At 45.2% G+C, this 70,616-nt stretch overlaps 4 protein-coding genes and 1 pseudogene across 14 annotated transcripts; 1 reads left to right on the top strand and 4 right to left on the bottom strand.

The window, feature by feature from the left end:
• Positions 1-16,717: 16,717 nt before the first annotated feature.
• On the bottom strand, positions 16,718-20,412 carry LOC123104097 (leucine-rich repeat receptor-like serine/threonine-protein kinase RGI4). Its single transcript, XM_044525826.1, has 2 exons — positions 17,461-20,412; positions 16,718-17,370 (listed from the first exon to the last, which is right to left on the bottom strand). Exons 1-2 carry the CDS (start codon positions 20,291-20,293, stop codon positions 16,916-16,918), a joined length of 3,288 nt encoding a protein of 1,095 aa, XP_044381761.1. The 5' UTR covers positions 20,294-20,412; the 3' UTR covers positions 16,718-16,915.
• A 6,376-nt stretch (positions 20,413-26,788) lies between these two features.
• On the bottom strand, positions 26,789-30,047 carry LOC123107200 (uncharacterized). 3 transcript variants are annotated; one of them, XM_044529204.1, is made up of 6 exons: positions 29,907-30,047; positions 28,083-29,456; positions 27,923-27,982; positions 27,712-27,804; positions 27,551-27,622; positions 26,789-27,145 (listed from the first exon to the last, which is right to left on the bottom strand). In XM_044529204.1, the coding sequence occupies exons 1-6, from the start codon at positions 29,997-29,999 to the stop codon at positions 27,053-27,055; spliced, it is 1,785 nt and encodes a 594-aa protein (XP_044385139.1). In that variant the 5' UTR covers positions 30,000-30,047; the 3' UTR covers positions 26,789-27,052. The 3 variants fall into 3 exon arrangements, with proteins under 3 accessions (XP_044385139.1, XP_044385137.1, XP_044385138.1); XM_044529202.1 differs by having other exon boundaries at positions 27,712-27,807; positions 29,907-30,045; XM_044529203.1 differs by having other exon boundaries at positions 26,789-27,142; positions 27,712-27,807; positions 29,907-30,045.
• Positions 30,048-35,789: 5,742 nt separating this feature from the next.
• Positions 35,790-39,202, bottom strand: LOC123107199 (putative F-box protein At1g77650). Of its 4 annotated transcripts, none has more exons than XM_044529201.1 (6): positions 38,962-39,202; positions 37,141-38,523; positions 36,976-37,035; positions 36,761-36,853; positions 36,612-36,683; positions 35,790-36,163 (listed from the first exon to the last, which is right to left on the bottom strand). In XM_044529201.1, the coding sequence occupies exons 2-6, from the start codon at positions 38,416-38,418 to the stop codon at positions 35,960-35,962; spliced, it is 1,707 nt and encodes a 568-aa protein (XP_044385136.1). In that variant the 5' UTR covers positions 38,419-38,523; positions 38,962-39,202; the 3' UTR covers positions 35,790-35,959. The 4 variants fall into 4 exon arrangements, 2 of the variants coding, with proteins under 2 accessions (XP_044385136.1, XP_044385135.1); XM_044529200.1 differs by having other exon boundaries at positions 35,792-36,163; positions 36,761-36,856; XR_006451609.1 differs by having other exon boundaries at positions 36,039-36,163; positions 36,524-36,683; positions 36,761-36,856.
• A 336-nt stretch (positions 39,203-39,538) lies between these two features.
• On the bottom strand, positions 39,539-44,139 carry LOC123104096 (putative F-box/LRR-repeat/kelch-repeat protein At1g11620; annotated as a pseudogene).
• A 6,081-nt stretch (positions 44,140-50,220) lies between these two features.
• Positions 50,221-63,110, top strand: LOC123104095 (uncharacterized). 6 transcript variants are annotated; one of them, XR_006450127.1, is made up of 12 exons: positions 50,229-50,929; positions 51,453-51,599; positions 51,993-52,135; positions 52,222-52,307; positions 53,150-53,697; positions 53,776-53,944; positions 54,304-54,594; positions 54,699-54,845; positions 54,955-55,110; positions 55,210-55,970; positions 56,065-56,562; positions 62,634-63,110. XR_006450127.1 is itself a non-coding variant. In XM_044525824.1 (6 exons), exons 3-6 carry the CDS (start codon positions 51,579-51,581, stop codon positions 53,789-53,791), a joined length of 501 nt encoding a protein of 166 aa, XP_044381759.1. In that variant the 5' UTR covers positions 50,221-50,731; positions 50,835-50,929; positions 51,453-51,578; the 3' UTR covers positions 53,792-54,270. The 6 variants fall into 6 exon arrangements, 1 of the variants encoding a protein (XP_044381759.1); XR_006450125.1 differs by having other exon boundaries at positions 50,230-50,929; positions 53,776-54,594; XR_006450126.1 differs by having other exon boundaries at positions 50,231-50,929; positions 53,641-53,697; positions 53,776-54,594.
• Positions 63,111-70,616: the final 7,506 nt, after the last annotated feature.

Genomic DNA, 70,616 nt, shown 5'->3' with positions numbered 1-70,616 from the left:
TCCGGGACTCCGAACAACATTCGATAATCACATACAAGTCTTCCTAATAACCCTAGCGTCATCGAACCTTAAGTGTGTAGACCCTACGGGTTCGGGAACCATGCAGACATGACCGAGACAACTCTCCGGCCAATAACCAACAGCGGGATCTGGATACCCATGTTGGCTCCCACATGTTCCACGATGATCTCATCGGATGAACCACGATGTCGAGGATTCAATCAATCCCATATTCAATTCCCTTTGTCCAGCGGTATTGTACTTGCCCGAGATTCAATCATCGGTATCCCGATACCTTGTTCAATCTCGTTACCGGCAAGTCTCTTTACTCGTTGCGTAACACATCATCCCATGATCAACTCCTTGGTCACATTGTGCACATTATGATGATGTCCTACCGAGTGGGCCCAGAGATACCTCTCCGTTACACGGAGTGACAAATCCCAGTCTCGATTCGTGCCAACCCAAGAGACACTTTCGGAGATACCTGTAGTGAACCTTTATAGTCACCCAGTTATGCTGTGACGTTTGGCACACCCAAAGCACTCCTACGGTATCCGGGAGTTGCACAATCTCATGGTCTAAGGAAATGATACTTGACATTAGAAAAGCTTTAGCATACGAACTACACGATCTTTGTGCTAGGCTTAGGATTGGGTCTTGTCCATTACATCATTCTCCTAATGATGTGATCCCGCTATCAACGACATCCAATGTCCATGGTCAGGAAACTGTAACCATCTATTGATCAACGAGCTAGTCAACTAGAGGCTTACTAGGGACATGGTGTTGTCTATGTATCCACACATGTATCTGAGTTTCCTATCAATACAATTCTAGCATGGATAATAAACGATTATCATGAACAAGGAATATAATAATAACAACCAATTTATTATTGCCTCTAGGGCATATTTCCAACAACCAGAAGCGTAGTCTTTGATAGGACTAGCTATCCCCCTCTTATTTCGACATTCTGCAGTTCAGTCCACATATGATAGCCTTTTCCATTTGATACCAATGCATACATATGTAGTGTAGCTCCTTGCTTGCGAGTACTTTGGATGAGTACTCACGGTTGCTTTTCTCCCCCTTTTCCCCTTTCCTATACTCGATTGCTGTGACCAGACGTTGGAGCCCAGGTGTCAGATGCCACCATCAACGACGACTACTACTACTCGGGAGGTGCCTACTACTACGTGCAGCCCGCTGACGACGACCAGGAGCAGTTTAGGAGGATCCCAGGCAGGAGGCCTACACCTCTTTCGATCTATATCCCAGTTTGTGCTAGCCTTCTTATGGCAAACTTGTTTAACTTATGTCTGTACTCAGATATTGTTGCTTCCGCTGACTCGTCTATGATCGAGCTCTTGTATTCGAGCCCTCGAGGCCCCTGGCTTGTAATAGGATGCTTGTATGACTTATTTTTATTTGTAGAGTTGTGTTGTGATATCTTTCCGTGAGTCCCTGATTTTGATCGTACATGTTTGCGTGTATGATTAGTGTATGGTCAAATCGGGGGCGTCACAAGTTGGTATCAGAACCGACTGCCTGTATGAATCCCCCTTCCACACTCCTTGGCCGAAGTTGAGTCTAGACATTGCAAAACTTTTTACTAACATGGCTATGTGTCTTACGGGCCCACGTCGCCATTGGGTGGTAGTAGGATCTTTTACTCCTCGATCTTTACTCTGGGATTCTGAACTCTCTTCTACTCGGGTTAAATGATTTTACTAACTCTAACACTAGGATCCCGTGACCACGTTCACCCCAAAGTTAGATAAGCCCTAGCTATTCTTTAGAGTAGTATATTGAACATTATCCACATTGTCATTTGACTCCTGTGAAAACATCTTTGTTTTCATATGGAACCCACGAGACAGGTCGTGCGCCACACGATGGCCATTGGTGCCTCAGGGTCACCTACTGTGTTGGTTGAGATGATGACCTATCTGGGTTATCGCTGGCACCCTGAGTACACCGTCTATGAGGAGTATCAGGACTTCAACCAGGAGCAGTACCGTGCCATCGTCCACCTCTACTCTCGGGAGTATGACTCCACTACCGTGCTGCACACCGCTCATGGTGTTGGAGTGACTATCGATATGGCGGTCCACTATGCTGCTTATGCTGCTCTGACACGTCTTCGTGGAGAGTATCAGGAGTTGGACACCTCCCCCTTCAGGCACATTGCTATCGCATCCGATGTTGGTGCGGAGGGATACTACACTGCTGCCTACTCCACTGTCACCCAAGAGCCCTTCTACCATCAGAACCTGGTTCTGCATGCTGATGGGATGGATAGAGCTAACCGAGCTCTTCGCCACGAGTTGTACACCACCTGTCAGCACCTGTATCATGCTCTGACGCTGTTGCACCCCTCTGTCCGATCTGGTGATCTGTTGCGTTCTGCGATCTACCCTGCCAGGACCGTGATGCCCCAGGGCGTCGGCTGGCCAGATGTGTGAGGCTACTCTCCCACACTTGGTCCTCTCCTGCCACCTGTGCATCGGGTTCCGCACCAGAGTATCCGCGGAGCCCAGGCTACTCGCGTGGAGGTCTTCCCTTCGTGTCACTACCAGCTGTCAGGCTACACCTACCTCCACAGTTCCTCCTGGGACTAAAGTAGGCTTGCTTGTTAGTGTTAGATGCATTCGCCGCGAGCCTGCGTGCCGCCTATGTTGTTCTTAGTCTGTGTACTGAACTCTGTGTGTCGAACGCTATGCATGATCACTTTTGTAAGATATGCCAACTACTATGCAGTATCTATCGTGTTCCTTTCATTATGCATGTTTCATCATGAATGATTTTTGCCCTTGCAAATTCTCAATGCTGAACTACCCCTGTTATATATTAGCAGGATAGTTAGACCAGGTGGTCGTGGTCGTGGTAACCCTCCCCCACCCCGCCTGAGTACATGGCTGGGATGATGCAACAGTTTGAGCTGAATCACCAGTTCATGGAGAATATTATGGCTCAGTTTCCTCGCCCCAATATGAACCAGCAACCAACCCAAGTGACTCTGCAGGATTTCATGCGTCTCAACCCAACTGTGTATCGCAGCTCAACTCAGCCTCTAGATGCTGATGACTGGCTCCGTGACATCACCTATGAGATGGAGCCGGCTGATGTAGCCCCTGCCAGCTATGTCACCTTTGCTTCCTTCTTCCTGAAAGGACCCGCTGCTCAATGGTGGGACAGCCACAGGCGTACTTTGCCAGTTGGAACAATCATCACCTGGCCAGACTTCCAAGCTGCTTTCCGTGCTTGCTTCATTCCTCAGGGAGTCATGGACCGTAAGAAGCACGAGTTCCGCAACCTCATCCAAGGCAACAAAACTGTTGAATCTTATCAGCGGGAGTTTCTGGACTTGTCCCGCTATGCTGAAGAAGACATTGCAACTGATGCCCGCAGATAGGAGAAGTTCCGTGATGGCCTTCAAGCTGACATCAAGCTCGCACTTCTAGTGCATGACTTTGTTGATTTCACCACCCTGGTGAACAAGGCCATCAATGTCGAAACTGGTCTGCAGGAACACCAGAGCTCTCATAGGCGCAACCGTGACACGGGCTCTTCTTCGGGCCCGTCATCGCAGAAGCGTAGGATATGGATTCCCAACAGCATGTACCAGCCAACTGCACCTACTCCAAGGCAGTCCTATGCTGCACCGCGTCTGCCTCCCCCACCAACTAGGCAGCCAAGGCTTCCAGCTCCACCACCCCAAGCTCCTGTTCCCACTCCCAATAATGGTCTGTGCTACAAGTGTTGCCAACCTGGTCACCTTGCCAGGAACTGCTATCAGAATCAGAACCAGAATCAACTAGCCCTTCCCACAGCTGGCCGTGGAAGCAACCAGCCTCACAACAGCAATGCCAAGTCTTATGGTCGTGTTCACGCCAACCACGTTGATCTCAATGAAATTCTAGACCAGCCTGCTACCGTGATGGGTACACTCCTCGTAAATTCAGTACCTGCATCTATTTTATTTGATTCAGGAGCATCACATTCATTCATGTCAAAAGATTTTGCATACAAGCATGACGTTAAATGTGAGGAGATTAACACTTCGGTATTGGTAAAAACCCCGTGGGACAATGTCAAACCTCACTGGTTGGCATCGACGTCCCCGTGGAAATTGAAGGGCTGGAATTCTATGTCTCTCCCATTATCTTGAAGTCGTCTAACATCAACCTCATTCTGGGGATGGATTGGTTGAAAGCACATACTGCTTCTATAGTTTGCGCCACTAAGGTCGTCCATCTGCTACACCCTTCTGATGAAATAATTGCTTATCAAGCTCATCTAGTTCAGAACGCCGAGACACGGCTTTATGCCTTGGATGCATTGAATGCTGCACCACTCGAGGGCATTGAAAACATTCCCGTCGTTCGTGAATTCCAAGACGTCTTCCTAGAAGAACTTCTAGGGATTCCCCCTGCTAGGGCTGTCGAATTCATCATTGACTTGAAACCCGGCACCACCCCTATAGCCAAACGACCCTACAAGATGCCGCCACATGAACTCATTGAGCTTAAGGAGGAAATCGACAAATCTCTTGTCAAAGGTTTCATTCGCCCTAGTTGCTCTCCTTGGGGAGCACCTTCTCTCTTTGTTAAAAAGAAGGATGGGACAAACCGATTAGTCCAAGACTACCGTCCTATAAACCAAGCTACCATTCAGAATAAATACCCTCTTCCTCGGATCAATGATCTTTATGATCAACTGGCTGGCTCATCAGTGTTCTCCAAACTCGACTTGAGGTTGGGTTACCACCAGATCCGTGTTCGTGAAGAGGATATCCCAAAAACCGCCTTCGTGACTCGGTATGGGTCTTACGAGTACACCGTCATGTCATTCGGCTTAACGAATGCTCCCTCCACTTTCTCTCGCCTGATGAATTATATATTCATGGATTACCTCGACAAGTTCGTCGTGGTTTATCTGGATGATATCTTGGTATTTTCCAAGAACAAAGAAGAACATGTTGAACATCTTCGTCTTGTGCTGGAAAAGCTTCGAGAGCATCAACTGTATGCTAAGTATTCCAAGTGTGAATTCTGGCTCCCCGAAGTAACCTATCTTGGACATGTCATATCCAAGGATGGTATTGCCGTCAACCCTAAACAAGTCTAGGCTATTCTCGATTGGACTCCTCCGAAGAATGTCAAGCAAGTTCGAAGTTTTCTCGGTCTCGCCAGCTATTGTCGTTGATTCGTCGAGAACTTCTCCAAGATTGCCAGGCCTCTGACTAATCTGTTGCATAAGGGTGTCAAGTTCGACTAGACAGACAAGTGTCAGGAAAGTTTCCAGGCACTCAAAGACAAGTTGACTTCTGCCCCAGTGCTTGTTCCACCTTATACTAAGAAGGACTTCGTCATTTACTGCGACGCTTCCTGTCAACGATTAGGCTGTGTCCTAATGCAAGAGCGCAGAGTGATTGCTTATGCCTCTCGTCAACTGCGCCCTCGCGAAGAAAACTACCCAGTTCACGACCTCGAGCTTGCTGCTGTCATTCATGCACTGAAGCAGTGGCGACATTACCTTCTCGGTAATCGTTGCGAGATCTTCACCGGCCACCAAAGTCTGAAGTATCTGTTTACTCAGCCAGATCTGAACCTCCGTCAGTAGAGATGGATGGAGACTGTTGCAGACTTTGACGTGGGTATATCCTATACCCCCGGCAAGGCTAATGTAATGGCTGATGCCTTGAGCCGTAAGTCTTACTGCAATCACCTCCAGGTTCACAAAGTTCAGCCCTCGCTTGTCGAAGAATTTAGAAAGCTGAACCTTCATATTGTTCCTCCTAGAGCACTCGCTCCCCCTCCACCGGAGTTCCGCAAGATGAATCTTCTTGTTGTTACTAAGGGTTCTCTAAATACCCTAGCTGTCATACCAGATCTCATAGCTGGTATAAAGACTATTCAAGGTTATGACTCTGAAGTCCATAAGATTAAACGCCATCTAGCAGAAGGAAAACCCTCATTCTCCACTGTCGCCGATGATGGCGCCTTGTACTTCAAAGGCCGCCTAGTGGTACCATGTTCGAAGAAAAACCTGGATAAGACTAAAAGGGTTATGCAAGAAGCTCATGATACGCCTTTGTCCATCCTTCCTGGTAGTACAAAGATGTACCAGGATATTCGTTAAAGATTCTGGTGGTCTAATATGAAGCAGGACATTGCTTGTTATGTTGCTGAGTGTGACGTTTGCCGCCGTATCAAAGCAGAGCATCAAAGGCCTGCTGGAACTCTGCAACCTATCTCTATTCCTGAATGGAAATGGGACCATGTTGAAATGGACTTCGTCACTGGATTTCCCAAATCGCAGAAAGGTAATGATGCTATTCTTGTCGTCATTGACTGGTTTTCTAAAGTTGCACATTTTCTGGCGGTCAAAGAGACAATCACTGCTAGTCAGCTTGCTACTCTCTACATGGCCAGAATTGTTTCACTTCACGGTATTCCACTGGTTATCAGTTCAGACCGTGGCAGTTTATTCACTTCAAGATTTTGGGCAAGTTTCCAAGAAGCTATGGGAACTCACCTGTCGTTCAGTACGACGTTTCATCCTCAGTCGCAAGGACAGGTTGAACGTGTCAACCAAGTTCTCGAAGACATGCTTCGAGCTTGTGTAATTTCATTCGGCAAGAAATGGGAGGAATCTCTTCCATATGCCGAGTTCTCTTATAATAATAGCTATCAAGCTAGTCTGAAGATGTCCCCCTTCGAAGTGCTATATGGACGAAAGTGTCAAACCCCTCTTAACTGGTCAGAAACTGGGGAACGTCCACTCTTTGGTCTGGATATTATCCAACAGGCTGAAGAACAAGTTCGCATTATTCGTGAGAATCTCAAGACTGCTCAGTCAGGTCAGAAAAGTCAGTATGACCGTCATCACCAAGACATGGTCTATCAACCTGGCGAAAAGGCTTATCTTCGAGTTACACCAATGAAGGGTGCTCACCGCTTCGGGATCAAGGGCAAGCTAGCTCCTCGCTATATCGGTCCCTTCACTATTCTCGAAAGGCGTGGAAAAGTTGCATATCAACTGGAACTTCCGCCGAACCTTTCCTAGGTTCACGATGTGTTCCATGTGTCACAATTCCGCTATTGCTTCAAGGATCCAATCCGAGCAGTGGATCATGAAGTGCTCGAATTGCAGCAGGACCTCTCCTATAAAGAGCATCCGGTCCGCATTCTCGACCAAGCTGAACGCCGCACACGTCAGAAGGCGATCAAGTTCCTCAGAGTCTAGTGGTCGAATCACTCTGAAGACGAAGCCACTTGGGAACGCGAGGACCGCCTGCGTGATGAATACCCCGCACTGTTTCCTTCTACCTCCTAAATTTCGGGATGAGATTTCTTGTAGTGGAGGAGATTTGTAACGCCCGAATAATTAGGCTACAGCAAAACTCTCCTAATGATGCCAAGTAATCTTTGATTACTGTTGCTAAACTTCCGTTAGTTCAAACTGATTCAAAAATCAATTGAAAAAAAATGGCAAACAACAAAAGTTTTTAAAAGTTATAGCAAAAATGTTCGGGCGGTGCCATATTTTGCTTAAGTAAATATGGTGTTATAAACACATTTTTATAAAATTCCTAAATGATTTAAAATGAAATAAAACAAAATACAAAATAAGTAAAACAAAAGAAATTACAAAAAAACAAAAATAAAAAACAAACTAACACACAAAAAAAGAACAGCAGTCACCCCCACTGGGCTTCGGCCCAGCAGGCCGGCCCATTCGGCCACAGGCCCAGCCGGCCGAACCCACCCCCACTCACTTAACCCCCTCCCCCCCAAAACCCTAACCGTTCACCCCGTCACCCCACTCGCTCCCCCCCCACTCCCCTCGATTGGATCTGGATCAGGAGGAGAACCCAATCCCCTCGCCCCTCCACCCCCGACGCCGGCGCCCGGAGCGCTCCATCGCCGGCCTGCCTCCTCCACGCCGATGTCGTCCCCGTCCTCCTCCACAGCGGACCTCCCCGAACCTCCCCGCGCCCATTGCCCCGATCCCTACACCCCGCGGTGAGCCCCGCCGCCACGCTCGTCTCCGCCGCCCCCTACAACTCTACTGCTGCCGCGCGAGCTCGCCTTGACCATGTCTGCGTGCGTGCCCGCATGGTGCTCCTGCCCCGCTCCCGTGCGCCCCCTTGCCGCCCCTTCGCTGCGTCGGGCGCGCCCCAGGCCGCGCCCTTGCGCGTGTATGTCCGCCTGGGCCGTGCCCCTGCTCCCGTAGCTGATGCTCCTGCTGCTTGCTGCTTGCGGCTGCGCTACTGCCTGTGGCTCCTCTTCCAGCCGCGCGCGCCGCCTCGCTTCGTCCCGCTGCCGCACTCGCCCAGCCAGCGCCGCCCGCGTAACCTCGCGTGCCGACCGGCCCCGCCTACGCCTCCTTGCGCCGCACCTCGCGCACCCGCTCGCGTTGGCCTCGGCCGCTGCCAGCCACGGCGCCCCGACCTCCTGCCGCTCGGTCCGGTGGCCGCCCCGCGCCGGCCACCGCTCGCCGGGCCTCGCCCTGCATCGCCCATCTCCGGCCTCCGCTGGCCCCAGCCTCGCCCCGTCGTGGCCATGGCCGTCGATCGGGTCCGCCCCGACGGGTGCCCCACCCGCGCCTGTTAAGCCACCCGTTCCAGTGGCCCTCTGGGCCACTGCCAAACGGGGCCCACGCCCCCCTCACAACATTGAAAAAAAGGAAACACAAACAATAAAAATAAAATAAATAAATGAATAATAAAAACAAATAAATAATTAACTAATTAACTAATTAATTAACTTAATTAATTCTAATTAAATTAACTAATTAAGATTAATTACTCTAATGACTAATTAACCTAATTAATTACTGTTAATTAACTAACAGAGTATGACAGTGGGGCCCACCCCTAATTAATACTAATTAGGCTAATTAAAATGTTTAATTAAAATGTTTCACTGACCAGTGGGACCCACTAGTCAGGTTGACTAGTCAACCCCCGTTGACTGCTGATGTCATAAATCCATTTTCGAATTAATTTAAATAATTAATTAAATTCCAAAAATTAATAAAATCTTTAGAAAATCATATCTTTTAATCTGTAACTCGGATTAAATTATTTTCAACATGAAAGTTACTCAGAACGACGAGTCGAATCTGGATACGCGGCCCGTTCATCCGCCACGCATCCCTAGCATAGTGAACATGCAACTTTCCCCCTTCGGTTCATCTGTCCGAAAACGCGAAACACCGGGAATACTTTCCCGGATGTTTTCCCCTTCACCGGTACAACCTCATACCGCGTTAGGGCACACCTAGCATCACGCTTTGCCATGTCATGCATCGTCATGCATTTGTTTGCATTATATTTTTTGTTTCTTCCCCCTCTTCTCTCGCTAGACATCGAGACCGACGCCGCTGCTACCCAGTACGACTACGGTGTTGACGACCCCTCTTTCTTGCCAGAGCAACCAGGCAAGCCCCTCCCCTTTGATCACCAGATATCGCCTACTCTTCTCTCTACTGCTTGCATTAGAGTAGTGTAGCATGTTACTGCTTTCCGTTAATCCTATTCTAATGCATAGCCTGTCATTGTTGTTACAGCTGTTGATACCTTACCTGCAATCCTAAATGCTTAGTATATGATGCTAGTTTACCATCAGTGGACCTACATTCTTGTCTGTCTGCCATGCTATACTATCGGGCCATGATCACTTGGGAGGTGGTCACGGGTATATACTTATACATAATATATGATACAAGTGGTGACTAAAAGTCGGGTCGGCTCGCTAGGAGTACCCGCGAGTGTTTCCGATGTTGGGGGCTGAAGGGGCAGGTGGCTCCATCCCGGTAGAGGTGGGCCTGAGTTCCCGAAGGCCCCCGACTGTTACTTTATGGCAGAGCGACAGGGCAGGTTGAGACCACCTAGGAGAGAGGTGGGCCTGGCCCTGGTCGGTGTTCGTGGTTATTTCAAAATAACATGCTTAACAAGATCTTGGTATTTGATCTGAGTCTGGCTACTGTCCTATACGCACTAACCATCTACGCGGGGACAGTAATGGGCACTCGACGTTGTGGTATCAGCCGAAGCCTTCGTGACGTCAGCGACTGAGCGGCGCGCGTCGGGTTGGACCGTGTAACGCAACTTCCTTTGTAATGGAGGTTGCTAGGTCTGCTCACTGGCCGCGTACGCAACGTGCAGGTGTGCAATGGGCGATGGGCCCAGACCCCTGCGCCATAGGATTTAGACCGGCGTGCTGACCTCTCTGTTGTGCCTAGGTAGGGTCGCGGTGTGTTGATCTTCCGAGGCCGGGCATGACCCAGGAAAGTGTGTCCGGCCAAATGGGATCGAGCGTGTTGGGTTATGTGGTGCACCCCTGCAGGGAAGTTAATCTATTCGAATAGACGTGATCTTCAGTAACAGGACGACTTGGAGTTGTACCTTGACATATGACAACTAGAACCGGATACTTAATAAAACACACCCTTCCAACTGCCAGATACAACCGGTGACCGCTCTCTCACAGGGCGACGAGGAGAGGATCATCGGTTAGGATTATGCTACATGATGTTACTTGGTGAACTTACCATCTACTCTCTTCTCCTGCTACAAGATGGAGGTTACCAGAAGCGTAGTCTTCGATAGGACTAGCTATCCCCCTCTTATTCCGGCATTCTGCAGTTCAGTCCACATATGATAGCCTTTTCCATTTGATACCAATGCATACATATGTAGTGTAGCTCCTTGCTTGCGAGTACTTTGGATGAGTACTCACGGTTGCTTTTCTCCCCCTTTTCCCCTTTCCTATACTCGATTGCTGCGACCAGATGTTGGAGCCCAGGAGTCAGATGCCACCGTCAACGACGACTACTACTACTCGGGAGGTGCCTACTACTACATGCAGTCGCTGACGACGACCAGGAGTAGTTTAGGAGGATCCCAGGCAGGAGGCCTGCGCCTCTTTCGATCTGTATCCCAGTTTGTGCTAGCCTTCTTAAGGCAAACTTGTTTAACTTATGTCTATACTCAGATATTGTTGCTTCCGCTGACTCGTCTATGATCGAGCTCTTGTATTCGAGCCCTCGATGCCCCTGGCTTGTAATAGGATGCTTGTATGACTTATTTTTATTTGTAGAGTTGTGTTGTGATATCTTCCTGTGAGTCCCTGATCTTGATCATATACGTTTGTGTGTATGATTAGTGTACGGTCAAATCGGGGGCGTCACAACCACTTGATGCGGTGTAACTCCAGGGTGAACACGGCACAACCTGTCCCATATGGCAACTCGTCCATGTCCTCGTTGGAGCATTCTGAGTCTTCAAGGTTCGCAAGCGTATTGGACTGTCGACGAGTTTCTTGGCGTCCGTCAATGCGGGTGCGCGCACCTTGTCCTTGGTGATCCCTGATAGTCTAACACTGATCTTGATGGCACCTCGAGATATGTTCGTAGATTGCGAGCTACAAGTCCTTCCCGGGAATGGGAAACATTGTGTGCTCCTACTGGTGTTCTACCAAGTGTCCACCTTTTGCTCTGGAAAAGGTCAGCTCTCTTTTTTACCGCTCCAAAAGACGTCTCTATAATCTGGTCCTCTTTTTATATCTCAAAGGATACCACATTGGCTTTGATGCTAAAGAACTAGCCTAGGTCCAACAAGGTAGGTGAGCATATTAAATGCTTGGGTGAAGTGTCGATGCCTTCTGTCTTACGAGAACGAATGCATGTCTTGTCACTACCGACCATGGTGACCCCTGCGTGGGGCGTGACACGTCTTGGTACAGGTGTGCGCCATGCAGTGGCATGGATGAGTAGTTCACCCCTTGCGTCTTGTACAACCCCTGGCCTGCCCGCTGACCTGCCGCATGGCTCACAGGCCCTGCGAGCGCAGATCAACCGCACCATGCGTGGGTGAGGCGATAGCTTGCTGTTGAAGGCTTCCTTAGTGTGGGCTAGCTAGGGGTATGGTGGTTGTTGCCAGGCGAGGTCGTTCCTGGGTCTTGGCCGACGGGGGTCATTGCCGAGTGCTTCGATCTAGCTTCCTTCTTGACTTAGGCTCGTTCGATGGGCACGTAGGTCTTTTGAACAAAGATCTGCATACCACCATCGAGCTTGTGCCTCAAACGCCCATTGGACACATCAACTCACAAAGTGGGGTTTAATGGCGTGAGGCATAATTGCTCCTATGCCAGTATGAACCCTGAGGCGAATTCAAGATGAGTGACTACACACGGGCACCACGTGCTCAAACCTGTAGTGGCAGGTGTCAAAATATTTGATTCCTGCCCCTGATGGGATCTCAACACCATGTGTCAAGGCCATTGATTACTGATTGACTGATCAGCTAGTGGGCAATGCTAGTGGGTATGAGGCAAGCCCTTCGCCAAGAAATCTACGCATAGGACTAGGGGGATGGCTCCTCGCTCGCGCCAAGATGTGCCCTCTTCCCGTTGATTGGACTTGACGGGAAAAGTGTCTGGAACATGGTGGAGGTAAAAACCTACTCCTGCTTGATTGCTATTGATGATGATGATCTGAATTACAAGGGTGTTGTTTCGCTACCTAGATTTCGAGGGATTCTAACTTGTTTGTCCCTTTGGACGTCCAAGGAACCCTCTATATATAATAGTCGGGTTCGTGGAAATACAATGGATTCTGGGTTCTATCCATAATCAAAGTCCTACTGTAAGTCCTCTAAACCTTCGGTGTCGTCCAAGTTAGGTGGACTCCTTCTAGCATTGGGACTCCCGTAAGCGGGCCTCGCCACCTGGGCCAGGTTTCCTTCCGGTCTTTTGTCATTTGGCTCTGGTTGCTCCAAGGGTAAGTCGGCCCTGTCCTTCGGGATCTTGATCGGGTCTCAACCTTTCATCTAAGCGTCGGGTCATCCCCTGTGGGGTATATCCCCGACATTAAGGACCACTGATGAATGAAGAATGGGCCACGTAAGCTATTGCCCTTGGCGTGCTCAAGATGGAATCCTCCGAAGACTTGGCATATACTTTAAGGCATATTCAAATATTTGGCATGTTTTTCTGTAGATGCAACTGACCCTGTGTAACCCTAGGTACCCCTCGCCCCCTATATAAGCCAAGTGTTTTAGTTCGTAGAGGCGGGTTAGATTCATTCATACGGTTTCGAGGTAAATCATCTTGTACTTTGTACCCCATCCACAATCAATACAATAGAAGCGTGACGTAGGGTTTTACCTTTTTGAGAAGGCCCGAACCTGGTGAAATATTGTGTCTCTCTACTTCATGTTACCATCAAGCCGAGATCGCCAGCTCGGGATCCCATACCAGAGATCGGACGGATTTAGCTCTGACATCGATGCCTACAAATGTGGTGGCCCCTGGTGCACCACGTGGTCCACCCTTCATGGATCTCCCACCCTTTGGGAAGATCGTACGATGCAAAGCCTCCCCGAGAGGTTTCCGCTGCACGCCAGCCACAAACGGATGGCAGAAAGAGCTCTGTCGCCCGTGAAGCACCTACGAAGGCTAGTACTCCTTCATATTTTATAGGAGTAATGTTCTACAAGGTACATTGACATCACAACTAATTTCTTTCCATATAAGAAAACATATATTATCATACATCCATCCATTATTTGTGTCTAAACCAAGTCCATTATTAATTATACTGATGTTTAAATTGATCTATATCCATATAAGGAAGATAGGTCATTAAACAATCATTAATTGGATGTAAATCAAGTCCTAGTTAATGAACATTGATTAAGCGATTGCTTTGTATATCTACTCAAGAAAGAATGGTGCATCGGTTGACTATTCAATAAATGTTGAGTGATACACAAGTAAGATGCAATATAAAGCTTCCAAAAATAACATTTGGATCAACTCTATATAAGTTGTGTTATCTATATGCATGACATACAAGTAAGGAATCACATAGTTACATGTTTCATTGGAAGAAACACAATTGCTTGTACCAATGGGCTATGTTGTCAAATCGTTCTTGCTGTGCTTTTTGTTCATACCTTTCTACCTCACCTTGGTTGAACCGATAGTTATCGATGACAATCATGAGATGGTAAAAAAAATATTTTTTGCTTTACACATGCAACTCTTTCTTAGTCGATTTATGCATTTGTGTCATTCTGGTATCTACTTGACCAATTAATATGAAGAACTACTATTGGTTGTAGTCATATGTTACTATTTTTTGTTACTTGTGTGCCTAATTGAAATCTAGGGAACCACATGTGGAAACAAATAAGTATCTATCGGCGAGTTTGTATAACAATTATATTGCTAACTATGAACTGGAATTTCCATTTGCAGAACGCCTTAAGACCTCAAACGTTTCAGTCTCCATGGAGACTCAATATCATGGATGAAGGAACCAACATTGTTTCTCATGTACTCTCTCTCTCTCTATCTATCTATCTATCTCTCTATCTCACCTCTGCTTTATCACGTGTTAGATTTGAGCCATGTTTGCTTTTTAATTGGCGAGAATTGATCATAAAAATGCCAAAATGGCATGTGATGTATTGAGAGGTACATTCAAGTTACTTTTTAAGTTGACATCCCATACTTAAATCACAAAGAAACAATCGTGGAAATCCACATTTGTTACTGACTCACCTAAATCATAGTTGGCCTAGTTAAATTATATAAGTGGTTAAAGTAACAAGGTGGTGCCATGTTTTAGTAGTCCCTTGCAACTCTCCATTCAAAACAAACTATCGCAAGAGGAACGAGCTCTGTATTTTATTGAAAATAAAATATTTTCCTAGTTAATTAGCAGAAATTAAGCTCCATAAATAGACAAATCATGCTACCAAAATATCAATATCGACAGATTTAGAAAGGCACCTAAGCCATGCTCTATAGAAGACTTATCCTAGCATACCAATACAGTGCTAACAATACTCTTCACATCTGAGGTAGGGGAGAGAGAGGGTTAAATGTTGTTTTACCCATTCCACAAGGAGGAGAGAAAATGTCGTCAACCCAAACTCACGAGGAACACTATCGGCAAAGCACATGAACTATTGTATGCACACTAAAAAAGGTCCAGTTGCATAGGAATGACACTGCTCCATGTGGATCAAGCTAGATCTAGTATGAGAAACTCACAAGGCCATCAAAAAAATATACTAGCTCCAAAGGAGGATAGAAAAAATCCCATTATAAACATTGGGTAGGAGAACCTCGTAAAACTTGTTTGGCCAAGAAGACACATCCTCACTTATTTATTATATTGTGCTCTACTATTTTTTTGGTTATTCACTAATTTGAGCTTTAATTTTTATCACTAGTATGCAATGTGGCACACAGATCCAGGAAAATTCTATGGCCTCTGAGCTGAAATGATTATATGGGCTTCACCAAATCAAGAGTACTCTCAAGAATCTGGAGCATCCTTATAGATTTATTGTCAAGATGGAGAAAAATACCACTTAATTCAAACTGGATTTCTTTTTTTTTTTGCGGGTGAATTCAAACTGGATTTCATGTACAAACATATCACCCATTCTAGTAAACTCAAATGCTTTTCCACGAAACTCGCATTTCAAAATGTGGTTTTGCTGGCAGGTCTCCCCCTCTTTGTACAATAACAGAGATATTCGATTCTTTACATACTGGACTGTAAATGTAATTGATGCCATTTTATTAAGTTCTATAGTACCTCGCTCATACTATAGTTTTCCGTTATTTTGCACTAGTTAGAAGTTGTATCATACTAAATGTAAGTCTACATACATCAACAATAATACATGTTTCCATTCATTATTGCCCAGAAAGACTTGAAATCAAGGGGCTGCTACCACTCGCAATGCAAGGGTTTTGTACCAGCAAGTGCAGCTGAATTGGTGCCTGGGCAAGCCATTGCCCCTCCATCAATTTATGGCGAACAAGACCACTACATTAGGCTTAGCCTCAATAAGGTGGACCCTTTCTCCCAGTCTAGAGAATAAGGTGGTGTTTGGTTCTCTAGTCTTTCTAGTCCCAACTAAAAAGTCTCTAGTCACTGAAAAGTTCCTCCCTGTTTGTTTCCAGAGACTAAAAAGTCTCTAGTCCCTTCCTAGAGGTTATTAAATGACCATGTTGCCCCTAGTATATAGAAAAATAACAATCAAATAACACCATGGGGTGACGGACCAATGGGTGCATAGAAGAGCATTGTTGGAAAAGTCCTAAAAAGTCCCAAAAAGACTCTCCTTGAGAGTCTTCTTCATTTAGTCTCAAATGCCTAGTTTAGTCCCTAAAAAGTCCCTCCCATTTGGTAAAAAGTCTCTAAGGTGGACTTTTTCTAGTCCCTACACAAAAAAGTCCCTGGAAACAAACACCCCCTAATATTTCTATACAAGCTTATAAATGTGATAATTACAATTGAAAAGCATGGATTTTATGAATGTGAAAATAAATTATACAATGAGTTGATACGCCTAGAAGTCCCCTCTGAAGAAAAATGTCAATTCATACATCCCGTCGACACGAAGCGGACGTGCGAACCGGAGCGGGGGGAGAACCCACTCCGCTGCTCCCCGATCGTTCCAAAACCCTCGACGGCGCCCACTCGTGATTAAACGATCGTCCGTCCGCATCACCCACCAATCATGAGCAAGTCACGTCCATTTCGTTCCAGCGAGCAAGTCCAAACAAACGAAGCCCAGCCAGGACCAGCCGCACCCACGCTCCACAGTCCCACCGGAACAGTGCCGCGGCATGTTTCCGCCCGCGCTCCACACGACCAAACAACCAAGATTCATGTCGCAGGGTATGTACATGGCCAGAGATGATTATTACACCTAAGTACAGCATCCATTGATTAATTACTTGCCACGCCATGATCTACACACATCCTCCACTAATCAACGAATTATTGAGTAACTAATTTAACAGCATCTGCTTGCTGCTGCTGTTCGTGAACTCTACTGCTCGATCGGCACCAAAATTGAGTCGAATGGGTCTCATGCGGAGTAGTCCGAGACGGCGAACGAGTCGCCGCTGGAGTGCGGGCCGCCGCGCGCCGGCGACAGCATGGGCGCGGGCGCGGCGGAGGGCAGCGTGGTGGCCGGCGGCGGCGGCTTGGCGTCGTCGGCCGCGGCGGGGCGCCGGATCTCCTCGAGCAGCGCCACGACGTCCTTCATCGCGGGCCGGTCGTCCGCGCGGCGGGACACGCAGAGCGCGGCCACGGCCAGCGCCTGCCGCATCTCGTGCGCGTCCGCCTCGCCGGCGCTCTCCCTGAGGCGCGCGTCCAGGATCTCGTCGTCGCTCCCGCGCCTCGCCTGCACCCACTGCACCAGGTGCGCGCCGCCCGGCAGCGTCGGGTCCAGCGGGTGCCGCCCCGTCAGCACCTCCAGCAGCACCACCCCGAAGCTGTACACGTCGCTCTTCTCGCTGATCCGCTGCATCGACGCGTACTCTGCACACCCCCAAAAACCAGACAAAAATGTCAGAGAACAATCAGGTTCAAAATGTGGTACGATCTTGCAAGTGCAACGAGGTTTTGGACCTGGCGCCATGTAGCCGTAGGAGCCGGCGATGCGCTGCGGCTTGGACGAGGAGTCATCGAGCTTGCCCTGCCCGGCCGAGAGGATGCGGGCGAGGCCGAAGTCGGCGAGGTACGGCTCGTAGGCCGGGCCGAGCAGCACGTTCATGGACTTGATGTCCCCGTGCAGGATGGCCGGCACGCAGTCGTGGTGGAGGTATGCCACGGCGTGGGCGACTCCGAGCGCCACGTCGTACCGCGCGCCCCACTCGGCCGTGGGCGCGCCCTTGGTGCCCCCGACCACGCCGCCGTGGAGCAGGCCGCTCAGGTTGCCGTTGGGCAGGTAGCTGTAGAACAGCAGCCGCGTGCTGCTGCCGCCGTTGGCCGCCCAGCCCAGCAGCCGGACGATGTTGCGGTGGCGGATGGAGCCCAGCGCGGCGATCTCGCTGCGGAAGGCGAGGCCGGCGCTCGCCTCGTCCGGCGACCACATCTTCTTCACCGCGATGGTGTAGCCGTTCGGGGTGTCCACCCTGTACACCACGCCGGAGCTGCCGGTGCCGATCACGTTCGCGGACGTCAGCCCGCGGAGCACGTCGTCCATGGATATGTCCAGCTTCTGGTACAGCGTCACCTCCCACGTGCCGTGGCCGTCAACCGGGGCGCTGCTGCGGCCGCCACGGCGCGCGCGGGCGAGCATGTAGGTGGCGGCCACCAGGAACGCCGCGCTGACAACGGCCAGGACGGACATGGCTATCTTGAGCGTCGTGAGGGCGCCGCGCCCGGAGGACTCATCGGAACCATCGCCGACGACGAGGTGGCGGTTGCCGGCGAGGTCGCTGAGCGGCAACTTCTGGAAGAAGGGGGTGTTCGGGAGCTCGCCGGAGAAGGCGTTGTAGGAGATGTTGAGCGTCACGAGGTTCTGCAACGCCGCCAGCGGGTCGAGGCTCCCGGACAGCCCGTTGTGCGACAGGTCGAGGCTGCCGAGCTTGTCAAGGCCGGCGAACTGGGGCGGTATCTCACCGGACAGACGGTTGCAACTGAGGTTAAGCGAAATCTCCAACGACTGGAGCGCCCCGAGCTCCGCGGGGATGCCGCCAGAGAACGCGTTGTCGCCGAGGTCCAGCAGCTGAAGCTTCTCGCAAGAACCCAGCTCCGGCGGGATGCCGCCGGTCAGCCGATTCTTCGCCAAGTAAAGCTTGGTCAGCTCCGGCATCGAGGCAACGCTGGACCTCAGCTGCCCGGAGAGCTGGTTGTCGGATACGTCAACGAGCTGGAGGCTGTGCGGCAGCGCGGCAGGCAATGCGCCGGACAGAGCATTGGAGTGCAGGTCAAGGAACTCGAGGCTGCCGCACCCGGAAATGGCCGCCGGCACCGGGCCGACGAGGTGGTTCTCGCTCATGTCGAGGAAATTGAGGTTCTTCAGGTTGCCGATCTCGGCGGGTATCGTGCCGGACAGCCGGTTACCGTTGAGCCGCAGCCGATAGAGGTTAGTGCAGTTGCCGATGTCCGGCGGCACGACGCCAGAGAGCTCGTTGCTCAGCAGCAGCAGCTTCGTCAAGTTCTGCAGCTCGAACAGCTCCTTCGGAATCGGCCCAGTGAGGTTGTTGTAGGAGAGGTCCACCGACTGGAGGCTCGCGCACTCGGCGAGGCTCGCCGGCACACCGCCGGTGAGGCCGTTTTTCCACGCATAGAACAGCGTGAGGTTCCCGAGCTTCGGGAAGTCGAGGCGGATCTCCCCGGAGAGCGCGTTGTTGTCGAGCTCGATGTCCGTCAGAGAGGTGCAGTTGGAGAGCTCCGGCGGGATGGCGCCGGTGAGCCGGTTCGTGCTCAGCTGCAGCTGCTGGAGGTTCGGCAGCCGGCCCAAGCTGGCCGGAATGCTGCCGGAGAGAGAATTCAGCGAGAGGTCGATAAGGGTGAGCTCCTCGCACTGGCCGAGCTCCGGCGGGATCGCGCCTACGAGCTGGTTCTGCCAGAGCAGCAGCGACTGCAGCTTCCGGAGCCGGCCAAGCTGCGGTGGTATCGGTCCAGAAAGAGAATTCTGGTAGAGGTAGAGGCTGGTGAGCTCGGTGCAGTTGCCGATGGACTCCGGGATGCCGCCGGAGAGCATTGTGGTGTAGATAGCAATCGTCTGGATCTTCTTGAGCTGCCCGATCGTCTCGGGGAGGCTGCCGGACATGCCGGTCTCGGCGAGGCCGATCATGGTGAGGTCCGCGCAGCCGCCGATCTCCTTGGGCAGCGGGCCCTTGAGCGCCTGGTTCCCGCCGGCGCGGATCACCTGCAGCTTCTTGAGCCTCCCGATGCTCGCCGGGATGGCGCCGCTGAGCTCGTTGTCGTAGAGCGTGACGTGCGTGAGGCTGGCGAGGTCGCCGAGGTCGTCGGGGATGGCGCCGCGCAGGGAATTGGAGTTGAGCGCGAGCGTCTCGAGCTTGGCGAGCCGGCAGAGCTCGGGCGGGACCGCGCCCGTGAGCTGGTTCTTGCTGAGGTCGAGCGTGACCAGCGCGCCGTACGCGCCGATCTCCGGCGGGATCGGGCCGGTGAGGTTCGTGCCGGAGAGCACCAGCGTGGTGAGCGACGGCGCGAGCGGCAGCAGGTTGGCCGGGAGCGGGCCACGCAGGTCGACGCCGGTGACGCTCAGCGACACGACGGCGCCGCGCGCGTCGCACGACACGCCGAACCACCGGCAAGGGCTCGCGTCCGACGCCCTCCACGAGTCGAGCGCGCCGCCCGCCGGCCGCAGCGACCGGCGCCAGTCCAGCAGCGCCCGGCCCTGCTCATTGACGCACCGGCACGGGGCGGCCAGCAGCGCGGCGCAGGCGAGCGACACGAGCAGCGCGAGGGCGCGGGAGCGCGGCGGCATTGGCGCCCGGTGGCCGACGAGGCCGCGCGTGAGAGGTGGACGGACGGACGGACGGATGGAAGTTTTTTGGTGGTGCGATGGGGATGTGGCGTGGCGCCTCCTATTGCTGTCGTCGGGATTGTAGAGGGGGACACCGCGCCACGATTAGTTTATACCCCTAGACAAGAAGGGGATTAGAGATCTGGATCCAAATGAGCGCAGATTAAGTAGCTAATCCCGTTTGGTTTTATCATCAAATCAAAAGATTTTGGCCGCTGCAGTGCAGTGTGGTGTGGTGTGCAGTGAGTGGTGGGAACATGGGAGGAAGGTGGCGGTGGCGCTGCCATCATCTGCACCGCACACATATGTTTATGTTTAGGCCAACTTGGTGTACGTACGCACGTACTTATCACTGCTGCCATGCCATGACAGCGCCCCTAATCTAATCTGACTTGTTAATGGCTCCCGAGGTGAAAAACATCTGCGCCTTGTCGTGCTCTGTGAAAACACCAGGCTCCTAATTCCCTCGGTAATCCAACTCTTCTTCTATCCGTTCGTGATCTGTGGGGGCATTTGCAGTGTCAGGCTCACTCAGGTAAACCTGGCTCCTTTGTACTACCCTGCATAAATGCAGGGGTTGACAGTGGCTGTTACTGTTCTTTTTAGCATGTGCAGGACGCATGGCCCTTTCTTAGCGGGGTTAGGTTAACCTTCCAAATGTTTCTGATGGTCTGAACAGTGAGCCGGTTGCTTTGCGGCTGCCTCTTTGCATGATGCGCAAGTGTTCTTCTGCAGATCTGCTACTTTGCACTTTACAGTGGCGGTAAAATACTAACTGCAGCTGTAAAAAAATTAACTTGTACTGCATTGGTGCCACATTACTGTGCCTCGCATTATCTCCACACTTCCACAGTACAAATGTACTGTTTGCAGGTGAAACATAATTCCTTTGCTGGTCAATTCACCGATTTTAGTTCTGAACCTCTGAAGTACCCGTTCATGTTCCCATCATCAGGTATAGTATGTGTTTATGTTTACCTGCAGACTGCAGTCATCTTTATCTGCAGTTTTGACTTATGGCACATCTGCTTAAGTTACTATCTGCAGTAGTTGGCAGGAATAAGAATAACTGTAAATATGCCCATGTCTCTTTCTTTCTGTCTTCTGATTTTCTTGAGCAACCGCATGCTGTAATTCTTTATGCATCAATGTGGGTTGTTCTGTTCTCCGACCTATGATGATGCAGTTCTACTCTTTGGCAATTATATATGGCAAAGGCTCACAGTCCAGATGAACTGGAACTTGTTTTTCTCAAGGTTTAGACACAATGAAGTATGGATTGGATTTTATTTATTTATTTTGTAAATAGTAGAGCCATGAATCAATGTGGGTTGTTCCATTTATGGTCTGCTATTTTCTTTTTATATTACTCAAAGTCAAAAGTAGTATGTGATCAAATTCAGATAATGTGCGTGATCATTGCCCCGAGTTCAAAAGTTCATATTACTCCTTCTCCAGATGTTCTCTGTAAATGAGAAAGCATGTTCATCTCACATGCCCAAGCCATGAGAAATAACACTAATCAGAGGATACAAGAACTGGCAAGTCCTAAGTACTTCTTGTGAGCTCGTGATGGGCATCAGTGATAGGCCTGTGGGGTTAAAGAAGGAGTAAGACATAGGAGGGAATCTTAGGGTGCACATGGCAGTAAAGGGGTGAAGGTTAGCACTACGCACCTAGAAAAAACTAAGCAACTTACCCATGTGAATAGATGGCTAACCGCTGGAAAGTAACCGAAAAGATCAGATGCAATCTGGTTAAAAACTAATTTCCTTGGGCAAGAACATGTACATGTCTTTGAGTGCAAGGGACAATGAGGAACAAGATATTACTAAGATAAAAACTTGTTGAATTTTAAACCACCCTATTGTAATTACTAGTTTAATCGGCCTGTCGATCTGGACTTAGCACCCTCGCCACGGCTGCTAGATCCCTGCGGCGTTTGAGAGGTTAACATTTTGAACATCGAATTTCTAACTTTTTTATAAAGTTTTGCTTTCCACCTTGTGTGCCTGGTGGATTCACTTATTTCACAACGGCTCCTACTTTCACTTTGTGGATTGAATTACTTCAATCAAAATGCAGCAAGTTTAATCGTATTTTTTTTACAAAGAGTTCAAGTGTAATTGTGTAGATTAAAACCAAATGGCTAGAGATATTGTCAGAAATAAATGATTTTTGAGATGCAAAACTTGAATTGCAATAACCAACTACCCCTACCTAACCATTGTACTAACAAGCTTGATGTGAGGTCAAGTCAACTAAGCTAGATTAACTTTTGTACTAGTAGCAACGCAAGGAATAAACAGCGAAGTAATCCGCACTAATCGACCGTCGATTGCGGTTAGAATGGGTCACATGGGTGATGGATGGCTTACCATAGAGAAATCAAAGCAGGAGGGGACATGTTAGGTGCCACACATGGTTGATAGTGTAATGTCATGGCCAATATGGTGGTGGATGGTAACATCAGAGGAATACGTATGAGCAGCATTTGGATTCAGATCCCATCGAGGACGATGCCATGACAAGATGAAGGCGCGGAGCACATGGTTAAGTTTCAAGCAGGCCTGTGGATCGATCGATCGCAGGGTTAGTTAAGATTAAAACCTGTACTGCTGCCTGGCCCGAGATGTGATGCAGTTCTTTCACAGCTAATTGTTCCGTTAGTTCTCTGACACTAGGACTTTTCCCAGGCCTGCTGCTGGCAGCCAAGATCTGATCCAGCGCCCTCTGTTTCTACCAATAAAAGATGGCCGGCTCCTCATTTTTTTTACAAAATCACATGAACTTTACGCGGATAGATCCGGCTTGAAAAATGCGCACCGTCAAAAGGTAATTAAAGTTAATGGCCGGCTTAGAACATTCCGTCACACAAAGGTCGAGGCGGTTAAACAATGCTGCTGCTGCTGCTGTTCTTTTGCTTCTAACATTTGAGTCACTTCCTGCTTGCAATTGCAACTTGCATGGAGTAGGCAGTGCTTAAGCAATGCTAGTAGAACCTGACATTAATTTTAGGCATCTATCTATCTATATAGCTAGTGAGTCGTTCAAAGCAACTGTAAGGTACACATAGCTGTCGGGGTCACATTCTCCAAAATCACAACAGTAGAAACATTGCTGCACAGGGATGAACTCTCTGTGTGTCTCACATTTGTCACTCCTTTTAGGCGCCTACCCAGGTTTCTAGAGCTACCATGCTAGGGATAGCAACTCAAATTGCCAGCAGCAAATCGACTGTGAGTGCTGAAGAACAACTGTAAACCTGAAGTGTGGAATTTATTACTGCCAAGAAGGGTGAATTCTGGCAGGTAAAAGCATTTTAACATGCTGCGTTAACTGAATATTGCAGCAGAATGGAGTTAACTTGCATGAGGTTCTGTCACTGAGTTGCTGCTACTTCCTGCAATCTGTGGCGCCTATGGTGTGCTAGCCTGAGCAAAGCAGCTGGAAGCAAATTGATGAATTTGGGGCATCTGCCTGCCTCGCTGAGCCTATCTGCTCTGATCATAGCCCTGTCATGACTTCCTAGCTTCTCCCAAATATATCTAGCAAACAACTTGGCAAGAACATAGACTACTCGAACAGGCAAAATATGTGGTCAGGTTTACATGTGCTTCATGAACTTGGATGAACCTCTTTTGTATATTCCTAGAGCTGTATCAGTATATCATCGTAGCCACTTCATTTCCATGAGCATATGTTTTCATAAATCAGATTCATACGGTCCTAGAAACATTCCATACGAAGGCAGCTACGCACCCGGAACATCCTCTTTTGTCTACACGCTGATTCATCGGAAAGGGCGGCTGCTTTCCCACACATTTCTCTTGTCCCTATATCACAAATTCACAACGCATTTCGTGATATCAGCAAAAAAATTCGGCAAAGCGTGCATGAGCACACGAATTCGGCAAAGCGTGTGCGAAAGAAAATGGGTGGACTTTGGGATTAAGCGTGCGTGTGTGCATGGGTGAGTGGCTGTCTGGAGGCAATAATGTTGGCCCATCTGGTGAACGACTCTATGATTAAGTCGCCAACCTTGGATGTGCGTCGTATAGTTTATTCTGCTAATCCAATTTTGCATATTTAGACCAGGTGGACTGATTCTTTTTTTTAGTCAACATATCTATTTTGTTGATTCTATTGTTTTAGGATATATATATATATCCTTGTTGTTTGAAATAAGTTTACTTAGGCTACATACCTTTCAAAGAAAAGTTAAATGCATGCAGGGATGCTCCTAATACTTTTGAGGGTGTTAAGTTAATCCTAAATATACAAAAGTACATATGTGGGTCCTAAATGACAGTCCATAATTAATTCATCGGGTGCTATCCAATCCAGCTCACCTCTAACCGGAGTGCGTGGCACTTTGACCACCGCCACGTCGACACGGGCTCTCAGAAATTTCCTGTCGTTGGTAATTGGAGAATTTTGCAATGAGGCCCTATTAAGTGGTTGTCTTTGCCTCCCCTTTCAATGTCGCTCTCCTCTTCCACCACCACCCTATTCCCTGACATGTATGTGAGCTCGTTCACTGGCTTGCTGCTGGGGAAGCGAGACAAGGAATAGGGTTGTCACTACAACCTTAAGTAACATGGCCGTCGGCTTCTATCATCGCTACTATTGTAGTGTGTGGGGTGCATGTGCTTCCGATGCATAACTGTCATGCATATCTTCTCATGTTGAAGATTGGCCAACTGTTCTAGGAATGAATGCCCTAATCATTGGGCAAGGCTTAAAATTGCCGAAAGAGACGGTCATCCTACATTGCATATGGTATATATGTCTATTTCATTGAATAGATCATTGTGGTTCGTATATAGTGTATAATACTTGAACTTTACTACCACCACAGTCATGCTAAGATTATCAGCATCATAGTCCACAGTGAACTAGACATGGTTAAGAGTACATGTAGACATGAACTCTCTGGCATATGCCATGTTCATGTCAAAACTAGAATAAAACCTCAGGATGAATCTTCAGTGAGAACAGCTCCTCAAATGGTCCTATTAGTAAAAATAGTCATTTGAGCACTAAACAAGGGCAACACTAAGGATTGACCATAATAGGAACCCTAAATCCTAAGTTTTCTTGCACAGGAGAAATGTGTGCTTAAATCAAAGAAATCTCACAATGTAGCTAACATCTCTATGTTAAAAACAAGCTACAAATCTACGAGTATAAGAAGAATACATTAATACAAACTGAGAGTGGGTCGCATTGATTATTCTATTGTGGAGGAAGATCGTATGGCCGTTGCCTAGATTACTAGAGCTATCTTAACGGAGAGCCCCACCGAGCGATTGGTCGCCTACTTGCCACTATCCAACCTTCCCTACCGCCGCATGCCCAGATGACTGCACGGTGGGGAAAAGAGGAGTTGAGCCATGAATGAGGCCGAGGAGGAGGGAGGGGGTGGGGGTTGCAAATTTATCCTGCATTCGATCATGCCTTATGGTAACCGTCATTATGTGGAAGTGGTCAAAACAGCACATGGACCCGTCGGTGAATTAGATATGACCTCACTTATTACTATTATGACCGAGAAGATGCATTTTTATAAAGTTTGGAGTTCGGTGGTCTTCGAATCTCAATGTAATTTTTATTATGTTTGAGGTGTTTTGTACTCCCGATGAACTATTGATAATAGATCTGGATCATTTTCGCAAAAAAAAAAACAAAGATGGCATGTCCAAGATAGTATTATGACATCCCATGCATCTCACTCCTCGTTAAATCCTTCCAAAATTCCTACAAACAGGCCCATAGTCGTCCCTCTCGAACTAACGGCACCCTCCTCCCTGCTCCCTGATTGTGCCTGCGTTTGTATCCCCACAAGGCAAAGGCTGCACGCGTGCATGCCTGCACCACGCCAGCGCCACACCGCACAATTCCTGACCATGCATGCATGCCTGCACTCGATGACACCTGCATGCATGGCATCCGCATGCACGTCCGTCTCGCCTCGCCGCAGCGCTTTCTTGAAATGAAGAAACGCCGCAGAGCAGCGGCGTGGCGCCATGCCGCTGCTCGCCCTGCTTGCTGCTTGCTGCAAAGGAAGGAAAACAGAAGGCCCATCGCAGCGGCAACCTGGGACCTCCGCCATCGATGCAGGAACTGATATGGATATATAGACTGGTCATGTCATGTCACCAGGCCATTCATCATATAGACTTGGCGTCATGCGCAGCGGGTCAGCGTGGTGGACATCATGGTACGCATCTGCCGGTTTCTGAGCAGATGGAGGTGATGATCGAGGAACAACGGCAAGCATTTTACGTGTGTTTTGCACATGGTATAGGTAAATGGATGTGTTTGCTGAGTTTTCCTCTCGGCTTACTTCGCTTTGCCGAGTGCCCATGGTTTGGTTCTTGGCAAAGAGCCAGGCACTCGGGGTATGAGGAAATTCCAGTGGTGACGCGGCATCTTCTCGAAACTTAGATAGGGTAAAAAAACAAGAGGAGCATAGATGTTTTCCTTTTTGATAAACACCGATTACAACACGGACACATATGTGTCTACACAACGCCTACTGAAGATCGGTACGCTTTTGAGTCTAAAAGGGACCACGGCTTGCTCTTGAGTCTTGGCACCATACAGTCGTTGTCAGGAAGAGGAACTGTAATGGATTAGATACGAGAGCTTCGTAATTTCAGGGCAGTACTAACATGTCTCCATTAACCGGGCACGTGGATTCACGGCGCTGCAGAATCAGGTTGTCCACGTCGACGAATCGAACCTGGTGCTGGGCTTCCTCTTTCGCTTGGGCCTTGATGGGCCGGCCTCGCTCTCCTCTCCTCCCTGCTGCAAAACAAAGGATGCTGTTCTAAGAGAAAGGATACAGATGCCGATCTACAGCCTTGCAAAATGACATGATTTTACTATTCAAATCATTCTAAAACCAGGAAGGCCCCTGCTCTTTTCTGACCTAATTAAACACGTACGTATGGTGCAGAATTTCAACTTTTGTGTGCGTCTTTAATTTCAATGTTTCCAAGATGAATCACAATATCTACTTCAAATTTCTACCAGTGCTTTGAATAAATGAATTGTATCTAAACTGAAGTGCAAAAGTGAATACCATCATACTGATAATACCCTAGCAGCAAGTCATCACCTTCCTTGTTTAAGGGAAATGGGGCTAGATAAGTAACATGTAACATGAACAGGGAGGCTACTAGAGTAACTGTAAGTTAGGCCTTCACAAACCTTTGCGTGGTCTGCCGCTAGGGTCATCTTCTTTTTCTCACCAGAGGCCGTGTCCGCTGCCTGTGCTATGACCTAGAAATAACATGTCAACTTTGTAAAATTCACAACATCACAGAGACAAGCGCAACAAAATTAATGATTCTGCTCAAAGAAGACCATACCGTCCGTGGAGCATCCAAACCCTCAAGATAAGATTTCAGCATGTTCACCACCCGTCTCTGCTCCACCCAATTAAGCCGTCGGAGGGGGCTATCCTGCTGCATTCACATCAGACACTTCTAAAAATCCTCACTCCGAAATTGTAAGGAAATGTTGATCCGATATATTAAAATCTTGGTAGCTTTCAGTTCGATGCAGAAGGATGAAGTTTACCTGATCTGGCGGGGCAGGCAAGTTCAGACTGATGGCTACGCCCGTCATACGTGCCATTTCCTGCCAACAAGGGTGGTTATTACAGTGTGTCACACTCAACATCTTCAACAGTACCGAAATTAACATATATAGGTTAACAAGGGAAGTGAAGCTATTATACATGCATCCTTTGCTGAATCCCATGGCCGGCTCTCCACAGCTCCTCCACCTCAGAGCGTTTGTGTTCCCACGCCTCCCACTTCTTCAATCTCCAACCCTCTTTTTGCCTTGGCGTGCGCACAATGCCGGCCTTCTTGTATGCATCCAACCGCACAAGTGACTTCACATGCATATAGGATTGCATATGCCCGTTCCAGCGGGGGCTGAAATCTAACAGCTTTGCCAACTTGGTTACGTCAATCGTAAATTTCTGGCTAGTCAATTCATGGCAGTATATGCCATCATTACCACTATGCATGGCAATCTTATCCCCGTAGATGAAATGCGGCATTAGAATATCAAGTGCAGCTAACTCAATACTATGCTTCTGGATCCAGCTTTGCTTCTCCTTGTTGTCAAGTGTCCAAACATACAACCTCCGTGCAAGCCCGGAATCTCTTCTGGCTTGAACAGCAGCCACGGACACCTTGGAATCTATCTCCGTGATCCGAAATAACGGATTACCAAATGCAGGATCCGCAAAAACAACCTCGGGCAACCGTATTAATTTCTGACATTCATCTCCGAGATCAAAGCATACGACGGCCCGTCGCCAGCTGCTTTCTTCGTCTTTGGTTAGCCAGTACATTGCTCCGTCAGCGTTGACGACCCCAGTTTGTTTCACACAGAACAAGCTCAGAGCTTGTTCAGTTCTGACGTCCCTCCACTTCTCACCGCCCAGCGTGTAAACTTGAATGACACTGAAGGAACCACCGACATGGTGGCGCTCCTCGCCCGGAAGAAAGTGCAAGATCTTGTATTCGTTTGTGGCTGGGCTGAAACCAAAGCTGTAGAACAAATGGTGATCAACCCTCGAGTGAAGCTTCACGGGTTTGGCGAGGTGCATACATTCACCGGTGGCAAGGTTGGCTATCTTGATGGTTGATTTATCCGAGTACAAGCAAACAAGGCCATTGCACGAAGCGCACAAGAAATCATCAGGCTCAATCACGGGCACATCCCGTGTCGACGGCGACCAGGCCTCATCAAAGAGGACCGCTTCGCTAGGGAAGGACTTGCCGTAAGTCGCGCCTCGTTGGAAAAATAGAAGGGGTCGAGGCTGCGCGTGCCGGAGGTGTGCCATGGTGAACTGCGGATCCCGAATGATGCCATCCCACTGCTTGCAGACAAACCGGCACCGCAGCAGATTGCTCACCGGAAGCCTCAAAAGTATCAGTTCGATGATATCTTGTGGCAAGCTGGCCACGAGTTTCTTCTTTGTTGGCTGCATCGCCATGGCTTCCATCGAAGCCACACTGAGAGTGCTGCCAGATCCTTCTGCACTCAACAGTTTGACGGACTGGCAAGGCAAACGAATTCGGAGACTGAATAAACTCTGCAGAAAAATACATGAAAGCGAGGTCATTCAGCGCAGTTTTTAAACATCATGGAATCAAAAGAGGAGCCAAAGAAATCGACATGCCCTCAACATTATCCCCCCTTTATATGACTATACCCAAGAGGTTCGTCAAACATTCCATGATCCATAATCTTTGAATCTAAACTTGGTGCTAGATACATCCATTCGAGGGACAAACTTTTCCGGACGGAGGGAGTAAATGGTAGTACTACCTAGTCATACATCCGTCGCCTCCACTACTTCGTACTCGCCTGAATTTCATAATTCATACTATAGATCCTGACGGATTGAACGTTTTTCCCTTGCGGGTTGCAACCCTAACGATCGATTTGTATTCCCTAGGGGATCAAGGCGCGCTGCGGTTACAGAAAACGTAGAGGAAGCGAAAACGAGATCCGGGGTTAGGGGAAGGGAGGGGAGACTCACGGGCGAATTCAGATGAACTCCTCCGCCGACCGCCGGCGCCTTGGCCCCCGCGAGATGAGAGAAATAAATGATGAGATTACGCCGCCGTTTCATCGAGAGGGAGCGGAGTATTTAACCGCCTGTGGGCCGGACACGACTCACGGAATTCCGACTCCGGGCCGGTGGTGCAGTGGCCAGCAGGTTCGGAACGGATACGGCTTCAATGTTGCTCAAAAAAAAAAAAAGGATACGGCTTCAATCCCCAACCCCTTTGTGGCGCATATAGCGCTGGCCATATTGTTATTTTTGTCTGATCCGCTTCCCGCGGTTTTTTCTGTGGCGGTTTCCTGTGGGTCTTTTCAGGACGTTTTTTTTTCGTTTTCTTTTTTTCTTTTTGTACTTCGTTTAAATTATTTTATCGGTGAACTTTTATTTCAAATTCCCAAAAAAATAATTCCTGAACCTTTTAAAAATTGTGAACTTTTCTCAAATCCAAGACCATTTTTTGAATGTGCGGATTTTTTTTCAATCCATGCTTTTTTTCAAATTCACAAACTTCTTTCAAATCCATAAACAATTTTTCAGATCCAAATACGGGGAGGTCAAGACAACCAAGGATACTTGCAGCATGAACCATTCAGGCCCGTCTTATACACTACACATCTATAAAACCCATGTGACATAGGGTATTTGGAGGAACATGTATTTTAGACGATGTTACAGTTGAAGTGGTCTGCGTCGTGGAAGAAGCTTTTTGAAACCAGCAGAAAACATCAACGTGGCAGCAGAAAACGTTGTCGCGTGCAGTTTTTCAGCAGAAAACGCTGTCATGGAAACAATTTCGAAAACTCTACTATCGCAATCTATTTTTGCTGTCGTGGCCGAACTTTTCTATCCTAGCATGATTCTTCAACTTTTCTCACCGGAGAACTCCTTTTTCGCATATGACGATTGTATCTCATATAAACATATTAATCTTATGAAGGCTCATACAACATCACACGCAAACCTCCTGCAAAAATACCACATCACATGCAAACCTCCTGCAAAAATAGGTTAGATGCCTCTAATCGCTTTTGCTAATTACCATGGCTGCTACAGCTAAGTGGAATATTTTTTATTTTCCTACGAAACCATAAGCACGCACTTCACGTTGTTGTTTAATAAACATGCAGGGTGTCTTAGGATATACCGAAGACTAAACTTCATCATTATGCATGACCCCGTGTAGATCAAATCTACAAGCCCTCTTCATCGTAAAATTTAGCATTCTCAATTATGGTTGAACCGAAAGAATCTGAAGCATAACTTCGGTTAGCGAACAACATAATCACGAGGAGCATAAAAGTACCTCATAAATTCAGACCGTTGTAACAAAGTTCTTCCATGCCATTGAGATCAAAACTGCGCCAAATAAGGGTTACAACATGAACGTCCGGTAATTAGAGCTCCCTAACCACTTCCCACACAATGCCGCATATCACCATATGCTCTAATTGTACCTACATCTACTCATAGATATGCTCATGATACCATTGTAGGGGAACATGCTATACGCAACAACAAAAAATTATGCTACATGATCACACCCAGGAACAATATCAAGAGGGCAGTAACGATCAAACTCACAAACGAGTAGAGTAGCGGAAGTGGTTAAGAAGTTGGTGAAGCATGATGATTCCCACAACTAGGTTATACCGCCCGGTGCAAAAACAAAAAATTTTCTCTGAAACAAGAGCTGAAGTAGACGATCCCACCGAGGTATACATGGGTTCCAAAGAAGTAATCCAACAAAGATCCGATGTCCAATAATATGAACACCAAAAAAACTAGAAAGGGAGAAAGCCTAGCGGCGCTTCTTGTCTAATTTGGAGTTTATCTAATTGGGATTCTAAATCTTTAGACCGAGAGAGCGTGGAGCTATGTGGAGAGGACCTCCAAGATTTGATGTGCTTTGGAGGAGATGGATGCGCGCGCGCACACACACAGGGAAGAAGGAAAGGTGCAAGAGGCCAAACCGAATTGGGAGGAATCCTCCGCCAATCCGGTCACCACAAGGAGGTGGAGGAAAATTAGGATTCCTCCTCCTCCCCGATTTGCGCCCCCCTAAGCAAAAACTCAAATTCCAGCAGCAATCTACAGCTAGAGGGCTTACATTTGTCTCCCGCGCACAAATCCACACGCCCTTCGTTTTGGATTAGGAGTGGATTTTTTAGAGGTGCAACACGCAGAGTCATGTCGATGGGGAGGGGGCGCAGTAGATCATAGTCGATTGGATTTTGGGTGGTAAGCAACAATTCCTATCGCCTTCCTATCCGATCCCAGGGATGTAGGCAATAACATGCAGTGTTTATAGGCAATTAGAAGATGTAAAACCACTAGTAGAAAACGGAGCTTTAAAACCGGTTCGTAAGGGCCTTTAGTGCCGGTTCCATAACCGGCACCGGTTTGGCACGAACCGGCGCTAAAGTGCCACCACGTGCTGTGAGCTCGGTACTAAAGGTTTTTTTTTTGATTTTTTTTTTTGAAAATTTTGGATTTTTTTTATTTTTAATTTTTCTGAATTATTTGATGATTTAGTCTCTAATCACCTCTCTTAACTGCTCAAGTGTGGATCACTCATTCCAAATCGCCTAACTTCCCGGCCGGTCACCCATCCTCTCACTCCTCCAGCCTGAGCACGCTTAACTTCGGAGTTTTATTCCCCCTATATTCCAAGTCTGCACTTGTTGTTTTCATGACAAATGTAAGCTGTCAATCCTATTAACCCTCAGCAGTTTAGCTTGAGCATTAGGTCACATGTTTCACCGTTTGAGTTTGAAACTATTATTCTAAAAAACAGTAATTATTTAGTAACACTAATATTTCTTGAATAAGTTTGACCACAGTTTGACCATAGTTTGACCAGATTTGACCAAAATTCAAAAAATTGAAATAATTATTTAGTAACACTAATATTCTTGAATAATTATGTAGTAACATTAATATTTCTTGAATAAGTAGTTTGACCAGATTTAACCAAATTTTTAAAAAAAAATTAAAATTTGACCATATCTTTTTTTCTATTGGAATTTGAGGATTCTAAAAAATTGCAAACAGGCCGTAGGCAGTCTCCATCGGATGCGGATTTTTGTGCTGAATTTTTTGATATATTATACTTTTTTTCCGACATCGTATGCAAAAATTATAGCCGTTTTACATTTTTCCTCCACTTTTTTGCAAAACATGTCCAAATTTAAGTTTTCAAATTTTCCTAACTAGTAGATGTAGTAATATAACTACCTCTCGAAGGATTTTATTTTTTGAAGTTTTTATCATTTTCTTTTGATTTTTGCAAAACTGAAATGGCGATACACGCGCGCGGGGGGGGGGGGGTAGAGTTTGAAAATTGCCCCCTTTAGTGTGGGTTCGTGGCACAAATCCACACTAAAGGCTTGCCCCCTTTAGTGTGGGTTCGTGGCACGAACCGATACTATATGTTAGACCTTTAGTATCGGTCTGTGTCACAAACCGGTACTAAAGGGGCTCGTGGGGACCCGGCCTGACGCCAGCTTGCCACTACCCCTTTAGTATCGATTCGTGGCACGAACCGGTACTAAAGGCTCAACACGAACCGGTACTAATGCATATGGTGCCTTTAGTGCCGGGCCAACTTCAAACCCACACTAATGTGTCTCACATTAGACCCTTTTTCTACTAGTGAACAACTCCGATAGCTAGGCAATAACTGTGGATTTTCAGGCCTCTTTTCTAGAGGAGGCAACAATGTGTTTCAGTACTTGCCTACATTTTATATCAACTGACGGAAAACACACAAAGCACCTGCCATCTTTTATAGGCAATGCAATATGTTTTTGCAGGCAATGCGATGTGTTCTTTTAGTCTTGATCTCTTGCTGCCAGTGGGAGTTATGAAGTTGATCTCTCTAGTATTTTTTGTACCAGCACAAGTTCTTTTTCTGCAAACCCCTGCTGCTGTTGTTAGTGTCGTTAAATTTCAGTTAAGTTCAGTCAAAAGATTGGTTTATCGCTTCTGCTGTTGAACATTTTTCTGAATAATTGTTAGGCCACATAGTAAGGTCCAGCCAATAGAATATGTATTGGCAAATACAATGTGTTTTTGCAGTCAATAGAATATGTTTTTGCAGAAACATAGTGGAGGTAGGCAACATTTCAGTTAAGTTCTGGCAATAGAATATGTTTTTTTAGACAATACAATTAGCCAAGTCATCAGGGAGCATATTCAGGTCAAGCCCAGACATCTGGGAATTTTAAAAACAAAAAGGAAAATTTTAGTAAGCAAAAAGATTTATAAGACGCACCACCAGCGAGAGTTTTTTTTTTTTGCATAACCAGCATGAAACAAAGGTAGTTCCATTAATAGTTTTTTTTTTTGCGGGAAAAACTTCCAATCTATTCATCTTCAATCATGGTAGTATAACGAATACTAGAAATAATAAAAATTACATCCAGATCCGTAGACCACCTAGCGACGACTACAAGCACTGAAGCGAGCCGAAGGCGCGCCCCTGCCATCGCCCCTCCCTCATCGGAGCCGGGCAAACCTTGTTGTAGTAGACAGTCGGGAAGTCGTCGTGCTAAGGCCCCATAGAACCAACGCACCAGAACAGCAACCCCCGCAGATGAAGAGTGTAGATTAAAAGGATCCAACCTGAAGACACATGAACGAAGACGAACGACAAACAGATCCAAGCAAATCCACCAAGCACAGATCAGCCGGAGACACAACTCAACACGCCCACCGATGATGCTGAACACATCACCGGAACGGGGGCTAGGCGGGGAGACCTTTATTCCATCTTCAGGGAGCCGCCGCCGTCTCGCCTTCCTGAGTAGGACGCAAATCCTAACAAAGATCGAAAAAAGATCTAAAAACAGAGCCCTCCCACCGGCAAGGAGCGAGATCCACTCCGCCTCCATGGCCCTAAGGCCACCGAAGACGGGACGGACCGGCGCCGGCGCCGGCGGGAGGTAGAGTACCCTAGCTTTTTGGAGGGGCGGCTGGCTAGGTCAAAGGAGCGCGTGAGATCTGGGGTAGCGGTCAGTAAATAAAGATCTGTGAGCAACTTCTCTTTTTAATTGCAGCAGCTTGATGTGCCTACAATTTTTACTTTGGACAATACAGGGGAACTACTACTACATATTATATGAGCAACTTCATTTATAATCAGAATGTCCTCTTTTTGTAACAAAGCCCTGGAAATGTAGGCACATTTAACTCACACTGGCACAGAGAACTTTGCTGTAGGCAAAAAAATTCTACCCAAATGCTGGGCGGTGCACACACGCGTTATCAAGCGCGCTCAAGCAGCCGCACAAGAACCATCCATCTGTTGTAAGATCGTGACACGTGGAGAGGTGGACCGATCAAGCGGACAAGCATAAGACGGTGGTTTTTTGTCACTTCCCCTTGGAAATTTGGGGAGACGCGCCCAACTTTTTTTTAATTACTATAATTTGTGTATAGACCAAAGGGTTCGATCAGCATGTGGCAGATTGTTTAATTGGTTTCGGGAAGGCAAGCATATAAGTTCTTTTGCAAAACAAACTTTGTTGTGTAGATATTGCTGTACTAGATCCATTCCTATATTTTACTGATATGCATGCTTCAATAGTAGTACTTATGTTATGATGAGGAATAACGTAAGATGGAGCGAAACATGGTGGACATGGCTTCGTCACCGAGCTAGCGGAGAGATGTCACGGGAGATGTTGAGGCCGGCAGCCGGCACTAGCGAGGAGGCTGATCGGTTCCCGTGGAGCAATGCAATGTTGCAACGACAACATATTGGGTTCCATTTTCAGGTCGAGAAGAACTGATGAACAACATGTGCGTGATTCATTCGTTCATTCATCTGATCCTTCCTTGTTTCACTCAACTCAGATTCATTAACTTTTTGCACTTACCCATGGTTTGATTGGAATGAGGACTGAGGAATATCATATATCCATAAACCTCAGATATTTAGTGACATTAATTGGAATGAGGAATATCCTATGTCCATAAAGCTCCTTTTTTTTTGGGAAACCTCATATTCTTTTAGTGGAACACGGTCATGATGAACCAGCAAGATTTTTAAAATGCCTATGGCAACGCACTTGCATTCTACTAATTAAGTATAATTTCTCATACTTCTCTGTTAATATGGTGGTGGCCGCCGGCGCTGCCGAATCAGGTTGTCCACGTCGACGAATCAAATCTGGAGCTGGGCTTCCCTTGGGCCTTGATGACCCAGCCTCGCTCTCCTCTCCATTTCTCTGCTGCCAAACAAAGGATACTGTTCTAAGAAAAAGCATACAGATCTTTAAAAAAAATAGGTATGCAAATGCTGATCTACAATCTTGTAAAATGGCATGATTTATAGTATTCAAATAGTTCTAAAACCAGGAAGGTCCCTACTCTTTGCTGAAGTAAATTAACACATATGGTGCAGGGCTTCAACTTTATGTGTGTCTAATTTCGATGTTTCCAAGATGAATCAAAATATCTACTTCAAACTTTTAGCAGACTGCAGACCAGTGCTATGTATCTATTAATTAAATTTATACTGAAAAGCACATGTTACAAAAGTGAGTCCCATCATACTGATATACCCGAACAGCAAGTCATTAACTTACTTATTTGAATACTATAACTGGAAGGAAACAAGTAACAACAACAGGGAGGCTACTAGAGTAACTGGAAGCTAGTAGAGCCATCACAAACCTTTGCCTGGTCTGCCGCTGGGATCATCTTCTTGCTCTCAACACTGAAGGCGTCAGCTGCCTGGACTAAGACCTATAAATAATATGTCAATTTCACAACATCAGACAAACAGCAAACGATTCTGCTCAAAGAAGACCTCCACACCATACCTTCCATTGAGCATCCAAACTATCAACATGAGACTCCAGCATGTCCGTCATCCGCCTCTGCTCCACCCAATTAAGCCGTCGGTGGGGGCTATCCTGCTACACTCACATCAGGCAGTTCTAATTAAGAATCCTCACTCCAAAATTAACTGAAAAATGTTGATCCAATGTGTAAAAATCTTGATAACTTTCAATTCGACGCGGAAGGATAAGTTTACCTGATCTGGTGGTGCAGGCAAGTTCAGACTGATGGCTGCGCCGATCACATGTGCCATTTCCTGCCAACAAGGGTTATTACAGTGTGTCACACTCAAATCTTCAACAGTAATGAAACATATACTACTGTACTATATAGGTTAATAAGGGAAGTGCAGCTATCATACATGCATCCTTTGCTGAATCCGATGGGCGGATCTCCACAGCTCTTCTATCTCAGAACGGTCGTGTTCCCACGCCTCCCACTTCTTCAATTTCCAACCCTCTTTTCGCTTTGGCGTGCGCACGATACCAGCCTTCTTGTATGCATCCAACCGCACAAGTGACTTCACATACATACAGGATTGAATACTCCGGTAGCCACAGCGGGGGCTGAAAAGTAACAGCTTCCCTAACTTGGTTACGTCGATTGTAAAGCGCTGGCTCGTAAGTTCATGGCAATATATGCCGCCGTTAACACTATGCATGATAATCTTATCCCCGTAGATGAAATGTGGTCCAAGAACTTTAAGTGTTGATAACTCAATACTATACGTCTGGATCCAGCTGCTTTGCTCTGTCTTGTTGTCAAGTGTCCAAATATGCAGCTTCCCTGTAAGCCCGGTATCTCTTCTGACTTGAACAGCAGCCACAGACACCTTGGAATCTATCTCCGTGATCCAGTAAAGAAACGGATTACCAAATGCAGGATCCGCAAAATCAACTTCGGGCAACCGTATTAATTTTAGACATTCATCTCTGAGATCAAAGGATACGACGGCCCGTCGCCAGCTGCTTTCTTTGTCATGGGTTAGCCAGTACATTGCTCCGTCAACATTGACAACTCCACTTTGTTTCACACAGTACAAGCTCAGAGCTTGTTCAGTTCTGACAACCCTCCACTGCTCATCACCCAGCGTGTAAACTTGAATGACACTGAAGGAACCACCGACATGGTGGTGCTCATTGCCCGGAAGAAAGTGCAAGACCTTGTATTCATTTGTAGCTGGGCTGAAACCAAAGCTGTAGAACGAAGGGTGATCACCCGTCGAGTACATCTTAACGGGTTTGGCGAGGTGCATACATTCACCGGTGGCGAGGTTGGCAATCTTGATGGTCGATTTGCTCGAGTACAAGCAAAGAAGACCGTTGCACGAACCGCACAAGAAATCATCAGGCTCAACCACGGGCACATCCCATTTCGATGGCGACCAGGCCTCGTCAAAGAGGACTGCTTCGCTAGGGCAGAGCTTGCCTGAAGACCCGTCTTGTTGGAAGAATAAAAGGGGGCGACGCTGCGCGTGCCGGAGGTGTGCCATGGTGAACTGCGGATCCCGAATGATGCCATCCCACTGCTTGCAGACAACACGGCACCTCAGCAGGTTGCTCACCGGAAGCCTCACAAGTATCAGTTCGATGATATCTTGCGGCAACCAGGTCAGGCGTTTCTTCTTTGTTGGCTTCATCGCCACGACTTGCGTCGAAGCCACAGTGAGAGAGCTACCAGATCCTTGGGCAATCAACCATTTCACGGACTGGCAAGCCAAACGAACCCAGAGACTGAATAAACTCTGCAGAAAATACATGAAAGAAAGATCATTCATCGTAATTTTGAAACATTTTGGGATCAAAACAGGAGCTGAAGAAATCGCTATGCCCTCAACATTATCCTTCTTTATATGACTTTATATGACTATACCGAAGAGGTTCGTCAAGCAATCCATGATCCATAATCTTTGAATCTAGTCTAACTATATACACAAATAAAAGACATGGTACTGCTACCTAGTAATAGGCCGCCGCCAATATTTCGTACTCGACTGAATTTCATAGATGGTACTGCCAGGTTCCGACGGATTGATGTTTTTCCCTCGCAGGTTGCAAACCCTAACGACTTGTATTAATTCCCTACGGGATCAAGGCGCGTGATGCAGAAGAAGCGCGACTACAGAAAGGTAGAGGGAGCGAAAACCGAGATCCGGAGCTAGGGGAGGGGAGGGGAGACTCACGGGCGAACTCAGATGAACTCTTCCGCGCCGGCGCAAGATGAGAGAAATAAAAGATGAGATTACGCCATCGTTTCATAGATAGGGAGAGTGTGGTGCAGCGGCCAGGTTCGGAACGGATACGCCTTCACTCGTGGGACTTTTTTCGTCTTCTTCAGTTCAAAGAGGCCGAAGGTACCTGACACCTTCGGTTTTTAGGTTTTTCACAAGTCAAATCCTTTTATACTTGGTTTTCCCATGCCAAATTTCTTTCGAGCGCAGGCGCAGCAATTCCTTCGGAGATGCGTTCGTGAGGGGTATTGGCTGTTCTTGGAACCCCAATTTGTTAGCATTCTTAGTTGCTTTGGTTTCCATCTTAGGTGGGGCTGTTTGATGCTGATTTTGCAATAAAAGAAAAAAAAATCAAATGTCCTTGGGGAGCGTCCTCATTCACCCATTTGTACCGGCCTTGAGCAGTCAGTTCAGACTTGAGAGGCAATATGAAAGGTTTTGCTTTCATCCATAGATAGAAGATTATAGTGCAACTACAAGGTTCGCACTTCCAAGTATTCTGTAGATCTTCAATACATACTCGGTGGCAGGAGTTAGTTTGATCTTCAGATCAAATGTCTTGCTGCCCCGCAGATTCTTCGACATCTCAAATTGACCAATATGTTTAAGTGCCATAAATATCATGAATTCAAATGGACAAAAACATGACAGCGCATAGATGGTACTGCAGATATCACTGTTTTACAGGTGAAACAGCTAAGCGTTCCCTCGGGGTACAAACAAACAAGAGTTGAACAACAGCCGGCGAGCTGGAGAAGAATGCGACGATAAGCTCTCAAGTATCAAATCTTCACATCATCGCCCTCGCTGCGATTCTGAGAAGAAATGCCAGCATCTGAACTCGACGCGCCAATCTGAAACATGAGTAGGGTTCAAGTACAAGACAATATACTTTCATCGCAAGTCAGGGGAAGTGTAGAATTCACATTTGAGGAGAGCATAGCATCATTGTTTTCTTTTCCTCGAAAGAAAAAGGTGCATGGACTGTTTTACAATGCCGTTAAATTTCAAATTCAAAGCTCAAAACAGAAAATGGGGAATGGAAATTTTGACGTTTACCAATCAATCCATGCTTCATATTCTGAATGTTCCTTAACTCTTCGTGTGCTAATATGTCTACTATATAAAGGTGTAGGATGTTGAACAATTGTAAGTACCGCTCCACTACATTACTTGACAGCAACCAAAGTATCTTTTAATTCCATGCACAGCTATGCCCAATTTATCATTATTCACTTAGTGCACCAGCAAATGTGCAAGAATGGAACTGCAGACAATACCATCGATTCAAAGGTGGTAAAATCAATAGCTTGATAGGACCTATATTTATGCAAATCTGAAAATACAAGTTAAGGAAGGAATCGACACGCAAAGTATTTTGCAATCAAACCCAGTTCACAAATTTAGGGTGCCTATGTTAACCTCGATAAAAAATATTTCTTATTGATGTAAAATATGTTGACTGTGGGCTAGCTACTTAACAGCGTAATGAACACAGTAACTAGACAACTTGCACAGCAAGGAAAAGGAACTAAAGTACACAAGTATGCATACATTAAAATATGGGATGGAAAATAATTGTATTAGAGGGGAAGTCATTCACTTGTATGAAAGGAGATAATACAGGTACTTCGCTTATATTTCAAAAGAAGCTAATTTGTCTATTTATTGCGGAAGAGATTAAAACAGATATAGGAGACAAGAACTAGTGAGCTACAGCAGAAAGGAAAAACATGAATAAATTAGAGCAAATGTAAAACTTTACCTGATTTAATACAGCATTAACCATCATGCTAAAGATACTGTGCCTTGCGTCCCTCGTAGCCTGTAGACAAGTTAACTTTATTAATTTGGCATGTCTTAAGGAACAGTTGCATATGATCTGGCTTGTAAACTTGAAACACTATTACCTTCGCAATATTGTTCCAATTCTCCACACGACCGAATAAATTTTCCCTATCCTGCTTCCGTGCCACACAATTAAGCCGCCGGAGGGGCCTTGGCTGCTGGAGTCTCATGCAAGAAATGTGTTGAAACAACAATAAGGGTACACTTAAAGAACATTAAATATTATACTTTTCAGATGATTGTCGACCATTCAAACTCAATATGAAAATAAAAGGTATGCTGACTTCCATTTAGATAAAGAAGTACCTGATCTGGAATGTTCGGAAATATTTGATTGATTTTCATGCCTATTTCCAGTTGAATCGTGTCATCCCATACACGCGGCAGCACACCATTGATCATTGTGCGATAGCATTGTGCATGTGCCTATCAAATAGCAATGCAGAAATTATAAATATTTCCAACAAATTCTCATTAAGCTAAATTTGAATTCAGCCTACATACAGCTCCCTCATGCTCGTCTTGATGAGTATCGGTCCATATTCTTTCATTCTCAGAGAGCTTGTGCTCCCACGCCTCCCACTTCTTCAATTCCCACACTTCCCGCTGTTTTGGCCTACGAACAATGCCAGCCTTCTTGTATACATCTAAGCGTATGAGTGATTTCACACAGATGTAGGATTGCATGTTGTCAGGCTTGTGGGGCCTGAAATCTAACAGCTTTGCCATCTTACACAATTTAGTATTGGAGTTGTCACCAAGCAACTCATAGGAATATAGGTTACGATCACGACGTTGCAATATGATCTTATCCCTATGAACCAAATTTGGACCTGGAATGTAATCAGGTGAGTACTGAATATTGTACTTCTGGCTCCACCTTTGCTCCGTTTTGTTCTCAAGTGTCCAAATTTGCAGCTTACCAACAAGCTTTCTGGGCTGAAAGGAACAGGTTTGAGCCGTTGCTATACATATCTTCCCATCAATCTCTCTAACCCAGTACCGACGAGGCCCATCACCTGCAGAGTCTTCGAGTACAGTTGCTGGCAGTTGTATCCGTGCAAAACTTTCTTTACTGAGATCAAAGGTCATAACTGCATGCTGCCAGCTAGCTACCATGTCTTCAGCTAGCCAGTACATTGTTCCACCAATATTAACTGCTCCAGAGTTTTTTACACAGTTTAAACTTAGGGCTTCTGGAGTTTTAATATCTCTCCATTTGTCATCACCAAGTGTGTAAACTTGAACAACTCTGAATCTGCTATTATTATGGAGAGGGCAGCCCTCGACAGAATCACCAAGGAAGTGTATAATCTTGTATTCTTTTGTCACTGGGTGAAATCCAAAGTTATACAAGAAGAAGTAATCACCCCTTAAATTCTTTACAGGTTTATCAAGATGCAGACATTCACCCGTTGCAAGGTTAGCTATCTTGAGTGTTGATGACTTTGTGTATAAGCAAAGAAGCCCGTTGCATGAACCACAAAGGGAATCACCAGGGCCAACCACTGGCACTGCACATGTCGACTGTGACCAGGTTTCATCAATCAGGATAGCATCAGCAGGATAGAGCTGTCCTGAGATCGACTCTTGTGGAAAGAATAGGAAAGCACATTGGGGCGCATTCTGGAGGTGAGAGGTGACAAACTGGGGATCTCAGATGATTTTGTGCCATTCCTTGCAGACACCAGTACACCTCAACAAAGTGCTCACTGGAAGCTTCACAAATATCCGCTCAATGAGTTCTCCTGGGAGACGGTTTATAATGTGTTCCTCGTCTTTTTGCTTCTTTGGTTTGGTTTCCTCAGCCATAGTAAGCAATCTAGTCTCTTGAGGAAACCTAGATACCAAATTCTTCTGCAGACACATTTAAAAACAATAGGGCAAACTGAGTAGAGGTTATGATTGAAGTAATTTGCAGGAAAATAACATGAAGTTTAGGTGAAGTTTAACAGATGTTCGAGTTTATCTTCTTAGAATTGGTAAAGAAGGAAATAAGCGGCAGGCCTTTCAAATATGGAGCCCTGTATGGCTATTGACTAATGACCACAAACAAATCAATATATGTATGATGCCTGCAAGGTTGAAAATTCAAGCTAGCTTATTACCAAAAGCATGGTGAAATACATATCAATATGCATATATGAAACACAAAGCGAGTATGACACCGCTAAAACTCGCCATACAATTTTAGCCAAACGCCGCAAATGACTCTCCTCAACAATTATGTGCATCAACGCAACAACCAGACAACTTAGAAATAGTTTGCATTGCGACACTGGACAAAACAAGCAGATAACGCATTTTTTGGCATTAGAAAAGACGTACGAACTCCGGAATCAAGCAGCAAAACTGCATCAGCAACAAATAGGGCCGGTCATAGACAGCAATTTCTGCACCTTTTGTAAGTTTCAGTAGCTACAGTAGTATGCAAATGTCTAAACATCTCCCTGCTATATTCCAGCACCGTGGAACAGAAAAATAAGGGTGTGTCTGGTTGTTCACATTACTCCAGCCTGCATCGTAGCTGGGATCCTGGCTGAGTTGATGCAAAGATAAGCTCAGATGTGTGTTTGGTGGCCTATATGCTTTGGAGCAGGCTGAGCAGAGATGTTGTTTGGTTGTTTCTATCTACTAAGGGTGTAAGAGAGATGATGTATTTAGCAGATATTGTTTGGTAGGTTGCACTAGTTGAAAAACTTCTAATCGATATGAGATGCAAGCCACGAACCAAGGTGCAAAGTGATGTATACATAACACATCATCTTTGGCATCAAATTTAAATTATCATCAGTCCTCATGAGCAAACTAGTACAAGGCAAAATCCAAATGTGCTTATCAATTCCCATGTTTTCTTTTACAAGAATTCATATCCACCAATTCTGTGCCACTAGAAATACGTTATCAACAAGAAATATAATCACCATTTATTATATAGAACAACCATAACAAATCTGAGTGAGAGAAGCTGGCTAATATTTTTTGGAGAGGCGGGCTACCACCTCCCAACGGCGGCGGCGGAGAAGTAGAATAGGGCTGGTGAGGTCCCCTCCGGCTCCTGGATCTCAAATTCTCAATGGCGGCAAAGGAGCAGAAGGAGCCGGCGGCGGCGGCGGCCCTCCTTCAGGGCGACGGAGGCGAATCTGGGGGCCGGTCGAAGGAGGAGGAGAAGGCGGCGGCGGCGGCGAATGTTAGGCCGGGCGGAGGGGATGGGAGGACCGGCGGTGGCAGCGGAGGCGGGCGTGGTGCGGGCGACAGCAAATGTGGGGAACACAGGTTGGTTTGTTTTCTTTGCTTCTTTCGCTCTTTGTTTTTCGTTCATTTTTTATTTTGTTTTGTTTATACTTGAAATATTTTAAATATATTTATATTGGTTTACTTTGGAATTTTCATAATTTCTAAAAAAATCATTGTGCATTAAAAATATTCAATCTACAAAAGCGTTTCATGATTTTGGAAAAATATTCCGTACCATTAAAAAAGAAGTTTGTAACATTTAGAAAAATGAAAGTAACACATACAAAAAATGTTTCACGTGTTTTTAAAATTGTTCAAGTCATTATGGAAAATGTTAAATGTGTATTCAAAAAAAGTTCAACGTGCATTTGACAAATGTTCAACATATATTCGTAAAAATGTCCATCGTGTATTTGGAAAATGTTCAGCGTCCATCTAAAAAAATGTCCATTGTGCATTTGACAAATGTTCGACATGTATTTGAATAAAATATTCAACATGTACTTAAAAAATGTTCAGTATACAATTTTGTTTTCAACTTGTATTAAAAAAATCAACATGTATTTGACAAGAATAAAGAAAAAAAGAAGAAGAAGAAAAAAAGAATAGAAGACAACCCAATGAAAACCGATGAAAAAAAATATTGAAACCAAAAAGAAAAAAACACATGCAAAAGCATCCCAAAGCTGCTCCATACAAATACAGCAATCATCTCCATCCCAAAACATGATTTTCAAAAATATAAACTTAATAGAATCACAATACAAATCAAACTTATTAATGTTTTAGCATCATACAAATACAGCAATCATCTCCATTGCAACAAATGTTTAAATTCAAATAATTAATACAACAACAAATGATCCGAAAGGCAAATAATTGTTCAAATCAGAGACAAATACATATAAAATTTATTGAATAAAATGGGAGTCTATCTCCCATACAGTTGCCACTAATACTCAACAAGATCATCACGAGAGCTCGGTTACGCGGAAGTGAAATTGAATGGAGTTTAATGCTTTAAGATTATGTTGTGGTGTAATTCTCTGGCGGTGATGGGTGAACACCGACTGCACACTTCACCTATAAAGGGCGAAGAGCATTATGTGATTATTTTGTTTATGATGGATGGTCGGGATGGCAGATATTACCGGGCCTAGAGTTTATGAACTGTTGCAAGAAGAGTTAATGGGACCCTAAATTTCAATTTTATGATTAAATTTAAATTTGTCTTAATTATTCTTGTTATATTTGTAGATGCTTGCGTAGATATTATAATCATAAGTGTGTATGTTGTTCAATTGAGGGCGATACATAAGTGTAGGCTCCACCAAACAACAATTATCAAGGCAATGAAAGTTAAATTAATTGCAAGGTGAAAAAACTTGGTGAAATACTTGTTATCCTCGAGAATGATGTGATCCATATAACATATAAGAAACACCACCGGCTTGACCTTAAAACAATTAAAGATTGGGTTACTTGCTGCACCTTTTGCTTTTGTTACAATTTACTATTGTTATAATTAAGGATCTATCATTCAAATAAACATTCAAATAATCTTTTCCGCTTTTACAGTGATTTCGTACTAATTTTTATAGACCAATTCCTTCTAATCCTTGTTGAGTGTGACACTATTACTTATCGAAAAGATCTATAATCGAACATCAATGTCTTCAAAATGCACAATTATAGGTTCATATTACTAATCCACTTTATATATGTTTATGTTTGGGCGAAGCCAAATAAATATATTTGCAGACAACCACAACTCCGTATCATGCACGCCACCACCGTCCCTACTCTTACGGTCTTAACGGGTGAAGGCAACGATGATTAAGGGTCTCCTCACGGACAACTTAAGACTCTCAGATCTCCCTTTATTTCCCTTATCGTAGTTCCGCAAAAGAGAGAGAGATAGCTTTTATCACTGCAATATATCCTCATCTCCGATGACAATGATAGTAACATACTTCAAGTCCATATAGGTAAATGTTGTGAGGTCGATTTCATGCAACATCATAAGAACAACTAACACAAACATATAAAGAAAATAATGTACTTGTTGAAGTTCGATTCATACATATACTAGTTCCTCCATATCCTCAAGAACTAGGAGGGTTTACTCAGACATAGAAACAATAAACATCATCATGGTGTTCATGTTAATAATGAATGAACGATTTAATGTAATACAAGTATGTGTTGGGGTTTGGTTTTACGATAGAAGGGTTGATGTCGTGATACGACCCCTCGTAATAATTTAAATACCAAGGTCGTTGTTGTTTTGTGTACACCAGGGGCGGAGCCAGAAAATTTAGCCATTGGGTTCATTCGTTGACTAGTTACGAAAATTTTGTATGAACTAGTCTAATTTTACGCCATATAACAACAAGATTATAGCACCCAAACAAAGCATAATGAATAGAAATATAATATCACTTATTAGAAATAGGTATTTCATTAAAATTGAAGAGTGCAAGACATACCGATTGGATGAAATTATAAAATCACTTAGTAATACCAAAGTACCTTCTTAGGTTCAGGTGCAACTTCTGATCTTCCTAAAAACAGTGAGGAAATAACAAGTCAATTCTTCGAAAAAGGATCTCACCCTGCTTTATATATATAAAGCAACAAATAACAAGTTAGTTTGACATGCTTAAAATGAAAGTACCATCATGCGAAAGAATCATGTAAAGTCACTCACATTTCGGAGCTTCCCTTGTTGATCCTATATTCCAACAATCCAACACATCATCATTGCCAATGGTAGCAGACATGTCTTTCTCCACATAGCAAATTAGATACAATTACTCATGAACTGATCGTTCATTTTGTTACGCGACTTTTTCATGACAACATTCATAGCTAAAAGTATCTCTCCACAGATGTTGTGACAACTGGCAATATCAACTAGCTTTAGATCTGATAGACCAAAGGAAAAATAACATGCTTATTTATCTGCATCATTAACTTAGCAAGATCCATAATCCCGTCCAAACTGGAAAATCTTTCATCTGCTCACGCACTATCAATGTAACTTGTAAGTATCTACAATATCCCTGTGTGTATAAACAAATATAAACGGTGACCTACAGAATCCCCTGGTTTACAATATTATTTTGGTTCTTAGGATTTTTTGTGTACTTTCAAATTCTCTTCTGATCAGTTGAATCACAAGGCAATTCATCTATATTAGTTTCTCTCTGAATGGAAATCTTCAGGAGACTAATTTGCAGCCACGGATGACTTCGAGGAGCCCGCATCAAATCATCGTTCCATACCCTAGATCAATCAAAGTCTATTGGAAAAACAATTAGAAAACTAGGGCAAAAAGAATACCGTACATAATAGATAGAACATGTACAAGAAGGGAGAGATGTGGCGATGTGATTACAACGTCGTATTTGAACTGAGGTTATGTGCTTGCCGCTGCCGATCTGCAATTGCACGCTTTTTGCCGCCGGCGTTCGAGGAGGCGGGGACCAAGCGATGGGAGGCAGGACGAGACCAGCAGAGGGAGGCGAGTTGGGGAAGCGAAGGGGACGGCGGCTGCCGTCATCGTACAGGCTATAGGTCGCCAATAAACAAAACTAGAAGAACGCCCGTGCGTTGCAACGGGGCCACATTAACTTTAAGAGTTCAATATTACGACATTGGCGACCTTTTTTACCATCAAATCCTCACACACACAGACACACACTGTCCCTCCCTCTTCCTCACTCTCTATCCCCCTCTCCCTCTCTCTCTCTAACACACACACATATCCATCTTATTGGGTACGGGACCATGATCCATCTATTTCACACATACACGCTAGTGTATAACAATATGGATTATGTGTATTATATTTGCCACCAGAACTGAGGGAATTAATTTCATGTAAATCGACCAGCCACAGCTCCAAGAATACGCGGACGAGGTGGCTCGGGTCGGCGTCGGCGCCGTCCAGCGCGGGCCACGGGCCCGCTTCCAAGTGCACGTGCAATGCACGTCTTCACAAATATTATAACCAGATGTGAGAAATCTTGGATACCTAACCTAGACAATACTGTTATTTCTATGCGCCGGAAAAAATGGAATAGCAAAGCTAAGTATGCCTACATACGCTCAGATTATATATAAGAATCTTGGATGAACAATTGCAACAAAGCACTAAGCAGCGATAAATTTAAATAAAAAATCCATTAACTATGCAGGCAGCAGGCTTGTTACAACATAAAGAGATAGGAAAATGTCACCTCCAGTAATGTAGCGCAAAGGAGTGGAACGAAGCATGAATGAGCGGTTGTCTGTTCTTCTCCATGTACATGGATCAGCAGTAGAGGCCAAGTATATAAGTACTTGACCGAACTCCACTCTTCGTGTACGGAGAGCCATGTCACCTTCTCGCCGCTGCAGCATGGGAGGACGGCTCGTTCACGTGACCCTCCAGCTGGGGGATCCATGGTGGCTGACCGTCGAGCTCGAGGCAGAGAAGTTGAGGGCAGCAGTGGCGAGATCCATGCCGGCCAACCGGGCGAAGAGGAGGTCGTCAGGGAGGGACACATCGGTAAGATCCGGTCACCACGCGACCTGAAGAGCAACAGTGATCTCCACAAGGTGTAGGCCGACGACGTGCTCCATCCCGTGCGATGGGGTGACCATGGCGGTGGCCACAGCTCCTCATGCTCGCCTCGATCTCGGCGACACACCCTGAGTGTAGGAGGCAGCAACGACCTCGACGAAATCATGGCCTCCATCCCGGAACGCATGAAGGACCTCGGCCCCGTCGCTACTCCTCCCGCCGTAGCCGCACGAGGCAGCGGACCGTGGGTAGGAGGGCAGGCGGCGTCGCCTCGGCTGACGGCAGGGAGCAGCGTTAATTTCGTGTAGGTGGCATCGCGACGACGGCCGCGGCCGCGGGGAAGCACCCCGATCATGCTGTCAGGCCAGTCCTTCTCCTTCGATCCCCTATCCCCAAAGATTGCACCGCCGCCCCGGTCGTGTTGTTTCCATATATTATGCCATTTTTTCCTGTACCTAAACAAACGCGGGCGAGCGGATGGCAGAGTTTTGGTCCGCCCTCTAAAATTGGTAAACGCACTTTTGGTGAGGATTATTGTTAATAAATGAATTCAATCATGTCGCTCTAAATAAATGGATTCAATCATGTGACTCTAATTACTTCGGATTGTTATGTGCAAACTAAGCGGGGTGCAGTTAGGAAAGAAAATGTTTTCTAATTAAAGTGATTGAGTGATTTAAGGTAAGGTTAATTAATTTAGATTTGATTTTTAGTGATTGTTAGTAAAGTATGATGCGTCTTTAAAATCTTTTATTTGTTTCCTCAAAATCTATTATTTGTTTCCTTAAAATCTATTATTTGTTTCCTAAAGAAATTTGCAATAATGGAAGGTATCGGTTGTTTTGGATAAGTTAGTAAATTTAGATCCGTGATTGCGTGCACATTTGGAAAGTGCTGATTTGCAAAGAAAGAGCTGAGGGGTAAATAAACCGGTGAATAAGAAAACAGCATCGAAAAAAATCTACGACGATTAACCTACGAAAAAAAACCAGACCAAAGTGGTGGGACGAAAAAAAACCTGGAAGCGAGACTACCAACTGCTCCATTAGGAGTAGAGATTATTGATTAAGTAACGAACATGCCTGGACGTGAGCATGAAAGACAATTTGTAGGTGGGCTTTTAGACCTTTTATTACTGGTCCATTGACGTGGGCTTGGTAGCTTGATGGGGTCAGGCTTAATTTTTTGTTGGGTTCATGCTAAATAAGTTGTACGTACATTCACGTAGCTGGCAAATTTTGTTGGGTTCAACTGAACCCAACAACAATACGCTGGCTCCGCCCCTGGTGTACACTGGAGCACCTGCGGCTAAGTTATGGAGACACTAGTCTCTACTCCTAATGTCTCAGTTGGTAGGTCGCGTTCCGGGTTTTATTTTCGTCCCACCTCACCCGATCTTTTTTGGTACTTCTTTGGTACTTCCTCCCATCATCCCCTTAGCCGCGAAAAATCAAGGAAAACCCCGCGATCGAGTCTCGCACACGCCTAATGTCTCAGTTGGTAGTCTGCGTTCCGGGTTTATTTTCGTCCCACCACTTTCGTCCAGTTTATTTTCGTCGGTTTTTTCGTCACCTCCCACCACCACTCCCGCACTGGTTTTTGGGCGTCCCACAAAAATTCCCCCCGTGTGCTCGATGTATTCCTCCTCCGCCGCCATCTGCCGCCTCCGCTAAGATCTGAGGCCCCCCACTTGTGGGCCGCCGCCGCCGCAGAACCCCGGGAAGGGCAGGGCAGGGCGCCGTCTTCCTCCGCCGCCGCCATCTGGTCCCCCTCCGCTCCCATCTGCCGCCGCTGCTGATCCTAAGAGACGTCGCCGCCGTCGCGGATCGGCGGGACGCCGCCGCCGCCGTCTCCTCGGATCACCAGGACGCCGCCGTGAGGCCCGACCCTGAAAGGGGGGGGGGGGGGGGGCAGGGGGGCGGCCGCCCCGGGCCCCCGAGGCCGAGGGGGACCCCCAGGACGTCGTCCTCTGTACCGCGCCACGCTGAAAATTAGGTCGCGATTAATCAGGGCCTATTCCATCCTCGATTCATCCTTCCGATCTGACTATCCACGATGCCACCGCCGGTCCGCTCTTCCTCGTACTTCTTTGAGTTCTTTCGCCTTTCCATCCGCCGCGGGCATCAAGATTATGAACTTGCGATGGTCTTGTTGTCATCCGTGGAGACAGGTTGCCTCTCATGGCAAAGCTTCTGCCTGTAGTCGCTGCTGCTGCTGCTGTGTGGTTGAAGTCCATGCTCTTGGTGGCTACCCCCCTAACGGAAGGTAAGACTGCATTTTCTCTTCAAATATCTAGCTGATTAATATATTCGGTGTCTATTGTTTGCCATTTACTGTTAAGTTGGTATTAACTAGCGCAAGTGAGCGTTGTACTGGCAGTACTAACTTACTCATGGTTGCTCACTTTTTGCATAAGAACATCTGACTTGTATACATGTCTTGGAGAACATAGGTCCAAATATTCATAATGATTTTTCTGCATCACTTGCCTCACTTTTCTTGTCTGAGCACTTCAATCATAGGTTTTCCTTTAGCCATGTCTCCCAGATTTGTTGTCATAATTTTCCGGACACTCTTTTAGTTCATTGTTACAATATGACCATTGATAATCAAATGATTGTACATTACCTAAGGATAGACTGTACTAGAAAATTATTGGTTTGTGAGTATGCCATAATAATTAGTAAAATTATATTAGTTGATCTTGTATGTTGTGTGGCTTTGTAACTTTGCCCAAGCATATCAATATACTTACATATATTGACTATTTTTGTACGTATACATTAAGGGGCCATGTTTTCGTTTCGCCCCGGGCCCCCAAAATCTCAGGACCGGCCCTGCCGCCGTCGCAGATCACCAGGACACCGCAGTCGCCTCGGATCCCCACACGCCGCCAACATGGCGGTGACAACTGATGAGCACGCTCCGTCTCCAGGTTCGTTCTTTGAATTTGTTTTCTTGTTAACTTCTGATGCTATAGATTTTATATCAGTAAAAGTGTCATCCTTGGTGATAAGATGGGACTATATTAGAGCTATTATTAGTGTATGCTAGATTGGATCAAATGTAGACATAAAAATGCAACAAAACTGCAAGTCCACATCTGATTCAACACACTTCCACTGTAGTGTTTGAGTGCATATACTGATGTTCTTTGATCAACATAGGGTGATGCTTGGTAGTTACCCCTCTCTCAGCCTTGCAAATTTTGGGTGTGTTAATTTGCAACTCGGACACCTCATAGAATGTTGGTCCGAATATTCGAAATTGATCATGTATATATCCCTAGCAGATCTAAGCTGTCACTACTCTTTTTTTTGGTTGTCAGGAAATGTATTTTTGATCTCAGCTTCTAATGATGAAAAGAAGTAGTCAAGAATAAAATTCGAAATAAAGCAACACGGCTGAAATTCCAATATATCTATAAATTACAACGGTTATTTCCGCCTGGTATTCGATCGAGCATGGACGGTAAATTTATATATTTCATTATCATGACATTCAAAACACAAGCATTTATTTTTGCTTTCACTATATTCAAGATAATATTAATTTAGGAAATTGCGAGGATGTGTCTGGCCATTTTGTTTTTTATTTTATGCTCTGATGGAACGGTAAAAGACTGGTTCATCCGGTTTGCGTGGTGAGTATTCTTCGTTACACATTGTAAGACCTTCGATGTGAAGTATTCATATATTGCTTGATTATAAGTTCTTTATATACTTGCTCAAATATTATGCGAATGAATCTAAAAATAACATTTCTAATATTGTGCGAGAATTACTTAAACGCATCAAGTAGATCTTAATTTGTAACAGATTTTTAGTTGGATCATCACTCTATGTATACATCGTCAAAGTGCCTTTTTATCAATTTACATTACATGTAAAGTGGACTTTATTTATTATCAAATTATGCCTGTGCTTTTTTCTCTACATCTGAAATTTAACATGCATTATGTTTATATAACACCCCAAAGAGTCAGACAGGCTACATTCTCAAATCAAGTGTGTCTATTTAAATGTCAAGAAATTCGTTAAGGTCATATGTCCTACATTACTCGGTAGTCGTCGTCGTCGTCGTTTGTAGCAACCATTCATGCGACAATATTTTAGAAATCGAGCACTAAATCAATTTGGAAATCAAACCATCGACGCAGTTATTTAGCCAGATAGTTAGTTATGTATGCAATTAATTATATCCATTTAATATGAATTTTTTAGCACCGAATCAATTCAGAAATTGAGTCATCAATGCACTTGGTAGCCTGGTACAGTTTATTTTTGTATGTTTTTATTCGTCCCATCTCCCACTGGTTTTCTCCCTCCCATTAAAAACTAAATCCTATTGACTGGGAGTCTCCTAATGTCTCAGTTGATATTCTCCGTTCCACGGTTAATTTTCGTTCGGTTTTTTTCATCCCACCTCCCACCATCCCTTTTATACTGGTTTTCTTATCTCAATCGTTTCTGTTTCGTTTTTTAGACTATAGGAGTACCCCCGATTTTCCGGAGTTCTTGCAGCCAACCAGATCCGCGCCGCCGCCTCTGCTCCCGCCCCCATCACCTCCTCGGCCTCTCGGTCCTGGCCGGCCGCGCCCCCTCTGCACGACGCCTCGCCGGACACCGATCTCGCTCCGCAGGACTCATCTCCGCCGGTCTCGTCATCCTCTCCATCACCGCAGTCGTCCACGTCGAAGGCACGGACATCGGAGGCAGTGAGGCGACGGCTCGCGGCGAGGGAAGCACCTCGGATCCACTCGATCCCGCACCTCCACCGACCGCAGCCACCTTCGTTCAATCCACCCCTCCACGGTCCCCGCAAGATCCCACGTCTTCACCGTCCGCCACTGCCCGACCCCTTACTCCTTCCGGCAATGCACATAGCTACATGTCCTCCTTACTGCTTCTGGCTACCTCACAATTTTAATCTGGTCCATGGAACATGAAAAACTGATTTCCGTTCAATGGTGGCAGAGAGATATTAACTCAGGAGCTGCTGGACATTTCCACCGTAATGGAGCGTATCAGCGGGTTAGTTAATCTTTGTTGCTATTATCCTTAGTGTGATTTCTACTAACTATTTCTCTGCTCTATTCTCTGGGCTTGAAGAGGTGGACGACAGTAATAGGGGAACTGGAACAAGCGCCGGAAGCAGCTGTGAACATAGATGCACAGTTCTGCGAGGAAGAAACCAGGGTGTACAGAGGAAGGGCGATCTCACCCCGGGTCTCCAAGCTATTGACTGGGAAGATGAACCCCAGGCAGCCGGGCTAGATTGGTTTGCACATAACCCGTAAAACTTACCGATTTTAATTCGCCTGGTACAGGTCCTTAATGATTCAGTACGTTATATCGGTATTGAGTGTACTAGCAGTCTACAGATAGATTTGCGTCTGTATGCTGAGCTTGTTCTGAGGATAATATTTTTTTGATTGAATCCAATGCAAGGTAACTAGTAGAAATACAGTTGTACTACTAATGACAGTCTCGCTTTTGGGAAGTTTTTTGATGGATATTTAGTTGAGGCAGCTATTTCTACCGTGGAATAACTGTAATTTAGCTATGTGACACTGATGAATTATATAAAGTTCAGAAATGCATGTATGTCGATTTAATTTAATGGACATGATCTTTTAGGTTGATTTCAGCTGAGCAATAGGAAACATGGGTGCATAGTAAGGATTGCATCGGCGCACCATGCCCTTCTCGGGCGACATCTCTTGAGAAAGCGATAAGGGCATTCGCTAACGATCCAATACATAATGTGATTGTACCAGTGCTGGGGACAAGTTCTGACTCTTTATGAGAGAGGCGTGTGGTTTTTACAATCTAATCACTTGGGAGAAAGGTTTTGGGATCAGATATTGGAAATGCAGGTCAAATGTTGAGAGGACAAAATGTAATTAGGAAATAGTGTGTCCATATGTGGTGAGTTTTATTTCAGTGCGACATATTTCAGTTTTTGGACAGTGTGTGGATGTGTGTGAGTTGAGTTCTAAGAAGCATTTTTTTCTCATGTTGACAACATGCAGGGTAAAGCAGGTGCGTAAAACACACGATCTTGCCGGTACCCTGCTCTAATAAATTGCTTAGATCAGAGCACAGGGGCTAAGAAGTACATGAGGCTGCAATTTGACAGTGAGTCTGAGGAGAACTATGTCGAGGAGATGACAAGAAATGTACGTTGATTTTTTATGAAAGAAATACATAGTTGCTGCTGTGAGCACATTCATTTTTATTAGTAGAACTATTGAGTTTTACTATGTGATTTGCATCTAATTGTTATAGGGGAGTCCGCTAATGAGAGCTAACCTGGCCACTGAATGGCATGCGATCAAGACACACACAAGCGCTATGTTTGATGAAAATTAGATCTTGTATGAGTGTGGACTGTGGAGCATACCAAAGTTGAAGAGATTGAGAAACACAAGTCATGTCCTGGAGGTATGATCTTGTGCGCTTTGCTCGCTGTTTATTTGTATGCAGCAGAATATATCAGGTTGTGTGAGAGAGTGAACTTACTTCAGTGATAAATAATGGCAGGTACTGGACTTCATGCGTGTGAAGCGATGCTCACAACATAGGAACCAATTGCATATAATCTGTTCTCCTACATGCACTTCAGAATGTGCATAGAGCTTCTTCGGCTTGGGGACACAAATTTTGATGCGTACGATTGTCTGGTTTATTTGTTGAAGGCAAATTTGGTGGACATGAAACCTTTTGCTGAGGTGAGAGATGGGCTTAGTTTGGAAGACCGGCTTGCTGAAAATGGAGTAGTTGTCAAGCTGTTGAAAATACATACTATGTGTAGATCGCAAAACTCAAGAGCATCCAGCAAATGCTGGTAGTGGTGACAATGTTTCAGTAATATACTAGGAAACAGGTTAGCATAACTATCAGTGCCAGGCTACCAGCTACAAGGAAAGAGAATGACTGGCCAATGACCAGCAGGGAGAAAGCCCCTTAGGAAGGATTGAGTAAGAGGACCAATTTCTGCAGCATTTTCTGCCGCCATGGTCACAAAAGGACTACATGGACAGACATAGGTGATGCTCCGAAACATCTTGCAAACTGGGCAGGTGCAATAGCTATGGCGTCGAGGGACAGAAAAGGAACAATTTTACCAAGCCCATAGAATTTAGATTGCCAATGGAAACTAAAATGAGTGCAAATTATGAGACCTTTTTTGGTTAGTAGTTAGTGTTACTTTCTCAATACTCGAGTCAAGATTCTTCCTAATGGTCACCATGGGATCGACAAAACTCTTTAGGTGGCGGAGAAGTTTGATATGAGCCTCTAAGGTACTCTTCGACCTAGCTGAAAATGATGTTCTTTTAGAGGGTATCCTGGTGGATCATAGGAATATTTACTTTGCTTCCATTTCTATTTATGCAGGTTGACGATTCTGAAGTTATTGGGTTTTTGCTTCCAACTGAAATGATTCCTTTATATCTGAGTACTATGGAGATGGGCTGTGAACTTACCAGAACATTATGAACTCAACTCCTTCTTTGAATTTAATTCTTCTATGATGCTTTCCAAAGCCGACGATGACCACGCTGTGGACCCACATGGCAGAGGAAGGGGATGCCCGAGACTGAGATGATGGCGGCGGTCGCGATGCATAGCTGCAGGAGTGGACAACAAAGACAAATACTCCCTTGGATTCGTCGTGATTCTGGAATGGGAGGCAGGTCGCTGCTGCTACCGCCCATGAAGCTGACGATGATCAGTGGCCGTCATGCAGCGGCGAGGTGGCGGTTGTGGAGGGGAGGGGAGACGCGCGGGCAAAAACCAACACGACGAAGGAAGGGGATGCCTCAGGTGGCGATGGTCATGACGGTCACTATATTGTGATATGTTATTTGCATATAAATGATTCAGGGGACCCTGGTGAGTCGTTTAGATTTCTCCAATAAGCTGTTTAGATTGCTCCTTGCTCATGTCCGCCTGGTCGGTTTAGTTCCTGAATTGTAGCTTCCCCTGTATGTTGGGTAATTCACAGTCCTACCTGTCGTGGAATTGTCATGGCAGATGTCCTAGTGTAAGGACTTAGTCGCGAGGCCAACGCATCTATGTGGTAGCTTGAAGGGGTTGAGCGAAATCGAGAGACGCAACACACAAGACGAGGATTTAGACAACTTCGGGCCCCGGGAAACATCATCCGGTAATAGCCCTACATGCTGTTTGTGGCTAGGTCTCATTATGCTCATGAGAGAGTCACGGGTAAGCCGGCTTTTTGTGTCTAGCCCTAGAGATTGTTTCTTCTTCCCTGTCCTTTTTTGGGGAGCCCTGCTCCTCCTTATATAAGTTAGAGGGGCGGGTTACATGTGGAGTCTTAGTAGGACTAGGATTAGTCTATCTTTTCTTACAAGTTGATTACAAGTTCGGGTCTTGCTTCCTCGTAAAGGAGATATTCCTCACGCCTTTCCTCTTAAGTCGGCCTACCATAATGTAGCCGGCCTTCTGGGCCTTGAGCCTCTTGGGCCCCCGGGTTTTGTCGCTCCTTTGATTCGCTTGCCAGGTCACCCACGGCTCGGGCGGGTCACTTAGTGAGTCATCCAATCAGGGCGGGTCATTAGTGAGTCGCCAAGTCCGGCCGGGTTATATATCTGGCCGGGTTATACCGCGGGGTATATCCCCGACATTAGCCCTCAAGTTTAATTTGGATTTATCCATGTTAAACTGATCTACAACATAAACACAAGAACAAATTGACAGGTTGCACTCCGGGTTAAATATTCTTGTAAGCCGGCACTTGATCATCCTTAAGTCCTTGTCATCTCCTCCTTCTGGAAAATCCGGGTCAATGGACCAACTTCATAGTCAATTTGCTTGTAGAAGAAATATTGTAAATAAAGCTTCCATTTGAGTCGGCCTACAATGCTCTGACTTGACAAAAATATTGATCTTCAAATATTCAACTTATATTCAGCCAACTTGAGATATAAAACTTGCCGGTTTATGATTACCAAAATTGCCGGGTTATAAATAGATGATGCCGAGTCATAATTGTCGCCGATGCCGGTTTATGATTTTTGCAGACACCGGGTCAATCTGATTTACTCAAACTGAAAATTTGAAGATATTTCTCCCTTATATCCATAATATCTGTAGCCCCCAAGGGCTGGTTTAATCAGCATGAATAAGCTGAGACTTATCACCATGGTTTTAAATGAAATCCAGTTGTGTAGCCCCCATGAGTCGGCTATAGTCATAGTAGTGTAGCCGGGTCATCCTAGAATTGTCTTAAGCAAAGAGCAATATGCATTAGCCCCCAAGTGTCGGGTCATTATGTAATAATGAGCAGGGACTTTGTAAATATGATGATGTAAATTTGAGCAGTAACGTGTAGCCCCCAAGGGCCGGCTTAGTAAGATAATACTAAGCTGTGACTTTTCATTGAAAATAATATCATATGATGTAACCCCCATCCTGGGGCTTGAACCCACGTCCACAAGGTTAAGAGTTTTATGCTTTACCAACTGAGCAGTGGATCCTTCAATATATAATGGAATAAGGCTTGTGTATCTTGAATTTTAACAGGAGCAATTGGTAGCCCCCAAGGGCCGGCTCATTACAATGGGATGAGTCGGGTCTTCAATAAGGCCAATAAAAATGACTTTGCATTAGCCCCCAAGTGTCATGGTGCATGCTTGCAGCGACATGAGACTTGCATATTTGATGTAACCTCAACTTGAATAATGTAGCCCCCAAGTGCCGGGTCATAAGCCTGCAGCGACTCGGGACTATTTCCTCCATTGTAAAATAAATCATGCCCATTGATAAAGATAATAGCTGTGGCGCTAAAGCGACTTTGAAAACCTCAATCATAATACTGGTTATTGATAATCATAATAGAAATCCAGCCATGTTGGCTATTCAAAATTTGAATAATATAATCCGGTATGAAAACCTCAATCATTCAATATCATCATTGAAAATCCAGCCATGTTTGCTATTTAAAGAATTCAAATACCTTATCTGTTGACAAGTAAATTCGGAGTTTAAATACCCGACGGCTCTTGGCCGATGGCGATTCAATACGCCTTCATTGTAAACCGGAATTTTCATGACCCGGTGGCTTATAGCCTTTTGAGAAAAATCCAGAACGGATAATCATTTTGAAGCATCAACTTTGGTAATGAGCTTGAACTTAATCATTTACATGTCATATTTCTGCAAATCCTGCAGAGAGTTTAAACAACATATGCCCTGGCGACTTAGCGTCAAAACCAGGGCGGGTCATAATATCTCACATATAACTACTGTGATATTGAATTTGTACTGCCGGCTTACATAACCTGTGCAGTAAGGGTGATAACCCAATCCTTAGAAGCCAATGCTTCCACATAGATGATGATTGTCATAAACTGGCGACTTATAGTCAAAAGTCAAGCCGGGTTAAGCATAAAACACTTATATATATTTGAGATATAATCCCAAAAAGGTCTCAAGTTAAGTAATTGTGGCTGCAATAAACTTTACTAGAGACAGAATAAAACTTTTTGAGGCTTTTGATTCGGATACGATCAGTAAACCGTTCCAAAGGGGTTAAGCTAAGATTTGAATACGATCATATAGCCCCCAGTGGCTTTGGCGATGCCGATCAAGAGGGTATCGACAGCTATGTTCTCTTTGGTTCGAATACGACCTATGTTTGAACAGGAAGCCCCCAAATGACCTTGAGAGTTGTTTAACGACGCTGATTCGAATACGATCCACGTCGATTCCCAAAGGGGTTGAGCTATGATTCGGATACGATCAAGAAGCCCCCAAGTAGGTTCGGCAGTTTGCCAATCAAAAGGGTATCGACAGCTATGTTTTCTTTGGTTCGAATATGACCTATGTTTGAACAGGAAGCCCCCAAGTGACCATATAAATTTTGGCATTGCGCCGATCAAGAGGGTATTGATAGCTATGCTCGATGAGCAGGAAGCCCCCAAGTGATCATAATAAGATAAGCCGTAAGGCAGGATATCCAAGTTTGAACCGCGCATCATGGCAGCAAGTTCTTTTGGCAACCTTTATTTTTTCTGAGAACTCGAACTTGCGAGAGATTTAAATCTTTTCGAATCCGGAACTTTAAACCGGATTTAAAAACTTCAAAACTTTGTGAAAGACAAATTTACCTTGAGCCGGATTTTGAACCGGATTTGATAGCTTCAAAGCTTTGCGGGAGAGAGATGTCTCTTAAGCTATATTTTAAACTAGAATCTTCATTTTGAGCCGGAAATTTTTCTGACGGCCTTTAAATATTCGCCAATAAAGAGTAGCCTCTGGGGTTGGGTTATCTTCCCTTCAATGACCCGGAGTTCTTGAATTCATTGAAACCGGCTAATTTTGCCGAGCCATACCATTGTAGCCCCCGAGTCTCAAGATGACTCAAAGAGTTGGCTTGAGATTCTCCATATTTGACCATAGCAAAAGGTGTATAACATTGGCGTTGATAACGCGATGTGAATCCACAGAAGGTTGAGGTGACTGCGATGGGTTATAAATGATCCTGTATGAGCCGTGTCAGCAACTCAGCCAATGGTTCCCTCCAACTGGTTGTTTGAAGCTTAATCAAACTGTAGTGGCGGCAATTTGTGCGCCTGCCCATTGAGCCATCCAGTGCAGACGGCGGTTGATAATATATGATAATTTGCCTCCAATTTGTTGGAAGAGAAAACCGGCTTCCTAAGCGGTGACTTGCTCATACTCAATAAACAGCTCATGCTGACAGGTGCGGCCCAGTGTGTTGATGTAGACCAGGCCACGAGAGACGGACGACAGAGACGACCGCAGCATCAGTGGCGGCCCCGACAGATGAGTCGGCCGCGGCGTTGTAAGCCGGTGCGGACGGGGAAAATCTTCACCGGTGTTGTAAACCGGCACGGACGGGCGAGTTAATCGCGGGTGCGGTCCCGGTGAGTCGAAGTAGTCTGGGCCACAAGGGCGGCGTCTTGCACACATATTCTTTGATCCTTGTGGCACGGTCATATGCTAGCACATGACAGTAATTACGCAATTTATATATCGATGATCCGGCCATCGACTTTGCAATGACCAATTGTCCTGCATATAAAATGCAAAGACCAAAGTAATTGCTCTCTGACAAAAACAATATGTGCTAAAATTATACTTAGAGGGATATCACCTGATTCGCCCGAACAACAGATGAGTCGGCCGTGGCATTGTAAGCCAGTGCGGACGCGTGAACCGGTGCGGACGCGTGAGCTGCCGTGAGGGCAGATGGACGAGTCGTCCATGGCGTTTGTAGATGCATGACAATCGTGATGCATGAATCGGCAACAGGTGCGGACGGATGTAATCCGAACATCGGGGCGGCGACTTGCACGTATATCCGTCGAGCATCCTGATTTGTTCGGATGACGGATTGCTCATAAGTAGTGTTCATATATAATTTTGCAATATGGCTGAGTTCCACTTTAACCCCAGAAAATATCCTGTCAGTCAACCAGCCTCCTGAGACTGGTCCGGTGGACGCGCGGGGCCGCAGCAGAAAAATGACGCGAGCCTCGCTGGTCAATAGGTCGGCTCATCACGGGGGCAGCCCAGAGGGAACCAAGAGAGACGACCCGGTGATTTGACGCGGTAGGCTGGCTCGCAAGTGGAGGCGGACCCTGACTTGGATGTGGAGAGCCGCGGCGGCTCAGGGGCCACCGGCCCGATGGAAAACAGTCAAAACTATTTTCACGCCCAAACTTCCGGGTCGTGGTTTGTTTCCTTTTTTGGATCGGGAACGTAATTGATTTTGGTCTTTTTGTCTTCTACCTTGTTTGATTCATCAGATATAAGGCTAATCAATTTCCAAATAGTGCCCGATCCCTTGTCTGATCCGATAACTTGAGCGGAAATTTGCCCTTGTACGTATCTGCGATTTGCACCCATCAGATCCGATGAATCCTTGCTGAACCAAACGGAAACTCCCCCACTTTGGATCTAACGAACTTGACGTTGATGTGAATCTTCCACGCCGGCTTTAGTTGAACCGAAAAATTGCGAACTTCTTAAACCCTAGAAAAGATCCCTCCAAGAACTCAACACCACCGTGCGTCTGGCCCCACGGTGGGTGCCAACTGTCGTGGAATTGTCACGGTAGATGTCCTAGTGTAAGGACTTAGTCGCGAGGCCAACGCATCTATATGGTAGCTTGAAGGGGTTGAGCGGAATCAAGAGACGCAACACACAAGACGAGGATTTAGACAGCTTCGGGCCCCGGGAAACATCATCTGGTAATAGCCCTACATGCTGTTTGTGGCTAGGTCTCATTATGCTCATGAGAGAGTCGCCGGTAAGCCGGCTCTTTGTGTTTAGCCCTAGAGATTGTTTCTTCTTCCCTGTCCCTCTTTGGGGAGCCCTGCCCCTCCTTATATAAGTTAGAGGGGCGGGTTACATGTGGAGTCCTAGTAGGACTAGGATTAGTCTATCTTCTCTTACAAGTTGATTACAAGTCCGGGTCTTGCTTCCTCGTAAAGGAGATATTCCTCACGCCTTTCCTCTTAAGCCGGCCTACCATAACGTAGCCGGCCTTCTGGGCCTTGAGCCTCTTGGGCCCCCGGATCTTGTCGCTCCTTTGATCCGCTTGCCAGGTCACCCATAAGTCGCCAGGCTCGGGCGGGTCACTTAGTGAGTCGTCCAATCAGGGCGGGTCATTAGTGAGTCGCCAAGTCCGGCCGGGTTATATATTTGGCCTGGTCATACCGCGGGGTATATCCCCGACACTACCCGTTTGATAGTGTATTGATGCTTGACAACTACGTAATGAGTGCATGTTGTTCAAGTGCTTATCTTTTTCTGTTAAACCATTTGTCATCTAGGAATTCTTCATTTTGTAATATAGAGTAGTGAACGAATTTGCTAGGGAATCATATGCACTATTTTTGTAGCTCGAATAATTCGCTATGTTCTAATTTGAAATTATGTTGGGAAATCGTTTGATGTGTTGTCTGTTGCAGATTGTTCGAAGATGGGGCCCATCTCTTTCTAAACTGCAAAGAAGTGAAGGAGCAATGGTATGCCTTGCTGCTGGAGGAAATCCGGATCAGAGTGTAATTTAGCACATGACGTCATGAGAAAAATTCTGAGGTCGCGGAGAAGGATAAGTTGCTCACTATTTGAGTGTGGGCCGAGAAATTTTTGAAACAGACTCGATACTCAAGCAAGCTGTGAGCTTTACTGCTGGGTATTTTCTTATGTGATATCAAGTACCCACTACTATAAGCGTACTTTATTCATTGATTGAGGCTAGAGTGATTCATGCTCCAAGGGGATGTAACCAACCATCTAATGTGCTGGCAGCTTTGGGTGCAGGATTAGACAATGGTGATCATGTTTAATGGTTCTCAGACTACATTGAGGTTGTAGCCCATGTTGTAATCGGCGATTTAGCCGTATACTCCTTTCGTTCCTAAATATAAATCTTTTTAGAGGTTTCAAATGGACTATAACATACGGATGTATATAGACATGTTTTAGAGTGTAGATTCACTCATTTTGCTTCGTATGTAGTCCCTTGTTAAAATCTCTAAAAAGACTTATATTTGGGAACAGAGAGAGTATTAAATATCAACCATGAGGACAATGATACGGGAGCTGGCCATCTAACCATGTCTGCATACATTTCAAAATGCATTTGAACACAATGGATAAATTTCATGCAAACAAGCTGGAATTCACTAAGTTTAGATATAATAATTTATATAAATTAGATGATATTTCGTCCGTTCTACCAAAAACTGAAAAAATATAAAACCTTAGACTAACTTGTAGCGGACGGTGGCCGGTGGCCTCGTAGGCGTGGCCAGGGCTGGATTTATGTTTAAGCACTGGTGTCAGTTCACACCGACTACCTGCAGAAATACACTAGGGACAGTCATTATACTCACTTAATGACACCGTCACATATTATACTGAAGGTGCAAACATATTAATGATCCCAAACAACTCATTTTTCTAGCTCTGTCCCTGAGCGTGGCCGCCCCGGCCGCACCTTCATCGTCGTCCGTGCCGTCGTCGTTGTCTTGGAAAGGCATAGCAGGCCTGCCCGACAACCGCTTGGCGCTTGGGGAGGATCCGCTGCCTGGCTGCGGCCTTGCCCCTTCCCTTTTTCATAGTTTAATCCTCTTTTGTGAATTACTTAAGTTCAATCACAAGTGAAAAATTTCAGTCTATTAGTTAACATGTCTATCCATGTTTCTTCTAAGTTATAAAAATTGACCTACTCTTATGTCGTCCGTAAGACAATGCCTTAAGCAAAGGAAACGAGCCTCAGTTAATGTATCTAGGTAGGCCAGGATCCTTTGTTTGGATAACTATTTGTGCAAGAGCAAGAAGCTTGGGTTTACAAATAAAAGCGACACTTAGATTTCTAGACTGTCTACACCTTTTGCTAGGGCCTTCATTATGGATGATGGTGTAAACTTGTTTCAAGGAGATACACAAAAGTGGATCAAAAGAGTATCATATTACAAGAGAGTGAATTGTTTTTTTTTTCAAGATAAGAAGAAAATGAGTGGATGTTTGCATTTTTCGCCTTTATGAGAGAAATGTCATATGCTTTTTTATATAGTGAAAAATATCACATACCATAACAAGTCATTTCTATAGAGCAACTACCAACAAGTGATTTACAGGTGAGCCTACAATTTATTAAATTGGGATGCGACTCACTCTACTAAAAAGCATGATGGCACTCACTCTGACTAAAAATGGTCACCTGCTCGCATTTAGCAACTGACCAATTAAGTATACGTGTTTATATGTTCACTTTAGATCTTTGGATGATGCTTTGAAAATGTTGATTGACAAAACTTTATAATATACTGGACTGAAAACTCGTCGATTTTACAAAATGAGAAGAGATGCATACAAATAATTATTTTTCTATATATATTTCTTGCACAGGATAATACAAATGTATTTATATTATTATTTTGTAGAGTATGAGAGGGGTTGAGATGGACAAAGGAATCCATTAACAAGAATGTCAAGGCGACGTCGTTGCAAAGGACAAAAAATTCATCGAATTTTATACAACAATACATGTGCACACACATAATCAGAACAAAATTAAAGGCCATCAAGTAGATTTTAATAATTTGTAATATATTTTTAGTTGGATCATCGATTTATGTGTATACATCGTCAATTTGCTTTTTTGTTATCAGTTTAATTACAAGTGAAATAGACTTCAATTATTATGCAATTGTGTCCATGCTATATTGTCTCTTTCTGTGATATTTTACATGGATTATTTTATATACCTTCAGCAAAATATTTCAGAAGCCCGTGGCAACGCACGGGCAAACTACTAGTAAATGTTAAGTTCATGCATGTTGATGTGTCGACGATGTGCATAGGCAAAGAAGAGAAACTTGTTCAAGTTGAGATGATATTTTCTTCACACGGTAGAAGGAAACCAAGAAAATAAATATTATAATTATTTTAGTAAGAGCAACTCTAGCAAATATACTATTCTCCCCATCCTGTACCATGAGGCCTCCAACGGAACAGATCCTGTAAACTCATCCCGCAAAATTTTGTGTGACAAGTTTACAAGATTTGTTCCGCCCGGAGGCCTCGCGGTGCAGCCAAAAAAATTGAAGCTTTGCAAATTCATGATTTTCAAAAATATAAACTTAATAGAATCACAACACAAATCAAAATAATTAATGTTTTAGCATCATACAAATACATCAATCATCTCCATTACAACAAATGTTTAAATTCAAATAATTAATACAACAACAAATGATCCGAAAGGCAAATAATTGTTCAAATCAGAGACAAATACATGCAAAATTAATTGAATAAAATGGGAGTCTATCTCCCATACAGTTGCCACTGATACTCAACAAGATCATGACGAGAGCTCGGTTACGCGGAAGTGAAATTGAATGGAGTTTAATGCTTTAACATTATGTTGTGGTGTAATTCTCTGGTGGTGATGGGTGAACATCGACTGCACACTTCACCTATAAAGGGCGAAGAGCATTATGTGATTATTTTGTTTATGATGGATGGTCGGGATGGCAGATATTACCGGGCCTAGAGTTTATGAACTGTTGCAAGAAGAGTTAATGGGACCCTAAATTTCAATTTTATGATTAAATTTAAATTTATCTTAATTATTCTTGTTATATTTATGGATGCTTGCGTAGATACTATAATCATAAGTGTGTATGTTGTTCAATTGAGGGCGATACATAAGTGTAGGCTCCACCAAACAACAATTATCAAGGCAATGAAAGTTAAATTAATTGCAAGGTGAAAAAACTTGGTGAAATACTCGTTATCCTCGAGAATGATTTGATCCATATAACATATAAGAAACACCACCGGCTTGACCTTAAAACAATTAAGGATTGGGTTACTTGCTGCACTTTTTGCTTTTGTTACAATTTAGTATTGTTACAATTAAGGATCTATCATTCAAACATGAAGGAAATATGCCCTAGAGGCAATAATAAAGTTATTATTTATTTCCTTATATCATGATAAATGTTTATTATTCATGCTAGAATTGTATTAACCGGAAACATAATACATGTGTGAATACATAGACAAACAGAGTGTCACTAATATGCCTCTACTTGACTAGCTCGTTGATCAAAGATGGTTATGTTTCCTAACCATAGACATGAGTTGTCATTTGATTAACGGGATCACATCATTAGGAGAATGATGTGATTGACTTGACCCATTCCGTTAGCTTAGCACTTGATCGTTTAGTTTGTTGCTATTGCTTTCTTCATGACTTATACATGTTCCTATGACTATGAGATTATGCAACTCCCGTTTACCGGAGGAACACTTTGTGTGCCACCAAACGTCACAACGTAACTGGGTGATTATAAAGGTGCTCTACAGGTGTCTCCAAAGGTACTTGTTGGGTTGGCGTATTTCGAGATTCCGATTGTCGAAGAGGTATCTCTGGGCCCACTCGGTAATGCACATCATTATAAGCCTTGCAAGCATTGCAACTAATGAGTTAGTTGCGGGATGATGTATTACGGAACGAGTAAAGAGACTTGCCGGTAACGAGATTGAACTAGGTATTGAGATACCGACGATCGAATCTCGGGCAAGTAACATACCGATGACAAAGGGAACAACGTATGTTGTTATGCGGTTTGACCGATAAAGATCTTCGTAGAATATGTAGGAGCCAATATGGGCATCTAGGTCCCGCTATTGGTTATTGACCAGAGAGGTGTCTCGGTCATGTCTACATAGTTCTCGAACCCGTAGGGTCCGCACGCTTAACGTTCGTTGACGATATAGTACTATATGAGTTATGTATGTTGATGACCGGAGTCTGAGATGAGATCACGGACATGACGAGGAACTCCGCAATGGTCCGGAGATAAAGTTTGATATATGGGGTAGTAGTGTTTGATCTCCGGAAGGGTTCCGGAATTCACCAGAAGGGGTTCCGGATGTTTCCCGAAATGTTTGGGCACGAGAACACTTTATCTGGGCCAAAGGGGAAAGCCCACGAGGCTTTTGGAAAGTGCAAAAGGAAGTTTTGCGGAGACCAGAGGCTAGACGCCAGGAACCCTGGCATCTAGGGGGTAGACACCGGGAACCCTGACGTCTAGCCTTGGAGTCCGAGAAGGACTCTTGCCTTTTGGGTGAAACCGACTTTGAGGAGGCTTTTACTCCAAGTTTCGACCCCAGGGCTCAACATATAAATAGAGGGGTAGGGCTAGCACCAAATACACATCAAGAAACACCAAGCCGTGTGCCGGCAACCCCGTCCCATCTAGTTTATCCTCCATCATAGTTTTCGTAGTGCTTAGGCGAAGCCCTGCGAAGATTGTTCTTCACCAACACCATCACCATGCCGTCGTGCTGCCGGAACTCATCTACTACTTCGCCCCTCTTAATGGATCGAGAAGGCGAGGACGTCACCGAGCCGAACGTGTGCAGAACTCGGAGGTGCCGTGCTTTCGGTGCTTGGATCGGTCGGATTGTGAAGACGTACGACTACATCAACCGCGTTGATATAACGCTTCCGCTTACGGTCTACAAGGGTACGTAGAAAACACTTTCCCCTCTTGTTGCTATGCATCACCATGATCTTGCGTGTGCGTAGGATTTTTTTTTGAAATTACTACGTTCCCCAACAATGGCATCCGAGCCTAGGTTTTATGCATTGATGTTGTGCACGAGTAGAACACAAGTGAGTTGTGGGCGATATAAGTCATACTGCTTACCAGCATGCCATACTTTGGTTCGGCGGTATTGTTGGATGAAGCGGCCAGGACCGACATTACGCGAGACTGGTTCTACCGACGTGCTTTGCACATAGGTGGCTGGCGGGTGTTAGTTTCTCCAACTTTAGTTGAACTAAGTGTGGCTACGCCCGGTCCTTGTGAAGGTTAAAACAACACCAACTTGAAAAACTATCATTGTGGTTTTGATGCGTAGGTAAGAACGGTTCTTGCTTATGCCCGTAGTAGCCACGTAAAACTTGCAACAACAAAGTAGAGGACATCTAACTTGTTTTTGCAGGGCATGTTGTGATGTGATTTGTTCAAGACATGATGCTAAATTTTATTGTATGAGATGATCATGTTTTGTAACCGAGTTATCGGCAACTGGCAGGAGCCATATGGTTGTCGTTTTATTGTATGCAATGCAATCGCGATGTAATGCTTTACTTTATCACTAAGCGGTAGCGATAGTTGTGGAAGCATAAGATTGGCAAGACGACAATGATGCTATGATGGTGATCAAGGTGTCGCGCCGGTGATGATGGTGATCATGAAGGTGCTTCGGAGATGGAGATCACAAGCACAAGATGATGATGGCCATATCATATCACTTATATTGATTGCATGTGATGTTTATCTTTTATGCATCTTATCTTGCTTTGATTGACGGTAGCATTATAAGATGATCCCTCACTAAATTATCAAAGTATAAGTGTTCTCCCTGAGTATGCACCATTGCGAAAGTTCTTCGTGCTGAGACACCACGTGATGATCGGGTGTGATAGGCTCTACGTTCAAATACAACGGGTGCAAAACAGTTGCACACGCGGAATACTCAGGTTAAACTTGACGAGCCTAGCATATAACAGATATGGCCTCGGAACACGGAGACCGAAAGGTCGAGCGTGAATCATATAGTAGATATGATCAACATAGTGATGTTCACCATTGAAACTACTCCATCTCACGTGATGATCGGACATGGTTTAGTTGATTTGGATCACGTGATCACTTAGAGGATTAGAGGGATGTCTATCTAAGTGGGAGTTCTTAAGTAATATGATTAATTGAACTTTAATTTATCATGAACTTAGTCCTGGTAGTATTAGCATATCTATGTTGTAGATCAATAGCTCGCGTTTAGCTCCCCTGTTTTATTTTTGATATGTTCCTAGAGAAAACTAAGTTGAAAGATGTTAGTAGCAATGATGCGGATTGGATCCGTGATCTGAGGTTTATCCTCATTGCTGCACAGAAGAATTATGTCTTTGATGCACCGCTAGGTGACAAACCTATTGCAGGAGCAGATGCAGATGTTATGAACATTTGGCTAGCTCAATATGATGACTACTTGATAGTTTAGTGCACCATGCTTAAACGGCTTAGAATCGGGACTTCAAAGACGTTTTGAACGTCATGGACCATATGAGATGTTCCAGGAGTTGAAGTTAATATTTCAAGCAAATACCCGAGTTGAGAGATATGAAGTCTCCAACAAGTTCTATAGCTAAAAGATGGAGGAGAATAGCTCAAGCAGTGAGCATGTGCTCAGATTGTCTGGGTACTACAATCGCTTGAATCAAGTGGGAGTTAATCTTCCAGATAAAATAGTGATTGACAGAATTCTCTAGTCACCATCACCAAGTTAGTAGAACTTCGTGATGAACTATGATATGCAAGGGATAACGGAAACGATTCCCAAGCTCTTCGTAATGCTGAAATCGACGAAGGTAGAAATCAAGAAAAATATCAAGTGTTGATGGTAGACAAGACCACTAGTTTCAAGAAAAGGGCAAAGGGAAGAAGGGGAACTTCAAGAAGAACGGCAAGCAAGTTGCTGCTCAAGTGAAGAAGCCCAAGTCTGGTCCTAAGCCTGAGACTAAGTGCTTCTACTGCAAAGGGACTGGTCACTGGAAGCGGAACTGCCCCAAGTATTTGGCGGATAAGAAGGATGGCAAAGTGAACAAAGGTATATTTGATATACAGATTATTGATGTGTATTTTACTAGTGTTCGTAGCAACCCCTCGGTATTTGATACTGGTTCAGTTGCTAAGAGTAGTAACTCGAAACGGGAGTTGCAGAATGAACATAGACTAGTTAAGGGTGAAGTGACGATGTGTGTTGGAAGTGGTTCCAAGATTGATATGATCATCATCGCACACTCCCTATACTTTTGGGATTAGTGTTGAACCTAAATAAGTGTTATTTGGTGTTTGCGTTGAGCATGAATATGATTTGATCATGTTTATTGCAATACGGTTATTCATTTAAGTAAGAGAATAAATTGTTGTTCTGTTTACATGAATAAAACCTTATATGGTTACACACCCAATGAAAATGGTTCGTTGGATCTCGATCATAGTGATACACATATTCATAATATTGAAACCAAAAGATGCAAAGTTAATAATGATGGTGCAATTTATTTGTGGCACTGCCGTTTAGGTCATATTGGTGTAAAGCGCATGAAGAAAATCCATGCTGATGGGCTTTTGGAATCACTTGATTATGAATCAGTTGATGCTTGCGAACCATGCCTCATGGGCAAGATGACTAAGACTCCGTTCTCCGGAACAATGGAGCGAGCAACAGATTTGTTGGAAATCATACATACTGATGTATGTGGTCCGATGAATATTGAGGCTCGTGGCAGGTATCATTATTTTCTGATCTTCACAGATGATTTGAGCAGATATGAGTATATCTACTTGATGAAACAT

This window comes from Triticum aestivum, chromosome 5A (genome assembly GCF_018294505.1).
Source record: "Triticum aestivum cultivar Chinese Spring chromosome 5A, IWGSC CS RefSeq v2.1, whole genome shotgun sequence".
Classification (NCBI taxonomy): Eukaryota; Viridiplantae; Streptophyta; class Magnoliopsida; order Poales; family Poaceae; genus Triticum; species Triticum aestivum.
Note: the sequence above shows the minus strand (reverse complement) of the source record. Positions and strands in the feature narration are given on the sequence as shown.

Excerpts from the sequence above, each read along its gene's own strand:
- LOC123107200 (XM_044529202.1), bottom strand. The coding sequence starts at position 29,999 with ATGAAACGGCGGCGTAATCTCATCATTTATTTCTCTCATCTCGCGGGG. Across the intron at positions 27,808-27,922 it reads TGCCTGCCCCGCCAGATCAG|CAGGATAGCCCCCTCCGACG; the intron begins GTAAACTTCATC and ends ATGTGAATGCAG. Across the intron at positions 27,146-27,550 it reads TAGCGGCAGACCACGCAAAG|CAGGGAGGAGAGGAGAGCGA; the intron begins GTTTGTGAAGGC and ends TTTGTTTTGCAG.
- LOC123107199 (XM_044529200.1), bottom strand. The coding sequence starts at position 38,418 with ATGAAGCCAACAAAGAAGAAACGCCTGACCTGGTTGCCGCAAGATATC. Across the intron at positions 37,036-37,140 it reads GGATTCAGCAAAGGATGCAT|GAAATGGCACATGTGATCGG; the intron begins GTATGATAGCTG and ends CCTTGTTGGCAG. Across the intron at positions 36,857-36,975 it reads TGCCTGCACCACCAGATCAG|CAGGATAGCCCCCACCGACG; the intron begins GTAAACTTATCC and ends ATGTGAGTGTAG.
- LOC123104095 (XM_044525824.1), top strand. The coding sequence starts at position 51,579 with ATGAGCACGCTCCGTCTCCAG. Across the intron at positions 51,600-53,149 it reads TGAGCACGCTCCGTCTCCAG|ACTATAGGAGTACCCCCGAT; the intron begins GTTCGTTCTTTG and ends TTCGTTTTTTAG. Across the intron at positions 53,557-53,640 it reads GGCAATGCACATAGCTACAT|AGAGATATTAACTCAGGAGC; the intron begins GTCCTCCTTACT and ends CAATGGTGGCAG.
- LOC123104097 (XM_044525826.1), bottom strand. The coding sequence starts at position 20,293 with ATGCCGCCGCGCTCCCGCGCCCTCGCGCTGCTCGTGTCGCTCGCCTGC. Across the intron at positions 17,371-17,460 it reads CTACGGCTACATGGCGCCAG|AGTACGCGTCGATGCAGCGG; the intron begins GTCCAAAACCTC and ends GGGGGTGTGCAG.